General features: G+C 45.6%; 7 protein-coding genes, 1 long non-coding RNA gene and 1 other non-coding gene across 11 annotated transcripts in view; 4 read left to right on the top strand and 5 right to left on the bottom strand.

The window, feature by feature from the left end:
* Positions 1-1,835, bottom strand: part of rcor1 (REST corepressor 1) — an 11,132-nt gene extending 9,297 nt beyond the window's left edge. Inside the window, exons 1-4 of one of the 2 annotated variants that reach the window (XM_085143161.1) lie at positions 1,290-1,835; positions 1,151-1,210; positions 460-540; positions 306-358 (exon numbers count right to left, since the gene is read on the bottom strand). In XM_085143161.1, coding sequence (XP_084999287.1) covers positions 306-358; positions 460-540; positions 1,151-1,210; positions 1,290-1,452 — 357 coding nt within the window. In that variant the 5' untranslated portion in view covers positions 1,453-1,835. Of the gene's footprint in view, positions 1-305; positions 359-459; positions 541-753; positions 953-1,150; positions 1,211-1,289 lie in introns of those variants that run through there. The other variant, XM_085143162.1, reaches the window with a different exon arrangement.
* A 6,928-nt stretch (positions 1,836-8,763) lies between these two features.
* On the top strand, positions 8,764-13,625 carry dkc1 (dyskeratosis congenita 1, dyskerin). Its single transcript, XM_085143799.1, has 15 exons — positions 8,764-8,880; positions 9,748-9,803; positions 9,886-9,972; positions 10,339-10,430; positions 10,506-10,690; positions 10,940-11,004; positions 11,180-11,306; positions 11,389-11,519; positions 11,729-11,872; positions 12,055-12,175; positions 12,360-12,478; positions 12,551-12,654; positions 12,963-13,005; positions 13,079-13,228; positions 13,334-13,625. Exons 1-15 carry the CDS (start codon positions 8,865-8,867, stop codon positions 13,394-13,396), a joined length of 1,503 nt encoding a protein of 500 aa, XP_084999925.1. The 5' UTR covers positions 8,764-8,864; the 3' UTR covers positions 13,397-13,625.
* Positions 12,218-12,294, top strand: LOC146495527 (small nucleolar RNA SNORD83). The gene has a single exon (XR_014871383.1). It is a non-coding gene; the product is annotated as a small nucleolar RNA SNORD83 (small nucleolar RNA).
* Positions 13,626-22,586: 8,961 nt separating the features above from the next.
* Positions 22,587-24,943, bottom strand: LOC146495525 (uncharacterized). The gene is made up of 2 exons (XR_014871238.1): positions 23,775-24,943; positions 22,587-23,635 (listed from the first exon to the last, which is right to left on the bottom strand). It is a non-coding gene; the product is annotated as an uncharacterized LOC146495525 (long non-coding RNA).
* Positions 24,944-26,698: 1,755 nt separating this feature from the next.
* LOC146495524 (uncharacterized) lies at positions 26,699-28,856 on the bottom strand. Of its 2 annotated transcripts, XM_085143262.1 has the most exons (4): positions 28,208-28,856; positions 27,841-28,032; positions 27,561-27,771; positions 26,700-27,479 (listed from the first exon to the last, which is right to left on the bottom strand). In XM_085143262.1, the coding sequence occupies exons 1-4, from the start codon at positions 28,854-28,856 to the stop codon at positions 27,245-27,247; spliced, it is 1,287 nt and encodes a 428-aa protein (XP_084999388.1). In that variant the 3' UTR covers positions 26,700-27,244. The 2 variants fall into 2 exon arrangements, with proteins under 2 accessions (XP_084999387.1, XP_084999388.1); XM_085143261.1 differs by having other exon boundaries at positions 26,699-27,479; positions 27,561-28,032.
* A 408-nt stretch (positions 28,857-29,264) lies between these two features.
* Positions 29,265-37,801, top strand: cinp (cyclin dependent kinase 2 interacting protein). Its single transcript, XM_085143264.1, has 5 exons — positions 29,265-29,388; positions 30,190-30,352; positions 30,429-30,558; positions 31,247-31,376; positions 33,692-37,801. Exons 1-5 carry the CDS (start codon positions 29,382-29,384, stop codon positions 33,892-33,894), a joined length of 633 nt encoding a protein of 210 aa, XP_084999390.1. The 5' UTR covers positions 29,265-29,381; the 3' UTR covers positions 33,895-37,801.
* Positions 34,511-43,783, bottom strand: znf839 (zinc finger protein 839). Its single transcript, XM_085143260.1, has 10 exons — positions 42,455-43,783; positions 39,464-40,540; positions 39,151-39,282; positions 37,165-37,278; positions 36,963-37,055; positions 36,563-36,709; positions 36,376-36,480; positions 36,100-36,187; positions 35,899-36,010; positions 34,511-35,688 (listed from the first exon to the last, which is right to left on the bottom strand). Exons 1-10 carry the CDS (start codon positions 43,163-43,165, stop codon positions 35,217-35,219), a joined length of 3,051 nt encoding a protein of 1,016 aa, XP_084999386.1. The 5' UTR covers positions 43,166-43,783; the 3' UTR covers positions 34,511-35,216.
* Positions 43,784-45,101: 1,318 nt separating this feature from the next.
* tecpr2 (tectonin beta-propeller repeat containing 2) lies at positions 45,102-61,466 on the top strand. Its single transcript, XM_085143259.1, has 26 exons — positions 45,102-45,210; positions 45,289-45,429; positions 47,108-47,236; positions 47,347-47,478; positions 47,554-47,711; positions 48,244-48,397; positions 48,496-48,648; positions 51,525-51,657; positions 51,786-52,012; positions 52,116-52,335; positions 52,473-52,719; positions 52,797-53,001; positions 53,275-53,502; positions 53,581-53,648; positions 53,717-53,832; positions 53,938-54,111; positions 54,819-54,999; positions 56,316-56,457; positions 56,572-56,797; positions 56,866-56,955; positions 57,031-57,128; positions 57,205-57,340; positions 59,404-59,552; positions 60,201-60,342; positions 60,424-60,573; positions 60,657-61,466. The coding sequence occupies exons 1-26, from the start codon at positions 45,130-45,132 to the stop codon at positions 60,806-60,808; spliced, it is 4,032 nt and encodes a 1,343-aa protein (XP_084999385.1). The 5' UTR covers positions 45,102-45,129; the 3' UTR covers positions 60,809-61,466.
* Positions 61,467-64,617: 3,151 nt separating this feature from the next.
* ankrd9 (ankyrin repeat domain 9) lies at positions 64,618-68,141 on the bottom strand. The gene has a single exon (XM_085143263.1). It carries the CDS (start codon positions 65,732-65,734, stop codon positions 64,907-64,909), a length of 828 nt encoding a protein of 275 aa, XP_084999389.1. The 5' UTR covers positions 65,735-68,141; the 3' UTR covers positions 64,618-64,906.
* Between the last annotated feature and the right edge of the window lie 18 nt (positions 68,142-68,159).

Raw genomic sequence — 68,159 nt, 5'->3', positions numbered from 1 at the left:
GTTTGTGCACATGCTCAGATAGTCACATGTTCGCTGCTAAAGCAGGCGCCCTGTTAAAGATGTAATTTATACGTTCTTTTCTCCAAGCCCCTCACCAGCTGCAGTCCAACGTGGAGAAGGAGCAGGAAGCCAAACAGGAGAGAGAAAGGGGCAGCACCACATGATTAGCAGCGACTGAACCTCCAAAATAACACTGTTCATAAGTACACCTGTTACTGACTGAGGATGGCAGCGTGAACCAACGTCTAAATATGGCGGCACAAGAGGAATTAAAATAAAAAAGTGACCAAGTTGTGAACAATTACCTGCTCCATGTTGTAGCCATGCTTCTCTTTGGCGATGGCGATGTACTCGTCCACTGCAACAGAGAAAAAAAACTAAACAAAAGAAAACACCCACAAAGCGCCATCAGACTCGCATCAGTGCACCATGTTCTCAGGTCAATGAGCCATTTCTTACACTGTGTTTGGTTCAGGCAGCTGTTGGGGATCCAAACCAACATCCCCAGGTTCTCCCGGAGATGAGCCGCCCGGGCTACATCTGGAATCACACACACACGTTAATGAGATTATTAATTAATTAGAATGGTTCTCACATCAGAGACTCATGTTCAATAACTCGATGGGGGATTCATGCTGTAACGGTGCTGGTACAACGCTGGAGCTGATCAGAAGTTGATCAGTAAACTAATTTTGAAAATGGAGCAGCTCCTTCTGAGCCACCAGCCACACCTGTGCAGGAAGAGCTGCTCACCTGTACGACTTTTCAGGTGGTTGTGTGAAGAAGGGTTCAGACTCAGCATCACTGTGACGATCAACATGAAGTTTAACTCAGAGCTGTTACTCTGACCAGTTTTCAGGAATCTGGTCAGATTCTGCAGCGATTATTGACGACTGTTATCTGATTATTGAATATTGTCGGTGTGTGAAGTTTGTGACTAAAGTTGAATGTTCTGACTGTGAGGAGGAGCCTCGAGCTGCTTCTGCTAAGGAAACAAAAGCTCCTGAAACACAAACGAACCCAGAACCAGACACACATGTGGAGGTGGAACCGGCACGCAGGGACCGGAACCAGCGCCGCGAACTTTACAGCTGGTATTGTTCGAGGCTACTACTCCGCTGCGAGGCTCCCGAGCCAGCTGCAATCTTACCCGGGTCAAAGTCGGGAACCACGGCCTGGTACTGCGGTCCGACCCGCATCCCTCCTCCACCTGCGCGCACACACACACAGTACTCAGTACAGTACTCAGATTAGTCTCAGCAGCGGCGGCGATGATCGAGGCTACCCACCATGCTCGTCGTCGCTGCTCGAGCCTGAACTTCCTTCTTCCCAGCAGCTGTTTGTACTGGTTCCATTACCGGACAGACTCTTCCCGCCGACGGGCCCTCCTCCCGGGGCTCGGCCTCTCCTCTTGCCCGAAGACTCTGGGTTCCTCTCCAGCATCGCGGGCATACTAGCAGCTAGCTCAGGCTAACTGTTAGCTTGTTAGCTCAGCCGCTCCACTAACCGAACCGAGCCGCCTGTCGGCCCGGAGCAGAGCGAGAGTCCGGGCCGGGCAGCCGGGGAACGGTTCGGGTTGAAACAGGAACTGCGCTGTGGAAGGTTCCGAGGAAAGAATCGATCCGCTGCAGCTAGGAGAGGCTAACGGCTAACAGCTCACCGAAGAGTCCGAAAAGTTCCGGAACAAAGAGCCCAAACCAGACGAAGCCGGATTAGATCGGAACCGTAAAGGGATCCCGACCCGGAGCCGGACCCAGAGCCGAACCTGCTCCGATCAGCTGATACAAACCAACGAGAGCGATCAGAGAGGCGCGTGCAGGCGGCTCGGTGTGTCTGTGTGTGTGTGAGAGAAAGAGAGAGAGAGAGAGAGAGCTGCCATCACAGGACATCCGGAACAGCCCTGATCACTGATCAATATTCTGCACAGCTGACCCATAACCGAAAGATCACCGAGCAGTACTCTGGGCAGTATTGATCAGTTTTTAATGATCGCGGTCGATTTAGGCAAACACCCTGCAATCAGTCAGATGTTTTAATTAAACATTCACAGCAAATCACAGATTGATCAATAATATCCCGTGGGATAATTAAACTCGTTACCACGGAGATTCAATCCACTTGATCTTTCGGATCGTCAATTTAATCCCTTCACTGCTTTAATCCAATTGATTTTTTTTAATCCGTAACAGTTCAGTTTCTTATTCATTATCACGGGAATCTGTCAAAGTTTATCTTGGAATCCTTTCTTTCTCGGTTCATCGTGACACAAAAACAAACTCAGTTAATTTTAAACTCAAATTCACGATGTTGATTCAAGAAATGTCAAAAAGCCATCAGAGAGGTCAATGAAACAACGATAAAACCTTCAGTCAGAGCTGCTCGATGGTGTGATATCACCTTCCTGTGCTGTTTATTATTGTGATTATGGTGAGAAACCAAGCAGGCTTTTAGCACACCAACTGAAACCTCAGTCTCGATTAATTTAAGTATTGATTCCTCTGGCAATCTCGTTTTTAAACCAGTAGCTATTAAAATATTTGTAGACATGTTTACTCTTCTCTTTATCAGTCTAAATCATTGTCAGAATGACTTTCCTTCAAAATCTTCATATCCTTCATAGGCTTGATGCACCTCTCAGTCTAGAGCACATTTTCCTTTGAATTAAATCCATGCAAAGTCATGAGGCTCCAGGCCCTGATGGGTTTCCTATTGAGTTTTATTTTTTATTTTTTTAATATTTAATAATAACTGCCTCCTCTCTGGAACATGGTTCCCTGCCTCCTACATTAACCCGTCTCCAGGCCCCTCTTCTGTGGAACCAGCTTCCAGTTTGGATTCAGGAGACAGACACTATCTCTACTTTTAAGATTAGGCTTCAAACTTTCCTTTTTGCTAAAGCATATAGTTAGGGCTGGACCAGGTGACCCTGAATCCTCCCTTAGTTATGCTGCAATAGACGTAGGCTGCTGGGTCGCAGCAGATGGCCCCGCCCCTCCCTGAGCCTGGTTCTGCCGGAGGTTTCTTCCTGTTAAAAGGGAGTTTTTCCTTCCCACTGTCACCAAAGTGCTTGCTCATAGGGGGTCATATGATTGTTGGGCTTTTCTCAATATTATTGTACACTGTAAAATCTAATATTGTACTTAATTAACAAATATTAAGTAGTCTGTAGTAAGTTACCAGTACTATTCATTCAAAAAGCTGTTCAACTCAATTTATTTGATTTGTCTTAAATCAGAAAAACTTAGTAAGCTGGAAATGTTGCTTTTCCGTGGTTGAATGTAACTAAGTACATTTACTCTATACTGTACTTAGGGTTAGGTAGCTTACAACTCACAGGTCGCCTGCTTTACTCAAGTGTTTGGATTCTCTTTATGTTACTTTTGTAGTTTTATATATAAAACATACAAATTAGTCACCCAGGTGTGGATATAAGTATAACTAAAATGATTAACTAGTTCATCAATTTTTTATTTGGTTTTTGTTTTTAGACAAAACAAAGAACTAGATTGCGAGACGGCATCTGAGGTCATACAAATGGCCTGAAAATGTCAATAGCACCAGATGAAATGGTCATTTTATTTTGTTTTATCTCATTTTGTGTAAGTAAATACAAACAACCACAGACCTGGCAGGCTGCGAGATGGTTGGTGCCTGTCATGGTGGTAATCATCATCAAGCTCATCAAAATTCATACTTCACCAAAAGAATCAGTAATAACAAAAATATTCCCAAGGTCCTCTTTTCCACCATAGATCATTTATTTAACCCTGATTTTAACAGCTCCACAGACTCGCTCTGTGAGCAGTCTGCACCACTTCAGGGGAAAAGTTAGTGTCATCAGATCTGATATTTTATCCCCTCTTCACTTTATAAAACACTTTATGGATTTTTTGAAGCTGAGCTTTTATACATGATGAATTGCTCTCTTCAGTTGGGTGTCTTCCCTGCTGCCTTTAAAACGGCGGTGGTGAGGCCCCTTGTGAAGAAGAGCAATTTGGATTGTAATGATTTTAATACAGACCTGTATCCAACTCACCATTTTTAAGTAAAACTTTAGAAAAACTTGTTTTTACTCAGATTAATTACTTTTTGAGTGATAGACAGATCCTGGAGACATTCCAGTCTGGATTTAGGGTGACCCACAGCACAGAGACTGCTCTCCTAAAGGTTTAAATGATCTTAGATGTAACTGGGACTCCCAAAAGCTCTCAGTCCTGGTGCTACTGGATCTAAGCGCAGCCTTTGATACAGTAGACCACGCTATTCTTTTAAACAGACTGAAACACATGGTGGGCCTCTCTGGTGCTGTACACAGCTGGTTCACTTCCTGTCTCTCAGACAGAACTTTTATGGTGAGTATGGATACGTGCTCCTCTAAGATCCATAGAATGACATGTGGTGTGCCTCAAGGGTCGGTTTTAGGCCCTGTACTTTTTAATTTGTATATGCTCCCTCTCGGCGGTGTCATCAGGAGGCATGGAGTGAACTTCCACAGTTACGCTGATGACACTCAGCTGTACATTTCCGTGTCTCCTGATGACACCAGACCAATGGATGCCCCTTTTTAACTGTAGTTTAGATATAAGATCTTGGATGGCAGAAAACTTTTTACAGCTTAACCAGGACAAAACTGAAGTTTTAATCGTCGGTCCTGAGGCTCAGAGAGAGAAACTCTTGTCTAAATTACAGGCATTTTCACTATGTCCTTCACTACAAGTGAAAAACCTGGGTGTTATTTTTGACTCTGAGCTTGGTTTTATCCCACATATTAAACATGTAACCAAAATTGGATTTTATCATCTAAAAAATATAGCCAGAGTCCGCCCTATTCTCTCTCGGGCCAACACGAAGATGTTGATGCATGCTTTTATTACCAGTCGCATTGATTACTGCCCTGCTCTCTCTCTGATTACTGCCCACATTACACCGGTTTTTAGAATCGCTGCACTGGCTCCCCGTGTGTTTCAGGATCGATCTTAAAGTTCTTTTATTGGTTTTTAAATGTCTTAATGGTCTTAGGCCTTCTCATCTCTCAGATCTGCTTTTACCATATGAACCCTCGCGGACCCTGAGGTCCTCTGGTACTGGCCTTTTGATTGTCCCTAAAGTCAGGACACATGCTCATGGAGAGGCAGTGTTTCAGTGGTATGGTCCTCGTCTGTGGAACAGCCTGCCGGAGGAGCTCAGGGCCGCAGAGAACGTTCATGTTTTTACAGTTTTTTCTGATGGCTTTAACCCTAACTGTGATTCTTACAGCACAATTCCTAAAACTATTAATACTTATAGCAAAACCACTCACTGAGTTTGCAAAACTAAAAGCACAAACACTGCTTTGCACTCAGTTTGCAATTTTGTAACGCACACTTTGCAAAACTGTAGGCACAACTCACTGCTTATACTCAATTACCAAATTTCCAACACACTCCTAGCAAAATTATACACATGTATGGCTATCATTAACACTATTTTGCCAACTGTCTGGCACACTTTCACATGTGAAAACTGTTTTAGATAATTAGTCCACTTTGCAATCAGCCTAAACACTATAAACAGACCACAGGTAAGCTGTCTATGTGGAGTACAATGGAAGGAGCAGTAAGAGTGAGAAGAGTGAGAATCAGAGGAGGCCAAGGGAGAGGATGTGGAGGTGAAGAAGTTGGAGGAAGAGGACGTGGAGGTGAAGAAGCAAGAGGGTTAGAGGAAGTTAGAGGAAGAGGACAAGGAGGAGCAAGAAGAGGACGAGGAGGGGAAAGAGGAAGGGTAAGAAGAGTAAGAAACAGAATAACTGATGACATCAGAGCTACAATAGTGGACCATGTCATCAACCATGGGATGACCCTGAGGGAAGCTGGCCAACGGGTTCAGCCTAAACTGAGCCGCTACACTGTGGCAAGCATCATTAGGACATTTCGAAATGAGAATCGGTAAGTACTTTGTAGCACTGCCATACTCTAATGAGAAACACAACAGTACCATACATGCAAAAAATACTGAAATTGTTACTTTACAGAATTGCTAGACGTCCAGATGTTGGGGGCAGAGGCAGAATGTTCACTCCAGAGCAAGAGACCCATATAGTGAACATGGTGATTGCCAATAATGCAATAAGACTGCGCGAAATACAGCAGCGCATAATTGATAATGACACCATCTTTCAAAATATACACAGTGCAAGCATTTCTGCACTAAGTTGTGTACTTGCGCGCCACAGAATAAGAATGAAGCAAATTTACAGAGTTCCTTTCGAGAGCAACACAGAACGTGTAAAGCAACTGCGATATGACTATGTGCAGGTAAGCTAGTGTCATTGGTTCTGAATTTGGAAGTGCATACTGTAGTGCTGTGCATGGGCCTGATGTGTTGCATTTGTTTTGTCTTGTCCAGAGAGTGATGGAACTAGAAGCAGATGCAACGGGACATGAGCTACTTTTTGTAGATGAGGCCTGTTTTAACCTCAGTAAAACCAGGAGACGTGGCAGGAACATTATTGGACACCGTGCCATCATCAATGTCCCAGGACAACATGGTGGTAACATAACCATGTGTGCAGCTATAAGCCAAAATGGTGTTGTTCACCATCATGCAACCATAGGCCCATACAACACTGCACACATTATTGCATTCCTGGACACCTTGCATGACATGCTCACTGTTCAGAGACCAGAGCAGACCCGATATGTCATCATATGGGACAATGTTAGTTTCCATAGGGCTGCTTTGGTCCGCAACTGGTTTACAGACCACCCATCCTTCATGGCACTCAACCTCCCTCCATACTCTCCATTCTTAAATCCCATCGAGGAGTTCTTCTCTGCCTGGCGCTAGAAGGTGTACGACCGTCATCCTCATCAACAGGTAGCCCTTTTACAGGCAATGGAGGAGGCATGTGGAGATATTGACCAGGCATCATGTCAGGCCTGGATACGGCATTCAAGGAGATATTTTCCCCGGTGCCTTGGACTGGAGGATATCGCATGCGATGTGGCCGAAATTTTGTGGCCGGACCCAGAAAGACGACATGATGTAGGCTGATTGTCTTTTTTTTTCCCTTTTTTTTTGTGAAATTCCTATTTTGTGTTCTGACTTTGTCTTGGTTTTGATGAGTGTGAATAAACACCAATACTTGAAGTTTGGATCCTTGTATGTTTACATGACACTATGACAAAATTGTGACCTCAAACTGACATCTGTACACAGAGAAAACAAAAGCCAGATGTGTTTTGTATTCATACCATCAGTGTGCAGTTGGCGCATTGTGTGCTTAGTAGATGATGGCTTGTGTGTACTGTTTGATACGAAAACACCATTTTTACAAAGGTGTGAAGAGTTAATCTAGCTGTGTTCGCTTTTGCAAGAGAACTACAATGTTTTGATAATTGGGTGACAGGTTTTCTTATTTGTGTGTAGAGTTTTGCAAAAATAGCCAATAGTTACAAAAAATGTGCTTAAGCAATCAAAAAAAAAACTGTAAGAACAGGCTCAAGACCCAACTTTTTAATTTAGCTTTTACCTAACGATTATTTATTTTATGCTTATTTATTCTATCCTGTTATTCTATTTACATTATTAATTTAGGCTTTACCTGTCACGGTTCTGGGTCAGTTTCTACCCAGTATTTTGAGTTCATAATGTTTTGGTTTAATTTTCCATCAGGGATTGTTTTCTTGTTCTCTTGTTGTGTTGATGATGTCGATTATGTTTATTATTAGGGTTTCATGTTTCTGTTTATTTGTGTTTAGGATTTGCTCTTCGGTTGTGTCTGCTTAGTATGTCTAGTTCCATGTGTCATTTTCTGTCTGTCTCTCAATGTCGAGTCTGCGTCTTAGTGTGATGGTTTCTTGTTCCTGTTTTATTGTGAAGGTCTGTGTCTCATGTGAGTGTGTTCAGTTTTACCTCTCGTCCCGTTAATGATTCCCAGCTGTGTCTCCCACCTGTGTGTAATCTCCCTGTGATTTTCTGAGTGTATTTAAGTCGTGTCTTCTGTGTTTGTAGTTGCTGGTCCGTCTGCGTTTCCACCCTGCTTCATCTGTGTGTTTCCCTGCAGTCTACCGTCATCTGTTTCCGCCCGCTCTCGTTCATGTTCGTGTTCTGTACTCAGTTTGTTCCCAGGATATGTATGGGGGGGTGGGGGGGTGGTATGTATCCATGACCGTTTATGTTAATGAGAGCGTGGGGACTGAGTTGGAGGTCGGGGTGGGGTGGGCTGCTTTTAACCATGTAAAGCACTTTGTGCTACATCTTTGTATGAAAAGTGCTTTATAAATAAAGATTGATTGATTACCTGCTCCTCTTCCTCTGCTTGGCCCTAAACACAGATGAAGTCACCTGGACACCAAAGGTCAGGAAGAACAAATGTAATTCTTCTCTTCTCCTTTTGTTTATATGTAGAAAAAGGAAAAACTTAATAAAAAGTAGATCAAAAACTGAAGAAAACTCTGATCCACGTGTGAACATTACCTGATGAAGTGATGCAGAGCCCCGACAGCGTGTCCGTGTCGTCGGGTGAACGATCCACGCTCTCTACATTTATATTTTAAAAAACTGATTCAGGATTTAATGAATCGGTATTGCGTTATTCAAACTAAATTCGATTTGAATCGGGAAATCGATTTTTTAAACCCACAAGAGGAGCCTCACTCACATGTCCACTTGGAGTAACACTGAGGAGGAGTCACTCGGTCTGAACTTTGACCTTCAGGACGATCCTGTTCCTGAAATCTGGAAGAAGCGAGGAATGAAAGACACGTTTGGTGATCTCCACACGGTGGCGGTAAACCCCTCCGCTTCTGCCAACACCAACGAAGAAGAAGGAGCAGGGGGAGAAGAGGAGGAAGGGGTCGCGGTGCGCGCTCAGTCGACGGAAGATGGCGGACACAGAAGGTGAGCACGAGGCTCGTCTCTTCCAAACTTTCAGCTTTTAGTTTTAATCAGAATCAAATTCACGTAAGAGACCGGACAGAACCAGAACCTCCGCGCCTGCGCACATCCGCTCGCTACGCGCAGCCTCTTCGATTGAGCAGAACTGCGTTTAAAAAGCGGAAAACACGTTTTCCAGAAAAAAACCGCCTTTTGATCGTAAATGTTCTGAGTCTGTTTGTTGGGTTTAAGGTTCGGATGATCTGGGACCGGTTCGAGCTCAGGTACACGTGACAGTGTGTGTCTGCGTGTGTGCAAGCGGCGTGTGTGCAGCACGTGTGCAAGCGCAAACTGAGTTTACCTGTTCAGGTGGATCATGTGTTGGTAGGATCTGATTAGTGAGCTGGATCGGATCAATCCGCGGATTTTAATCGATCTGCAGGTTTGGTTGAGCTGCTGGGAGGTCTCGGTGCCGACTGAGCTGGGTTTGAATCAGTTTCAGTCAGTCTCAGCTGGGATCGATCACTGATTGATTATTACGATCGGGTCCAGTTCACTGCATCGATCTGCGGCCGCGTTAAACATCCTGATTATTAATCGCCTGATTACTGATAAGTTGAGCAATTGAGCAAGGCCTGTTAGCTCGGTGTATTAGCCACTTCATGCTAACAACCACGTGTGGCAGGGAGGCCACGTGGTTGTGCAGCTGCGCACGAGGGAGAGAAGAATGAGCCGATTTAACCTGTGAAATGATTACAGTTCGTGTCGTCACCATTTTGGCACCAGATAATTTTGTGTTAGATCATCTTAAAGGTCAAAGACAGAAGCAAGTCTGCCTGCACACTGAGCATGCTCATTGTCACCCTGACATCAGGTTTGTTGGTTTTTCAGCAACGTCAGTGAAGAAGAAGAAGAAAGTGAAGAAAGTCAGTGAAGAAGATCTTGGGGTGAGTCAGAAGGTCAGAGGTCGCTGTTTCAGCGCCTGGCACTGTGAAGTGTGTGAACAAACTTCTTGTTTTTGTTGTTCAGGAAGTCCAGCAGAGCGGAGACTTCTTCATCCGCCCAGAGTCCAAAGTCGCCTCATTGGACACGTCGCAATGGCCGCTGCTGCTAAAGGTAGGTCACCTGAGTCTGCCTGTTATTGTCACCATTCTACTTCCTGTCAAGTCATGGTCGTGTGATGTGATGAACCTGTTTATCCATTCGCTGAGTGCTGCCTTTGAGTCGCAGTCGGTGCTTCTGCTCCCGTTCTGGGGGCGGAGCCTCTCGGTCGGGGTCCTGGCAGCGTCCCGGCGTTCTGCCGGACGACAGACGGAACCTTGCCAAGAGAACGGCGCAACTCGACCGCTGCCAAGACGACTTCCTGTTCTGATCATATGACACTGCAACCCATATCCAAGAGCCTGACAGTGTGCTGTTGCTCTTCAAACAGGAAGTGACGTTCTGACGCCAAAGTTAGGTTTGTGTGTTTTTTATCTGCAGAACTTTGATAAGCTGAATATCCGGACGGCGCACTACACGCCGTTACCGAGCGGCAGCAACCCACTGAAGAGGAACATCCACGACTATGTCAGGTACCGCCCCGCCGACACACCTCACCGATACGCCATCCCAGTGCCCCTCTGATTCTACGTGCCGTTTCCTGTCAGGTCAGGCTTCATTAACCTCGACAAACCAGCCAACCCGTCATCCCACGAGGTCGTGGCGTGGATCCGGCGGATCCTCCGAGTCGAGAAGACGGGTCACAGCGGCACGCTCGACCCGAAGGTTACGGGCTGCCTTATCGTCTGCATCGACCGAGCCACCCGGTTGGTCAAGTCCCAACAAAGTGCAGGTAATGATCGCCACTTCCTGTTCCTGTCGACTGTTGGAGGTGATCATTCAGATGTCATTGATCTGACAGCTGATTGGTTCACGTGTGGCAGGTCACACCTTTGCAGCGATCAATTGCTGTGACCAGTTTATGATCAGCTGACAGGAAGTGGTTCACCTCTGATGTAGTCCGGCTCGCTGTCTTTGCCCCTCGCCAAGGCGTGGGCCCAGTAAACTGCCGCCGCCTCACTGCTCTCTGTGTTTATTGCAGGTAAAGAGTACGTGGGAATAGTTCGGCTGCACAACGCCATCGAGAGCGAGCACGTTCTGGCCCGGGTAAGACTTCCTGCCGCCAAGCGCTCGCTCATCGATCCGCTCGAGTATTGATTAGCGTGCTTATCGATCATTAGAAATCTCCTTTTTGATTAAAAACATCCTAATAGTTTTCCTGAAGCTCTTGTTGGCTGGCTGCCAGTCATGTGACCTCCACTGACTGGGATTATATCTGCAGGGGCTGGAGACGCTGACGGGTGCTCTGTTCCAGCGGCCGCCACTGATCGCCGCCGTCAAACGTCAGCTGAGAGTTCGAACGATTTACGAGAGCAAACTCATTGAGTACGACCCCGAGAGGAGGCTTGGTGAGCGAGACGATCGTTTGGCGTTTAATCGCTTCACCTGTGTGGGGGCGCAGTGATGTCACAGGTCACGTCTTTGCTGCAGGTATATTCTGGGTGAGCTGTGAGGCGGGGACATACATTCGCACGCTGTGCGTCCACCTGGGGCTGATGCTCGGCGTTGGAGGCCAGATGCAGGAACTGAGGAGGGTCCGGTCAGGGGTCCTGGGAGAGAAGGTGAGCGTCACTTCCTGTGTGATGTCACTGTGGTCTCAAAGTGTTGAGTCCAGGCCCGCTGCTCAGTGCAGGTCTGTCAATTGAACTTTGACACAGAGACGGCGATGGAGAGGTGGCGGACATGGCGTGTCCAAACCCCGAACCCGAGTCTCGCCGACATGACATCGCAGCACTTAATGATGACATCACTCACCGGATCTCTGTTTCAGGACAATTTGGTGACGATGCATGACGTGCTGGACGCTCAGTGGCAGTTCGACCACAACAAAGACGAGTCGTACCTACGCCGAGTCATCTTCCCGCTCGAGAAGCTGCTCGTGTCGCACAAACGCCTCGTGATGAAGGACAGCGCCGTGAGTCTTCCTCGCCATCCTCCCAGTTTAGAAAGCTGTGAATGTTAAAGTGGAGGTCACCTGTTTGGTGAAAGTCCAGGCAGACGCTCGCCGTTTTCACCTGTTTGTCAGCGAGATTAACAGTCATTGATGAGCTGCTGAATTTTACCTGCACAGGTGACACTGAAAACATCTGTCTGCAGGTGAACGCCATCTGTTACGGAGCCAAGATCATGCTGCCAGGTGTGCTCAGGTACGAAGACGGCATCGAGGTGAACCAGGATATCGTTGTCATAACAACAAAGGGCGAGGCCATCTGCACAGGTGAGTTAGGTGGTGTGATGCGTCACGTCCTGGTCAGGTGGAGCCACGTGATGAGTTGAGTAGCTGCAGCAGCTTTCGGGCCGTGGTGACTTGCTATCTATCACCCATAACTGATGGCTCCGCCTCTGCTCGATCGAGGTTATCAATTAGCGATGGGATCGTTGACCAGTTTGTTTTTGTGCAGCGGTGGCGCTGATGACCACAGCGGTGATATCCACATGTGACCATGGCGTGGTGGCAAAGATCAAGAGGGTGATCATGGAGAGGGACACGTATCCCCGCAAATGGGGCCTGGGACCAAAGGTGCGCCCGACAACACTGATCAGCTGTGAGCGAATAACCCGATCGAGTGTTTAACGAGTTTTTGTTAATCAGGCGAGTCAGAAGAAGATGATGATTCAGAAGGGACTGCTCGACAAACACGGCAAGCCCAACGGCAGCACGCCGGCCGACTGGAAGGACCAGTACGTCGACTACAGGTACGTGCAGGGGCGGGGTCCAAGTGGAGGACAGGTGCACGTTTCTTATTCAGACGCAGTAAAAACACTTGAGGATGATTCTGTAGCGTGAGGTAAAGTCGGGCAGGTGAAGCAGACAGTTATCCCTCGCCGAGCTGGCGTGCTCTCCGAGGGAGTCAGTCTGCGACAGCAATGCTCGGGTCTGAGCTCCTTCACTCAGCTTCCCGCTGATCTGCAGCTCGCCTGAGAACATGTGACGATGTCCACCCCAGCTGTCACTCTCTGAGTTCAGTGGGAAGTGTTCACGGTTTTGGTTTGTTTTTAAACAGTGTCTCCCAGGCGACCGGGGAGTCGGGCGATGCTTCAACAAAGGTAAACTCGAACAGTAATCACTGAAATCAGGTGTAGTCTGAGCTGATGCTGACCTTTGAGCTCTGATCTGCAGAGGAAGCGGGAGGTGACGGAGAGTGAGGGTGAAACGCCACCCAGCACACCGTCTGCAGAGGAGGCAAAGAAAGAGAAGAAGAAGAAGAAAAAGGAGAAGAGGCTGAAGCTGGAGGAGGCAGAGGCGGAGGACACGGGCCCAGAAGCACAGGTGAGTGCGTCTGTGACAGAACTGTGCAGCAGGAAGAAACTCTTAAAGCTTGTCTGCATTTTTCAACAGTGTGACTCGTGTTTTCATCATGGCTTCTTCCTGCAGGCTGTGGAGAGCGCAAAGAAAAAGAAAAAGAAGAAGAAACAAAAGGAAGGTGACACAGAGTAAGGAATCTCAGGTGAGCGGGTGGCGAGACCCGGCCCACGTCACACCTGAGTGCAGATGGTTGTGGGAGTTCGGCATGCAAGCAGAACATAACGTTATTTTGTAAAAATATTTTTTTAACTGTAAATACCTGTTTGTACTTTTAAGATTAAATGTTTTTTGTTCTGAGCTTTTTGTTTTTTTGTTCTTTGAAAATTTGACCTGGGAACAGAAATAAAAGCTTTATCATATACTTGTATGTCATTATGTGACTTCAGGACAGTTGAGAAAATTGTAGCTGGTCTGGTTGTAATCTCATTACATTTCCTCCTGAAATGCAACAACGATTGTAGAGGAGGGGGTGTGGCAGCAACTTTCCACCTCAGCTTATTAATCAAGACAGTTTGGATTAATTTGAAAGCCTGACTGAGCTCAGAAACCAGTCCTGTTATCATCAAACTGGCCCTTACTGAGTTTAATTCCTCAGACCTTTTTAATCTGATTTAGTGTTAGTCCCAAATAAATAATCACATTGCCTGACGGTCAGTGCTCTGTTCAGCTGAGCAGTCCTTTAACATAACTAATAACGACTTTCTTCAAAAGTAAAATTTTTACCATTAGAAAAAAATATTTGAGTTTCAGTCAGTTTTCAGAGCTCGTCACAGAAACAGCTTTAGTGAAGGTTACAAATGATCTTATGGCCTCTGACAGTGGACTCGTCTCTGTGCTTGTCCTGCTAGACCTCAGTGCAGCGTTCGATACTGTCAACTAGCGGTGGGTTTTGTTTATCGACTTATCGATTAAAATAGATTCTAGCTTGGATAACGTGATATCGATTCATTAAAATCCTGAATCGATTTTTAAATAAACATTTATTTTGCCTGAAACGCCAGAATCTCAGGTTAAATCTCACAGAATTTCAACAACCACCAAACAGCTAAGACGGTAAATGAGAGCAGGAACACGGCTTCTGCACAGAGACGCAAACACAAAGCTCGGACCTGACAGATCAGAATCAGTGAGATGTCGTCTTTCTCACCGACGACACGGTCGGGGCTGAAAGCCGACAGCTCACTGTCTGATGTTTCGGCGGGTCGCGCTTTGTGTTTGCGTCCCTTTTGCGCTGATTCTGAAGCTGCAGGTTTTATCTGTCCAAACAATATTGACCGAACCAGCAGCAAAAGATCCAAACTGCGCTTCACATAAACATCGTCATGAATTCACTCTGACTTTTGCTGCTTTGCTTCCACCACCATAAAATCACACTTCCTGCACAGCTCTCTTTGTGTACTTCAACAACAGTTTCCCGTCTAAAAATCTGTTTTCTGCATTATTCGCTTGCTTGTTACCAACCAGTCTACTGTTGTTTACAGCGCTTTTTTCCCTTTTACTTACTTCGAAAAAGAAAACCTCATTTCTGCTGTTCGATACTGAACAAATTTAAACTTTTTAAAATTATGCAAAATTGCAAAATGCTGTGTCTCTAAAACCTCTGTAACTTTGCTCTGCTTCACTTCAGCAGCATCAGGTAATGTTCATATCCAGGGCGTAGATTTCGTTTTGGCGTTGGTGGGGACGAATGATTCAGGTTTTTTTGTCTTTGCTTCTTGATAACAAAAGGAGAAATGTACTTGCCTACATATGCTATTCTCCATGCTTTTAAATCATTAAAATTACAATTGATAGTTTTATATGTGAGTTATATAATGCTAAATTACAATTAAACAAATGACTAAGTATTTTAGACTTCAGCCATATTCAATATAAATCAGGTATCATACAAAATAAAAATAACAGGGCTGGATTGGGACAAAATATCGGCATTCTGACTAGTGACCGGCCCACCATGGTATTATAGGAAAAGTCATAAATCCTTTAAAGCCTTAATAATAAGCTTAAACCTACACCACCTTCCCTATTCTGGTATTCTAAACAGTAACACCTAATTTATAATTACATATACCTATAACTAAAAGGGTTGCCAACTCCCAGCAAAAAAAGAAAAAAGTAGGAACCACTCCCCCACCCTCTGCCTCAAGATGCTTAACTAACAAAACCGATTTAAATTTAATGCACGTATAAAACAAATGCACATAAATCTATTATTTTTCTCCAGTAATTAAATAGATTCAACATCTTTCTTCAACAGAATTGCAGACTGCACAGATGGTGCCTTAACAAAGTAAAGAATACTATAACTTACTGGGGTATATACTAAACTTAATATTTACTGAATACAATAATGATTTCTATACATTTTACATCAGATGAAAACTTTGGTTGAAAGATTCAGATAATTATTTGTTAAAAGCGAGACATTTTAAATGAGAATAAAGTATTTCTTTGTGCCCCCCTCTCCCTGTTAATGCCCTACCTGCCCCCCACTGGCAACACTTTGCTAGATCCGCCCCTGCACAGTTACCAGCTGTCAGCTACTTAGAAAAGGATCCTGGTGTTATTTGTCTCTCAGAAACAGTTCATAACTTCAACTCATCCATGTCACCTAAAAGGTAAACCTGTTTCTCCATCACCTGTTCAGCTCTGATGATTCAGTAAGGACATCTCCTGGTTTCATCTTCATGTTTCCCTCTCACCACATATCCAAACCATCATGACCAGCAGCTTTACAGCTGTGGCTCCAGCAAACATCAGCTGATACTAGAAATTAATATTAAATAAATGCTAACAACAGCTGATCAAGCTTAAACGTGCTGCTGTTGTTTAGCGCGACATCCGCTGGTTTCCTCTTTCTGGCGCAGAGAAAAGCCGATCAGCTGATCATTGATCAGTTTCATGATTGAATTAGCAACTTTCTTGCTGAAGTAGTACGGGACAAATCGCTTCCTTTTCACCTTAACTTTAAAGTTTGACCTCCTTGGCTGTAATTGGTCCAGCCCAGAGTCGATCATGACCAACTGGCCAATCCACCACCGTTCATTTACACCGTTAAAAAGAAAAGGAAGAAAACCCCATTGGCCCATAAAAGCGAAAAATCACGAGCGGCCCACTGGGCAAATGCCCGGTATGCCCGATGGCCAGTCCAGCCCTGAAATACAGTCATGACAATAAACGAATATGAGTTCAAGGACTTAGCATCATTACTTCAGTTACACCAACATCTCTGATACATCAGCACTAAGGGAACACTGAATGACCTGGTGGTTTATGTCCATCTAAGATTACCACAAAGTAAAAGACCTCTCAGCAAAATTATGCAACATTTTAGGCACTACTGCCCCGATCAGATCAGTGAGCTGGGATTTTTTATTCTAAGCATGAGCTACTGTTACAGCAACAGACATGGACTACTGGTGTCCCACACAACAACTCAATGTCCACTATGTGAAGCAGCCAAACACATGCCTGCTCCTCTCTTTAACTGAGATAAACTGCTGGCATATTGGTTTTACATCTATACTGTCCAGTCTCTCCTGGTGGACATACAGCAGCATTGTTTAATCTCATTCGAGTCATTGTTGACTTTAGCCATGTTTTTAATCTTCTGAGAGCACTGAAGCTTCTTTCAGCCTCACCTGAGGATACTGGGATGACTAAAAGCAGCCTGACAATTGTCATGATAATAAATACTAGTTAATCTACAGCACCAAATCATCAGTCAGTCACCTGTGACCTCGCCTCTTCACCTCTGAGCTACAACATGGCAGAGCTGCCTCTGTCAGCTGATGAATGACAGTGAGACATTCACATACATGCAGTTACACATGTGCTTCAAATACAGTCATGAACCAACATCATCCAGTTTCAGCTGTGATCTTGTGTCACCATTACTCTCTGAGCTCTGTGTTGGTTCTTCTGTCACCTGACAATAGGACAAACATGACAATAAGAATAAAATGTGGAGCTGCTTCAGTGTTTCTGTCACTTTGTGCAGATCCTGACTCATCAGTAATGTTTGTAGGGTGAGTGCATTTTTACAACAATTTGTGCAAACTGCACTACAAGGTGGGATATTTGCAAAATCATGACTACCTCATGATATATTGTCTCAAAAATTAACCCTATGAATACGTCATGAAGCGCCTTGAGGCGACTTTTGTTGTGATTTGGCGCTATATAAATAAAATTGAATTGAATTGAATTGAATTATTGTGTCACCAACATTTAACGTTAGACATATTTTTAACAGCCTCTGTAAACTAATATCCTGGCTGCTCGAGGCTCCGTTTTCTCTGACAGTTTCAATCAAAATTAGAAATGCTGCTCTGAGACTGAGAGAACTAACAGTGCTGCTGTTGTCCAGTTAGTTTCCCAAACACGTTATTCATGGTTACAGTTTTAGCCTGATGTGGGCCAAAGCCTAGAACAGCCTGTAACGTTATTGTGACACATTTTATGAGTGAACTTGACTTTAAGTGAGTTACAGGTTTCTTTGCAAAACACTTTCTTATATCCAGGTTCTTCCTCTTTGCTGCCGTCCTCCTCTCCTCCTCGCAGCGCAGGTTTGCCACTGCTGAAACTAAACAGAGCTCCCTGAAAGGCTCAGCCAATCACATTGGCCATATTTGTCACATGACTAGGACTCCAGTAGAGGACGTAATTTAACTCTTTCTGCACCGCTGGGTGAATGAGATGTTGACAGATCGTTTTTTCTTTCTATCGGGTTTGATTTTCTTTACTCGAAGAGTTTAAATTATTGGCGGGGACAATTCAATAATCGCTGGATATTGGTAGGGACACGTCCCTTACGTCCATGCCAAATCTATACGCCCTTGGTTCAGATGTTGATTCATGGTTTTCTTTTGTTTTTGATCTACTGCAGAATATTTTTATAAAATCCCAGGCCAGGAAAATCACCTATATGTTTTTCTGTGATAAAGTCTCACAAGTGTCAGCATTCTTTTTATAGATATAAAAATATGGAAATGTACTGATGCATGAGCTGAATTATAATATTTCTGTCTGAGGCAAAATTTCCCCGAATCGAATTGTGGATTGAATCGATTCTAGAAATCACTGACGATACCCAGCCCTACTGTGGGCTGGGTATCGTCCATAATATCCTATTAGAGCACGCTGTAGGTGCTCAGGTACTGCACTGCAGTGGTTTGAATCATATCTATCTAATAGACTCCAATTTAAGTATGTAAATGCACACTAAAGTTAATTATGGAGTTCCACAGGGTTCAGTGCTAGGACCAATTCTGTTTACATTATACATGCTTCCCTTAGGCAGCATCATTAGAAGACATAGCATACATTTTAACTGCTATGCAGATGACACCCAGCTCTATCTGTCCATGAAGCCAGATAACACACACCAATGAGTTAAGGTGCAGGAATATCTTAAAGACATAAAGACCTGGATGGCCGCTAACTTTCTGCTTCTTAATTCAGATCAAACTGAGGTTATTGTACTCGGCCCTGAAAAGCTTAGAAATATGGTATCTAACCAGATTCTTACTCTGGATGGCATTACCTTGGCCTCCAGTAACGCTGTGAGGAACCTTGGAGTCATTTTTGACCAGGACATGTCCTTCAACGCACATATTAAACAAATATGTAAGACTGCTTTCTTCCATTTGTGCAACATCTCTAAAGTTAGAAATATCCTGTCTCAGAGTGACGCTGAAAAACTAGTTCATGCATTTATTACTTCCAGGCTGGACGACTGTAATTCATTATTATCAGGAAGTCCTAAAAACTCCCTGAAAAGCCTTCAGCTAATCCAAAATGCTGCAGCAAGAGTCCTGACAGGGACTAGAAAGAGAGAGCAGATTTCTCCTGTTTTGGCTTCCTGTTAAATCCAGAATTCAAAATCCTGCTCCTCACATACAAGGTCTTAAATAATCAGGCCCCATCTTATCTTAATGACCTTGTAGTACCATATCACCCTATCAGAGCACTTCGCTCTCGCTCTGCAGGCCTACTTGTTGTTCCTAGAGTATTTAAAAGTAGAATGGGAGGCAGAGCCTTCAGTTTTCAGACCCCCTTCTGTGGAACCAGATTCACACTTTGCTTTTTGCTAAAGCATATAGTTAGGGCTGAATCAGGTGACCCAGAATTCTCCTTTAGTTATGCTGGAGTTCCCACAGTGAATCGTGGTATCTTGGTTCAACTGACGATGTCATTCGGCGATGAAGTCGAAGTGAGCATGCTCAGGATGCACGGAACTGATCAGCCTTTGTAGAGTTGGAAGCTGCTTTACAGAGTCACCTACTTTGTAACATTTTACTGTCTCGCTTGCACCATCTTGCAGGCATTCGTGGTACTGCTTTGAAATGGTTTAGGTCTTATCTTTCTGACAGAACTTTTAGTGTTAACTTTTTAGGGTATGAGTCCTCCTCTGCTGCCTTTCAGTCTGGGGTCCAGCAGGGCTCAATTTTAGGGCCTCTGCTTTTTTCATTATATTTACAGCCCCTGGGAACCATCCTCAGAAGGCATGGATTATCCTTCCACTTCTATGCTGACGACTGTCAGATTTATCTGCCTCTGAAGCAGAAAGATGCCTTCTCTATTAAGCCACTTCTAGTATCTCTAGAAGACATTAAATCTCGGATGTCCCTAAACTTTCTAAGATTCAAGCAAAACTGAGGTGATTCTGTTTGGTCCCAGTGGACCATGTGAACGCTCCGCTATTGATTTGGGACCCCTGGCAGAGTATTTTAAACCTGTTGTTACTAACCTGGGTTTTAAGATGGACAGTGATTTTAAATTAGACAGTCAAATTAGGGCTATTGTCAAGTCCAGTTTTTATTATTTAAGGCGCTTGGCAAAGATAAGACCAATGTATCTCAGCCGTATCTTGAAACAGTAATCGATGCTTTTATTCCATCTCGTTTGGATTACTGTAATGTGCTGTATTGTGGAGTTAGTCAGCCTCTTCTCTCTCATCTGCAGCTTGTCCAAAATGCTGCTGCACGACTTTTAACCAGAACTCGTAAAAGAGAGCACATAACTCCCATCATCGCCTCGCTCCATTGGCTGCCTGTATATCTTAGAGTTCATTTTAAAATTCTCATGTTTGTTTTTAAATGTTTAAACGGTCTCGCCCCAACTTACCTCTCTGAGCTTCTTTGTCCTTACCCACCCCCCAGGTCTGCTCCTGGAGGTACCCAGGTCCAAGAGGAAGCTCAGAGGGGGCGGGGCCTTCTCTGCCCCAGCACATTAGAGAGGCCCCTTCACCATCCACTTTTAAAACATGTCTTAAAACCCATTTTTACTCCTTGGCTTATGACACAGTCTGACCCTGATTTTATTGTTTTAATCTAATATGCTGATTTTATTGTTTTAATCTAATATGCTGATTTTATTGTTTTAAATGTAATTCTCATCATCATTTTATACTATTTTATTATTGTTTTTGCTATTTGTGCTAATTTTATTATTTTAAATGTCATTTTAATAATCAGCTTATTTTGTTAACATGTTTAATGTATCATTTCTGGCATGTCAAGTGTTCAGCTTGGGGCTGATCTGAAAGTGCTATATAAATAAATTGCTTGCTTGTAGTTGAATGGTAAATGGCCTGCATTTGTATAGCGCTTTACTCAGTCTCTAAGGACCCCAAAGCGCTTTACACTATATTCAGTCATTCACACACACATTCACACACTGGTGATGGAAGCTACGTTGTAGCCGCAGCTGCCCTGGGGCGCACTGACAGAGGCGAGGCTGCCGGACACTGGCGCCACCGGGTCCTCTGACCACCACCAGTAGGCAAACGTGGGGTTAGTATCTTGCCCAAGGATATTTGGCATGCAGCCAGGAGGCAGCCTGGGATCGAAACACCGACCTTCTGATTAGTGGCTGACCTGCTCTGCCACCTGAGCTACAGCCAAGCCAGTTGAATCGACCCTAACTCTCTAGTTAGGTTAATAGACAGAAGATCAATCAGTCTGATTAGTAAATCTGTAAGTAGTTAATTATTGGTTTGTTAAATGTTTTTTTAGTCTTGTTTTGTTTAAAATATTTGTTTGGTTTTTGTATGGGATCAGAACGATGCCACCTTGAAACGAAACCGAAAAAAATATTGAAACCGAAAAAAAATATTGTAACTGAAATAAATGTACTGAAAAATCTTGTATTGAAACCGAAAAAAAAATTTGATAGTGAAAAACAATTAATTGAAACTGTAATTTTTTTGTTTTCGCTTACAATTTTTTTTTTTCAGTTTCAATCCATTTTTTTTCGGTTTCAAACCATTTTTCGGTTTCAAACCATTTTTTTTTCGGTTTCAAACCATTTTTCGGTTTCAATCCACTTTTCGGTTTCAATCCATTTTTCAGTTTCACTCTGCTGGCACTTTTTTGGCGTCCGGGGGCGCGCTGGGGGGGCGGGGATTCCGACCCGCATGTATTTGCATATATTATAATGCTGACCAATGACTGGAGAAAACACTGACGACGCGGCTGCGGTCACGGACAAACTTGCACGTGTCTGTTCGGGAATGGCAGATGCTGAGAGGTCCAGCGTTTACATTACCGACTATTTCAAAGTGACAGCCTGAGGTAAATTCTTCTTCAGTAAATTGGACTACCGGACAGGAGGACCTGAGACCCCATCGCACTATTTTTGGTAAGTTAAATGTGTTTGTAAACTAATCCGTAATTTAGGTCCTTAGCTAGCTACCTAGCTAGCTAAGATGAGCACTTGGCTGTTGGGGAAACTTGTTTTGTAAAGTTCGTTTAGCTAACCCGTGCAGGTGAATGAATTTACCCTGACTAAAGAAATCAAGAGAAACGCACCAGGCTGCTCAGTGACTAACCACGGTTACTGTACTTTTATATGAGTATTATACTGTAAGAGCAACAGGCTGGACTCTGCTTCTGCTCCTGTGCAGAGCTGATTATTAAATATGTGCAAACAGCAGCATGTTTTCTGTCGCTTTCCACATGTGGAACGACATTAACGCCAACTTTTAAAAACCTGGAACTTCAGTAACCCCTCATTAGTCAATAGCTACGAATTAAATAGCAAAGCCCTATACTTATGTACTGAAACCAGCTACTTCCGCTTGTCAGCTTAAGTTAAAATGTTACATTTTTCCTCTGATTATTTTTTTAGCATTTTTTTTTACTCAGCTTGTTACAAATATTCAGGTTAAAAAACTGTCCTAATTATTTTTAATGAATTATGTTCACAAAGTCACATGTGCAGTACTCTGTACAGCTTGCATCCTTTAGGACAAATAATTTGAAACATTAATATTTCTTGTTCAATACTGAGCTGATAACACCTCTGTATGTTGTGACCAGGATGCAGCAGCAGACTGAACCTTGACTGAAACCTGCTCCATCATCTCATCTTTGCAGATGTCCATTTATAAAGCATCAACAACTCAAAGGTAAACATGATATTAGAAAATGTGTTAGTATATAAGGCCTTTAAAACAAATAAAAAATAAACAGCTGTCGGCAGAACTGTAGGACTGGACAACTTCAGATCCCGAGTGTGTGAGGACAGAAGGATCAGCTCTATTTCAGATTTGAGAGATAATCTTTATATTTCAGTTTGTGATGATTCTGTTCTGTTTGTGATTACAGGAGCCGTCCTGAGATTCAGACCTCAGCACCACCCAGTGACAGCAGACAGATCATCTTATATCTTCAATCTTTGTAGTAACTCCAAATTTAACTGAAGAAAACAGTACAAAGGTTAAAGTACCACATGTGCTGTCAGTGAAAGCTGCAGCTGTTTTATTGATAAATTTAAAGACAAAAAGTCAAAAGGATTAATCACTCATGTAACTGTGTCACTATACATCAGCATTAACAGTACCTCAGTTTGGTGTTTCAGAAAACTGCTGATCTCAGACCTGCACAACTTCTGTTTTAAACACTGAATGTACTCAGCTACATGAAGGGCACATGATGTTTTCTCTGACACAATTAAATAAAACCTGATTAAAGTCAAAGGTTGTTACTTGTATTTGAACTAAAAACTTGATCTGGAATTCTTTCACTGTTTTTTGACAATAGTGTGTTATTTATCATAAAATAGTTCAGAGTCATTCATACCAGAGTAACCAGAGAGCACAACATATATTTAACTTTCTACAGGACTTAAAGCTATGATATTATGTAAAAGTCCAGAGCCTCTGAGGATTATCTGAGTACTTCTAACATTACACAAAGCAAAGGTCTCCATCAGTGTTCATGAAATGCTGGGTTTATCCTTCTTGTGAGGGAGCTGCTGGTGAAGATCACGAGCCCTGCTTGATCCCGGCGATGAGTTTCAGTCTTCCTGGTGTTTGTGAAATGATGCCTCTCACTGTGGGGCAACAGAATATCTGGCACAGGACAGCTGTAATGAAAGAAATTGAATTCGTTTTGAAAAAAAAAATCTTGGAAATGCCCTATATGTGAGAAGCAGATTTTGTATTTACTTTTCTTTTGCCAATCAAGATAACTAGAAGTATAATTTTCACCATACAATTACTAACCTTGTCATCTCCTGCACTGTCTGTTTTGGGCTCTGGGCTTGTCCTTTCCAGCGCTCATGAGACTGCTTTTGGTGCACTGTGGTATGAGGTGCTAACCTGTTGACAGTGTTGGGAAGGTTAATTTTAAAATGTATTCCACCAAAGATTATAGAAGTAATGTATTCTGAATACTTTACAACTACATGAATGTACTATTGCTGTGTGATTTATTACTCTTACTGAAGGCTATTCGCCATACCAATACCAACTAGATGTTAAAATCTTAATATAAATGAGTAACAGTAGGTGGACATTAGGTAAGGCTGCACTTTTTGCAGCGATCTCGTGTAGAAAACTATTCAGCGCATATATAAAACAGGTCAGCGGCTCCGAACCGTAGTAAAGGGACCTCTGGCTAATACATCATGTCGGGCTCGTAGCTGAAAACTAGCTTTACTTTGTTGTCTGGGTCAACTTTGCTAGCGAGAGAGAGAGAGGCGTTGAAAGGCTGCTTATTGTTTCGGAGGAAAACACGAACACGGTGTACAGTCCAGTCTTAACAGCTTTCTTACAGCTGGGCTCATCAGGCACTCTTTTTGGCTGCAGTGGTTATTATTATATTTACATGCTTCCAGCTCCCGTTTCTGCTCAGTGACAGCTCATACTTTTCCTTTTCTCCCTCCCTCGCTCACAGACACATAACGGGTATGGCAGTCCATTCTCCCTGCAGCACGGACTACACTGCCCATGAGGCTACATTGTTTAGGGCGATGCCTGTAACACTCTGCTATTGCCTTCATATTAAATCATTTTTGTATAATAATTTTTAGAGGCTCTTATTGCGTGTTTTGTTTGGGTTTCCACCCGCGTGGAATTACCAAAAATAGAGAGACCATAGCCTAACATGAAAAAGGAAAATACCGCCATGTAATCCATTTATTTCAACAAACTAACTGTGTTCTCAATATCACCTATTGAACAGTAACGGATACATTTACTCATATTTTGTATTTTAAATACGTAACGCCGGTGCATGTATTACGTTACTGCCCAACACTGCCTGTTGATGAGATCTTGTGCCGTTCCTAAAACACCGGCCTCCAACTCCTAAAGAGACACGGGTGTACCTAAATTTAGCAAATATTAGCTTCAGGCTAGCTTGCTACGACAAATAGGCTAATACCAGCACTTTACCATAGGGCTGGGTATCGTCACTGATTTCTAGAATCGATTCAATTCCGATTCACAGGGTCCCGAATCGATTCGATCCACGATTCGATTTAATTCGATTCGATTCGATTTAATTCGATTCGATTGACTTTGATTTGAATCTGGGAAATTTTGACAGTCAGAAATATTATAATTCAGATCAGTACATTTACATATTTTTGTATCTATAAAAAGGAAGCTGACACACCAAGACTTTATCAAAGGTGTGAGCATCACAGCAGAGGCCTTTGTGTCAAAGTAGCTGAGGATAAAACACAGAAAAACATGAAGGTGATTTTCCTGTTCTGGGATTTTATAAAAAATTTCTGCAGTAGATCAAAAACGAAAGAAAACCATTAATCAACACATGAACATTACCTCTGAAGTTACAGCGGTTTTATTAGAGACAAGGCTGAGCGTTTTGCATTTTGCATAATTTTAAAAAGTTTAAATTTGTTCGGTATTGAACGGCAGAAATTAGGTTTTATTTTCGGAAGTATATAAAACGAAAAATAAAAACATCGGCCGACAGCGCTGTAAACAACGGTAGACTTGTGCATAACAAGCAAGCGAATAATGCAGAAAACAGTACAGAGAGAGAGAGGGAGAGAGAGAGAGAGAGAGCGCGCAAGAGAGCGAGCATGCGAGAGAGAGCTGTGCATCGTGGTCGAAGCAAAACAATAAAAGTCAGAGTGAATTCATGACTTTGTTTATGTGAAGCGTAGTTTGGATCTTCTTTTGCTGCTGGTTCGGTCAATATTGTTTGGAGAGAGATAAAACTAACAGCTTTAGAATCAGCATAAAGGGCGTGAACACAAAGCGCGGACCGCCGACAGATCAGAATCAGCGCGCTGTCGGCTTTCAGCCCCGACTGTGAGAAAGGCAACATCTCACTGATTCTGATCCGCGGTTGGGCTGTGTGTTTAAGTCTTTGTGCAGAATCCATGTTCCTGCTCTCATTTACTGTCTTAGCTGTTTGGTGGTTGTTGAAATTTTGTGAGATTTCACCAGAGATTCTGGCATTTCGGGCAAAATAAATTTATATTAAAAAATCGATTCAGGATTTTAATGAATCGATTTTACGTTATCCAAGCCAGAATCGATTTTAATCGATAAATCGATTATAAAAACCCACCCCTACTTTACCACAACTTCACCAGATGTAGCTAAAAAAAACTAAACTAATGTCCAGTCCAGTGGGACAGCAAGGAAAGATGACAAAAAATGATTACTTACTTGCGGTTTGGATGGTCCAGCTGAAATTGAAGCAGCCATTGAAAGACGGGAAGAGAGAAAGATGGCAGCTTGGTCAGCACTAGTGGCCTCTATAATATATGCAAATATATGCGTGCCGGAATCCCCGCCCCCCTCCCTGCGCGCACCCGGATGCCAAAACAGTGCCAGCATATTGAAACTGAAAAATGGTTTGAAACCGAAAAATGGATTGAAACCGAAAAATGGTTTGAAACTGAAAAATGGTTTGAAACCGAAAAAAAATGGATTGAAACCGAAAAATGGATTGAAACCGAAAAAAAAAAATTGTAAGCGAAAACAAAAGAATTACAGTTTCAATTAATTGTTTTTCACTATCAATTTTTTTTTTCGGTTTCAATACAAGATTTTTGAGTACATTTATTTCAATGACAATATTTTTTTCGGTTTCAATATTTTTTTCGGTTTCGTTTCAAGGTGGCATCGTTCTGATTCCATATTTTTGAAGCATAAAAAAAATCCAGACCAAATAAATCAAAACAGGAAGGAGTTTTATTTTGACATTTACAGAAAACACGTGTCATTATTCAAAAGATTCAAATATGACATGTGACCTCAGAAAAAGGTTAAAGTTCAAACCGTGAAATAAATCAAATAAAAAACAAACAAACAACTTTTTATTTATCAACCGATTCAAAGTCCCGAAACACATTCAGTGTCTGAAATCAAAGGTCCAATAAAGTGATTGATTACCAAAGTGTTACCCAGAATGCAGCAGTGATAACGGCAGCTGCGGCCGGACCCTCACCATGTCATTGAGTGTAACCATTGACTACACAGAAGCTTTGAACCTGCTGTGTCCCCTCCCCCTGTGATGATGATGTCGATGATCTCGTCCTTTCTTTCGTATCGTATCTGCGAGGAAGCCGCAGGTGGAAGAATAAATGAATGGTTCTGTTGGGCCCAGGTGGCTGATCCTGAAAGCCAATTGGATAGTAAGCTGAAGGTGATGCGATGGCCCACGTTTTGTTTTACATCTTGATCGCGGTGGGCAGACTCTCACTGACTGGTCAGACACAGTGGCAGCTGAGCAGGTCTCCATGTGAGCTGGTGATGACTCTGACTCTGTGATTGGTCAGTCTCTGCAGGTCAGAGGTCAGCCGCAGCAAACGAGGACTCGGCTCAAAGATGACCCGGCTTGGGTCGCTCGGGTCAGGTCTGTAGTACGAGTCCAGAACCTCCAGAGTGTCGAGGCGCCGCAGTCGCTGCAGCTGCAGGAAGTCATCGTCGGACACGTGCTGGTGCCTGAAACAGCGACGGCAGGTTACCATGGATATCATCATGACACTTACAACAGAGACACTGCGTGTGACGTGTCGGGCTCACCTTATCCGCAGCGTTTTCAGATGAGGGAACAGCTGTGGGAGGAGTCTGATGAGGTCGGACGACGAGCTCCAGGGCTCCAGGTGAAGATGCTCAAGCTGCGGTGCCCGGGCGGAGACCACCCGCAGGTCGTTGGGCTGCAGGTCCACACACAGCGTCAGGCTGAGCAGCGAGGTGGGCAGGAAGTCAGCGTACGATGCCAGGGGGTGGCCTCCTATTGAACATGCAGACATAAGAGAGATGCTCAGATAGACAAATACGAAGGGGGGAAACAGACACTCACCGTGGATGCTGAGGTTGGTTAGGTGTGGCAGTGACGTCAGCCACGTCTGCAGGTGACAGGTGGGTCCAGGTACGGAGTACAGGTGGAACACTGACAGGCTACGGAGGCGGGACAAAGGCTGCAGCGTTTCCTGTGTCACCACGGCGTCATAATTCAGCAGCTGCAAGTCCAGCAGCTGCAATGCAGCGTCACCTGCAGGACGATAAAACACACCTGAGCCGTGTGACGTCTGATCTCACCTGTCTCTGTTCCATGTCAGAGGTGAGGCAGGTTCAGCAGGAAGGCAGAACACACCAGTGCCTAACCATCAAGATCAATAATCTAACTATTAAATATCTCAGCGAGCGACTGATCCAGGTGTGCCTACCTGTGTGGTGGGCGGGGCTGAAGAAGTCGTGTGGAAGCGTCCTGTAGGTGATCATGGTCCAGGACAGGTGTGTGAGCTCGCTCAGGTGAGCGAGGACACCGCTGAGGGACGGGACCCTTAGGCTGCCGTCGTGGTGCAGCAGTAGCGAGGTCAGACACGTCAACTGACCAACGGTGGCCAACAGGTGAGAGGCAGAACAGGTGAGCTGCACGTTACAGAGGCTGAGCTGCGTCAGCTGCTGACTCAGAGGAAACAGGAAGTCCAGGTTCCTCAGCGGTATGGAACAGGAAGTGACAGACAGTCGCTGAAGCTGGCGGAACAGTCTGAGATCATCCACGCCCCCTTCTCTCCAGTCGTCCAGTCGCAGGCCGCAGAGCGCCGGTAGCCAGGCGTGCAGCTGCTTCAGGTGCTTCCTCTTACCTGAGCGCAGCAGCACTTTGCCCACGTGCCTCTGAGCCAGGCTACGCCAGAACGAGCGGTTGTAGCGCGAGAGGTTCTGCAGCACCACGCTGAAGCCCCTCCACAGGGGGCGGGACTTATCCAGCAGGTGTCTGAAGTATGAGCAGGTGCAGCGCATGTTCAGTTTGTCCCTCCAGGAGAGAAAGCTGAACACCTTCAGCCACAACTCGGCCGGAAGCTGCAGCGCCATCTCTCACCTCCGATAATCGATCACGGAGCTACCTGAGCAGCGGCCCTGACGTCATCAAAGCCGCAACACCGCCTTTTTGATTAGCTGATATCGATCCTTGATCGTGTCTATGGTCAGCTCCGACAGCTCTTCTCACTCTGCCTGCGCCTGCGTGATATTATTGATTATCGCCAGATTTTAAAAGATCTCCACAGAAAAAGAGAGTCAGTAAAAGTACGGCAGTCCCAGTGTTAGCGCAGGCGCAGTGACACTTACTTACAACATCCGGTCCCAGTGCTGACGTCACGGCCAGTAAGTTTCAGACGTTATTGCGCATGTCAGAGAATTGAAAAGGCTGCATCGTCAGTCACGTGTAAGAGCAGAAAATCAGTTTAAAGTCAGAACATTGCTTCTCGCGCACAGGTGAGTTTACCTGAGGAGTGCCGAGACCGGAAACCAGACACCCGCGGTCAAAGAAGACGACTGGAAGAAAAACCGCCGAAGAAGAAGCTGAGCGGGTGGAGCTGGTCGGAGCTGATCGATCAGATGGAAGGTGGGTGATTGATAATCGATCCACACGTGACTAACCAGCCGATCGATGGCACGCGCAGCAAAAGGTATCAGCTGACTGGCGGAAGCCTTTCCGTTATTAATCAGCGATCACGCGCTCAGGGTCAGAGCTTAGAGACCAAAACGACAACAAAGAGTGACGTCATATGTATACACCTGAGGTCCCTGTAGGATTTCACCTTTGCCTGGAGTCACGTGGACCATAAAGGTGGGCAGCTTGATATCGATTATTGACCAGCAGGAATCATTATCGCTTCAGACCGGCAGCGTTACCATGGTGAAATACCCCCTGACCCGCCTAAAGCCAGGTAAACCCTGAGTTACCTGGATGAGGTGACCTCTGCTGCAGAGCTGGAGTGGATGAGGTCAGTGAAGCCAGACAAGGCAAGAAATCCTGGATATGTTAGGGTTAGTAACGGTTGACCTTTGACAGCTGAATGATGATGTAATGAGGAGACCTCCTGAAGGCTGCACAGGTTAAAGTAGCATCATGTCTGTGATTGGTCAGTGACGAGCAATTTTTAATTTGCTTTACTTCATTTTATTAAAATTTTTGACATTTGTATGTTTTTTTAAAATGACTTTTTTGACAAAAAGTTTAGAAATGTTGTCACGTTCTGAGCTGTGAGATCACAGGAAGTGACAGAGGCCGCTGTGAGGCGGCGAGCTGCACGTTGAGAACCGAGGTTCTCAACGTGCAGGTTTTATGGATTGTCTTGTCGTGTCACCTGCACGCTCTGTCACTAAAACCATCAACAACAAAATCACGTGACTCTGTTCTCAGGTGACATCTCAGTGACGTCAGCAAACAGGAAGTCTGCTGCGATCACAGGAAGTGCGAGAAAGATCAAAGACAACGCTGCCGACTGGCACAACATGATGCTGCGGTGGGACAGGTTGAATGAGGATGGCTTCATGGTGGTGGCGAGCATCATCAACATGAGGCGGTCAGTTTACTGATGATTTCAGGAATGCCAGGTGTTGATCGATCATGTGATTGATCGATCTGAAATCTGTTTTCAGTGCTCAAAGCGATCAGCTGCTGCTCAACAACTCTTCATCGCCTCCACCCTCTTCCTCACCACAGCACGTGGGCGGAGCCTCCGAGCTGCAGGACAAATGTCTCAAACTGCAGGAAGTCGTTGACAAAATGGTGAAGCTTCAAAAAACTTTATTTACACTTAGGTTCAGAGACAGAAAACACTGGTTCAGAATCCAATCAATAATCAATAAACACACACACACAGCAGCTCCATCAGTGATCAATAATCTGAGTGCAGAGAGTAAAAGCTCACACAGACCTTTCAAAAGAAAGTGAGAAAACAGCTTTTATTGACCACTGAACAAAAGCTGATCAGTATTGATCTTGACTGAGCATGTGACACAGATTAAGGCTCCTCCTCCTTGGGCTGATGCGCACAACTGCTTTATGAAGTTCAACTGAATCTCAGTTTGTTGATTTAAAGTGATGCCATCATCAGGTTCACCTTTTCCCATCTTTCTCTGAGTGAGCTGGATCAGTTAAACCTGAACTCCCAGATAGAGCTAATCAAGCAAGATAATAATCAATAACAGGAATCAGGAAGGTTATCAGTGTTCTGCTGGAGCCTCTGAGCATGCTCATATGACAAGCATTTTACACGTGACAGATGAAGGAGCTCTGCTCTGATAGGCTGATCGGGTTTGATTCTGTTCATGAGGACGCGGTGTTTTCAGTGGGAGAAACATTTCGTCACTCTTCCAAGTGACAGAATCAGCTTTTTGGGATTCGCTTACCTGGCTCATCGAGCATGCGTCAAGACCTCTAACACTGTGTGACCTCATTTCTTGTTTTCTGTCAGGCTGCTGTGGTGACGAAGATGGCTCGTCTGATGACATCACAGCGTGGAGTAGAGGATCTGGAGGCGTTTCAGTTTGGAGCCGAAGGAAGAAAAACTCCTCTGTTTCACAGCTGGAGCACCAGCGAGTTCGGTGAGCAGCGTGGCTGATGGAAACCGTGTAGCAGCTTGGACTCTGGTCAGATGAAGCTTAATCTTAATCTTACGTCTCACGATGATTCAGCCACAGTTTACTGATGGAGCTGTGAGATTAGTTGCCCATAGCAACAGCCTCCAGGCAGATCTGCCCTCTACTCAGATTTTATTCAATTGTTTCTGCTGCGGTTTCTACCTGTTCCATCAGTAACACTAACAAATTCCATTAATTCTGCCATTATAGGATAAAAATGCTTAAATTGTTTCAACAATTATAATCTGATCTCATATCAACTTCACGATCAACGATGGCTGCCTGACAGTCATTGTTTGAGTAAAACACCAAAGTTTCCAACGATAAAAGACAAATGTGGCTCAGCTTTCACTCAGCTGCCCACACGCTGAGCAGAGAAGGTTGAAGTCAGAGATGCAGAAGCTGTAAACGACCCAAATAGAGCCACACGGGATGAGCTGGAACCAGATTCAGTCTGAATCTGTGATCCGAATCCATTTTGGATCTGTTCCGGAGCCTGCGATTCCTTGAAGCAGATCCAAACATGTCGAGGCTCAGACTCTGAACCTTTAAAATGTGGTTAGATGACTTTCAGGGACTGAAATGAAATCCGATTACCAGGGTTTTAATAGTTTTGCAATTTTCATTAGTTTTTATTTTTATTTAGTTTTGACTTCAGATTTTCAATTTTATATCAGTTTTAATTAGTTTTTACCAATTGTTTGCTAGTTTCAGTTTAGTTTTGATTAGTTTCAGTTATAGTTTTAGTTGTGTGTGCAATAATTAAGTAACAAAATCCCAGTTTCATCATATCAGTCATTCTGCTCATCCTTGGGTATGTTGCTATTCCAGCTACCATACTGCACCCTGCACAGGTCGCCTGTCTGTCGCAGGGCTAACACGCAGAGACAGACAACTCACATTCCCACCTATGGGTCCTTTAAATAAATAAATAAATAAAGGCAGATGAACAACCATTGATACCAGGCAACTATAAAATGTATATCTTGGCCCCAATGAGACTATTAACTCTCGCAGCACCGGGTGTTCGTAATTTTGGTTCAAGTGAATTGATAAACTTTTTGAAGGTAATTGACTCACACAGTTGTGTAGATATCCCCGTCCTGTTGTCTCGGGATGCATCACGCTGCCTTGCCTGGGGTTAGCTTCTGTTTTCTGGGGGTGAGGGTTGAGTGTGCTCCCTTACCTTCTCAAGGTAAGCTAGGTTAGCCTTCTTGTGTGAGCTTGTGGGATTTTTTTTTCCTTTAGAAATGTCCCTCATAATTTGTCCGTTTCCACTACAAGACACTTGCTTTATCCAAAACACAGTCATATTCAAAGTAATCCCAAATTGGACTCTGGCTCCCGACTTTTCCTGACATGATTCTGCGCGTGGACGGAGCAGCAACACAGACGACTCGACTAACGTGCTGCCACCTGCTGGCATAATGAGACACAGCAAGAAAAAAATCTGGAAACTAAACTTCATTTTCACCCTCGACTCTTGTATGACACGCACACATCAACGAAAACTAAACACATTTTTGCTATAAATTCAGTTAATTTTAGTTCGTTTTGTGAACACTCATTAAAGTTTTAGTTAGTTTTCCTTTCCGTTAACAAAAATGTTTTTTCACTTCTAGTTTTCGTTAGTTTTTTCGTTAACGATAATAACCTTGCCGATTACAATCAGACTGTCTGCAGCAGCTTTGAAACGTCATGGTCTCAGTTTAAGAGTCTAAAAGTCATCTGAGCTCAGATATTCTCCAGCGGTGACTATGATAAATGATCGATCGGTGATTAGAGTGTAACACAGTAAACGTTTGCAATGTAGGAAACTGACAGCGTCACTGTCCAGAGTCACGGCGATGAAGACTACAGATGATGATAGATCTGTGATGTCATCACTGTCTCTGTCCTGATACATTGATTACTGATTGACTGATTGATAACAAACTAACATAAATGTGAGACTTCAGCGTTTGTAAAGACTTCTGCAGATTGTCTCCTCTGAGCTCCAACTTCATGAATCTGAGGTCAGTCAGCTGATTCAGGTGCAGCAGGAGGGGAGGAGTCAGGCAAAAAACACCTGCCAGCATACGGTTAGGTTCAGTGTTACCATGGTTACTGTCTCATAGTCGACGTTAACTCTCTTTCTCCCTCATCTCGAGGTTAAAAGACTCAGTTGTAACTGAACCTGCTTCCTGTAACGTGCCCCTGAGTGAGGCAGCACACTACCTGTCCTGTCGTGGAGCTGCATGCTGTGATCCCTTTGGGTGATTGTTTAATTTGTGTTTCAGGTGAAATCTCTCAGGTGCTGCTCGACTCGTTCCGTCAGGAGCTCCTCTTGAAGCAGACAATCCTACAGGAAGTGGCTCACACGGTGACCTCTGACCTCTGCATGGTCTTTCTGTCCTGCTGGCTCCATCAGCCGTTCATTCCCACGCAGAGCAGACTCAGGCTGGAGGCGTTGCTGCTGGAGACTGGGCACCGCCCACTGTGAGACAGTCAGCCCTGTCGGAGATGAAGCACATGAAAGAGTCGCAACAGATCATCCATTAAACCTGATGCAGGTGTGACCCTGGCTCCACCTTGATGAAGGAGACTCACTCAGCCCCTTTTTTGTTTGAGATCACAGGCAATAAACTGATCAATACCTGTCATCAGCACAGCGGAGCTCACCTGTTGCCTCACCTGTACTTGTGTGGCTTAATTCTGATGACATCATTAATATTAAACATCTCCACAAAGAACTTACCCGCTCAAGCGTTTGGTTGCCGTGGCGATGTTATGTTTAAGCGTTTTTGTTTTTTCTTGTTACATCACGGATTGATGGCAAGTTTGTTCAAACCGGAAGCGACACACCTGGTCAGACTCTGCATGAGCCACCTGTAGCGATGGCGTCTGGGTGCTGAAGCCCACAGCCCGCCCTTTATGGATGTGATGTGTTTATGTGCCTGAAATAAAGACGGAGGTCTTTGTACACATGACAAGTGTACAATAAAGTTGTTTTAAATCTGCTGTGTGTGTTTTAAATTTTCAGTGGAAGCAAAAGGTGGACGTCCCTGGTTAGAGGGTTGACAGGTGTGTGCGCGAGAACACAGACGCTCTGAGGTGGGTGGAGTTCAGCTTAGTTTATTGGGAGGAACAGGAAACACTCGAACAGGACAACGTTTTTCCCTCTGTTCTTGCGTCGGTTCTCCGAATGTTCTCATCCCGTTTGGAGAACGTGTTGTGTGAATTTTATAAAAAGTAATAAAATAGTGCAACTTTTTAAACTTTATCTACATATGAACATCCAACGGATCACTTCACGGTCAACGAGTCCAGACACAAAGTTTACACATTCACAGCCAATCAGAGTGCAGGAAACCAGGGAGGCTGCTGATGACATTATCACAGGTGGCACTAAACGAGCCAATCAGATGCACTGTACAGAGCCCAGAGTCTGCAGAACACGCTACTGCACCTGGATGAAGGGGAAACCACCTGTCGCCATGACGCCATCCCTCTGGTTTCTGAAGTCATGGCGAACATCATCAACAGGAGCTTCAGTCTGAACCAGAAATGGCCGGACCTAAGTTTCCAGGTACGGTCTGGGGTCAGGTTAACGGAATTGTTCGTCCTGTTGTCCTCAGCAGGGCGGAGTCAGAGCAGGCGCCCCCTGCAGGCGGCAGTGTTTACTACAGCTGTAAAGTCCAGCAGAAACCTGAGGGGGGCGCCGAAAGTGCAGGATGGTGTCAGGTACGTCTGTCTGCAGCACTGCCTCACTCCACCTTAAAAGTCAGCGTGGTATAGACCAGGTGCTGGTTCCGGTCCAGGTGTTTACTGGGGGGCTTTGGCTCCGTCGGACGCCTCAATGCCCAGCAGGGCCTGGACCGCCTCCAGCGGCACGCCCTCCGGGGTCTGAATGTGCATGGTGGTTCCATCTGGCCCGTTAACGATCACAATCCCGTCTGAGCCCGGTTCTGCCAGCTGCACCGTCAGCCCCTCCGTCTGGATGTAGATCTCCTCGCCCTCCTGCACCTCTTTGGCCTCCGAGGGGCCCAACTCAGGGTGGGAGGGGCTTAGAGTCTGGATCAGGCTGGATTCAGGCTTGATGACAGATCCGGGTGTAGGGGCGGGCTCAGATGACTTTGTGTCCGTGGGGTCACTGGGACCTGAACCCAGAGCTTTCTCCAGCTCCGTCACCCGGGGTCCGATGTCTGTAGAGCTTGACGCCTGTTCCTGGTGGACGTCATGGTCCTCACCTGGGGTCACTTCCATAGGGGTGTCAGGGGGCGGGGCCTGTGAGGAGCTGTGAGAAACACATTGCAGTGCAGTGAGACAGGAGCACTTTCCAGAAGTGACCTCACCTGAACTCGATTTTCTAGAAATGGCCGAGTAAAAATACATTCGCCACATTACGGAAACCCTGACCTCACAGGTCACCTGTGATCACATCGTCACCTCAGGGCGTGGCTACCACGCACATGTACTCAGCAAACAGGAGGTAGAGACAGCTCACCTGGAGGAGTCAGCAGAGACTGTCAACAGTCTGGTTCCCTCTGGAATCACGAGAGGAGCTACAGAGACCGAGCAGGACTTCAGAGGGGTCACAGAGGTCACCGCGGTCCCACCTGGTCGGACGACATGCAGAGAGATTAAGAAAGCACAGATAGATGTTTTATCTGCAATTTAGGTGTAGATTAGGACATTCCAGCCATACCTGTTTTTGGCGTCTCGAGGCCATTGTGATGCACGGGGACGCTGTTCTCCATCTTGAACCTCTTGGATGGCGGCAACATCTTAGAGTTCTGGGAAGGAGACTGATGCGGATCAGAACCGCACCTCTAATCTTCAGGTAAACCTCAGTGAGAAGCTGTGGTCGACCTCATTGTCAGCTACGACTCTAAAGCTGTGATTGGCTGCTTAGACTGACCGCCCGACCATGCGGGGACGTAGGCTTATCTTGCTATAACAACTTGGATGCAGGTATGCTTACCTCCATGTATCGCACGTTCTTATTTGTTGAACTGGAGCCAGGAGACGCTCCAGGAACCACCTTCATCCTGTTCACCTCGTCCAGGATCCCTAGAGACCTGGCCACCTGAAACACAGCACGGTCTGGGTCACCTGTACGCCGCAGGGTCCACTTGTAACAGGTGTTCTGATGTCAGCATGGGCCTCACCTCGATGTTCCTGATTTCCAGGGGCGTGGCTCCACCCTGCGGGCTGCTGATGTAATCCTGGGCGGCCTGCCTCACCTGAGCCTGCAGGGACTCGAACTCATGGTAAATGTCTGGAAAATGAGTTCGACCCGGACCGCCGCGCTCCACCTGGAACAGCCAGGGCACATGATACACTGCAATAGCTGCACATCATTTACAGAGAAAATAAGAGTCAGTGTGATGAGAGAGCAGCTCAGTTTAAGGATATTTATTTATTTCAGCTGTTTGTAATGACATGCTCCACTGTCTTGTGCTCACATGATTTGCTCTGGCATTAATAAAGTATTCTGATTCTGAGCCCCTGATGATGTCACAGATCCCGGCAGGTGTGGATAAAGGTCTGTCCTTCGTGTGTGCGTACCTTTGCCAGCATTAGCTCCCACAGACTCATCACTTTGGTCAGACGAGGAAGAACGATGTCCATCAGCTCCTCATCCTCGCACTGCTCCACCACCTGTGAGCGACGTGATAGGACACTCAGGTGTTAGCACATTAGGTGACTACACATAAATCAATATTTTTGAAGACCTTTACTCTGAAAGGAGCCGCTTCCTCCACCTTACCTCCTCTAGACGCTCTCGTCTTCTCTCTACCTGCTGCTCTGCTGTTACCATGGTAACACCCAACTTCGGAGGTCGACCACGGCGACCTCTCCTACTCACGAGGCCCACAGTCACCTGCGAAAAATGAGCAATCAGATTCACCTGAGTGCTAACAGAGCAGGACGAGGTTTCTGTGCAAACTACTGTACAGGTGAGCTCACCTGGACAAGTGACAGATGTAGTCAAAGGTCTAATAAGAGTTGAACAAAGGTCTATTTACAGCAAAGCATCCCGACAGCGCGTGAGGTCACATATTGTGCCGTTTGTCCCATCACAGACACCGTACACAGAATGATTACTGTGTTTTGCCATTTTGTAGGACGATACTACTTTGTTGCTTTTATTTTGAAGGCAACATTTATCCTTTTTTGATTCAAGTGTGTCTGTGCGTGCATGAATGCAGCTTCACTGTAAATGTGTCAGAGCCCGTGTTTCTGAGAAATGTGAGTTTTCTGAAAGATGAAAGTACTTTTTAGTTTGAATTAGAGCTGGGCGATAGAGCGATCACGATATGTATTGCGAAATAACTTTTTCTCGATAGAAAAGTTAAACTATTGTGATAAACCTCACCGCTCGTCCTCTTAAAAAAAACAAAGAACAGCCAATCCAAATTAAGTAGCGCAGAGCCGAACCAATCACAGCCGCAGCGTCACGTCAGGTGATTTGTTACGTACAGCACAAGTGCCAAGCCGCACATGTGTATTTGGGAAGCAGCCAGCCGCCGTGCCGCCCAGGTAACGGAGGAAATGAGTGTGCCGACTAGAGAAAAATCAACCGAGAGCGTGACCGAAGGTTAGCGAAGAGAAAACAGATGATGGTTCCAACGCCGGAGAGATTGTCGAACAGAAGAGCCACAGAAGTCCCGTAGTGTGAAGATATTTCTGCTATTTCAAGTCTGACAAAAACAGAGTAGCGCGCACTGTAAATGTGCCGAAAGCAAGTCTGGAAATACAATAAAGCGGTGCATGCTCAATCTCTGACTGGAAGCGCTAATTCCTCATCCGGCTTTTGTCGACTAAAGTAACTGTTAAAGCTGTAAAGCTCAGCTGTACAACAAGGAGAGATTGAGAATTTCCTTTTAGTTCTCAGTTTATTTGATATTGACAAAAGTTAGTCAATTTTGTTCTTCTGTAAAACAAACTAAGATTTATTTTTAGAATTAATATTTTGTTTCTAAGTGGAATTGACAGTTTAGTCTGTTTTGTTTGTTCTGTTTTGAAACTTAAACTCTTTAGCGGCTGCCTTTTGTGTAGTTTGCAATATTTGCCTTTATTTATCTGAAAAAGTCTCATGTTCCTTAAGTACATCTACCCTGTTGACCTTATTATGGGAAATAAATATTTAAATCAAAACAAGCTGCTGATTATTTCACATTTTACTTGTGAGCAACGGCACATTTAAATCTTACAAATATAGTTATTTGGCTTTTATCGTGATATATATCGTTATCGCCTGAAATGAAAAAAACATATCGTGATATGAAAAAATCTTATATCGCCCAGCTCTAGTTTGAATTGGGATAAAGCACACCTGGATCACCAGGTGAAGTGACATAGGAGCAGGCAGCAGTGCACTCTCTGCCAGGGACCTCTGAAGCACCCGCAGGGTGAAGTGAGTGAACTGAAGCGGGTTACAAAGCAGCAGTTGTTTGTGCCAGGAGTAAAAATGAACTGAGTCACAGCTGGAGTTTTGTTCTTCACTCAAAGAGGAGGAAGCTTCTGCTTCTCAGTGTCACCTGTGTGCTCTCCACTGCAGACATTGAGCCCGACTGTAATGTTGCAGAGAGCAAATTTCTCTCCAAAGAACAAAGAGCTGAAAAGCTGAAGTCCTTCAACTACAACAGAACAGCGACGGCACTTTCAAAGTCTGGGAACGATGACGACCGGCTAGCTGTAACATGAACTCTCACCGGCAGCCGTTCATCACTTTCATACTGAGCAATCTCACCTTAGGAGGCGGCCCCAGTGACCGTCCCCGCCCTCGTCCCCGACCCCTGCCTCGCCCTCGTCCTCGGGGACGGCCGGGGCCCCGATGATGGAGGCCTCTAAGTCCTACAGCTGCTGCTGGACCCCCCTCCACCTGCAGACGGACAACAGTCAGCTTACTGTCGACAGCTGTTATTATCCTGAATGTTTGAGCTGCAGAAAGGGCTAACCAGCCATAATTAGCTGGTTAGTTAACAGCTTAACTGTACACAGACAATAAGAAAATAAACTGTAGGATGACAGATCTCTGCTGTGATTGGTGGATGATTTCTCACTTTATTTGTTGCCGTGGCAGCAGGTTTGTCATCCTTATTTTTCTCCTCCTCCTCATTGACGCCGACTGTTGCCGTTTCCTCTGATTGGCTGTTGTCTGGAAGGGGGTGCGGTGTGTTCCCCGGTGGGTCGCCGGGTGGCTCTGGCTCCCCGTGGGTCGGGTTCAGTTTGTAGTGGCGGTTCAGGCCGCCAGCACCGATGTAGGCTTTGTCGCAGGTCTGGCAGCGGTGGGACCGAGACTTGTGGCTGTAGGTGAGGGAGCTGCCGGGCGTGGCGCCATCCTTCCTGCTGCCCTCGCCGTCCTCCTCCTCCACGCTCATGTCAGAGTAGTCGTCTGAGTCGGACTGGTGACTTTCGGCGAGGTCCTCTGTCTTTATGAATTTGTAGTCTTTGGCTTTGTACTTCGGTGGTCTGGAGACCCGCCCGGACCGGGTTTGGACCTTCATTGCTTTTTTCTCCCTCTTCTTTGCCTTCTTCTCCTTCTCTTTTTGCTCACTTCTGTCCTTAGTGGGAGGGGCTGTAGAGGGCGTGGCCACCGTGACACATTGTGCAGCAGGCGCGGCGGTCTGTACTGGGACTGCCGTGACTGTGACAGGTGGTTTAATGGGACTTTTACGGGCAGCAGCCATCGTGCCGTTAGCAGGTGTTTTAATTAATGGAAAGCTAACAGTTTTAGCCACAGTAGTGGGTGGAGTCTTAATTATTGAAGGGATTGGGGTCTTAACAGTGGGTGCCGTGGACACTCTGATTGGTGTTGCCGTGGGTTTCTGACCTACGCTGGAGGCAACTGATGCTGTCTGGCCTGTCAGCTTGTGGACCAATGGTAGCAGTGAGCCGACCACGGGGGCGGGGCTCTGTAGCAGCAGCTGGATGGGCGGGTCTCCAGGATTCTGCTGCAGGAAGAACTGCTGACCCTCCTGACCAACCACGGGCTGGATGTGGATAATCTGAGTGCTGCTCACGCTGCCATTGGCTGACAGCTTCACTTGCGGCTGAGTGACCGCCTTCTGCTGGGTGGCGGAGCCAGGCTTCACTTCCTGTTTGGGAGGCACCTGGATCTGGATCCTAACGGGCTCCGACTGAAAGGACAGACACACAGAAAGTAGATCAAAACACATGATGAGTGTGATTATTCAGAGATTTGTTACCATGGCAACATTAAGATCACAAACTGAGGCGATGAAGAAGTTGGTTTAAGGATTCCTGTGTATGGATAATGAAAATGGACTGATGAGTTCTTATGTCAGTGTGAAGCATTTAAAAGTTCTAAGGGCTTCAAATGTGAAAAGATTTTCTACATGAAAATTCACAATCAAACCCGTTTTTATGTTTCTGAACCTGAAGTTGAAAAACTAACCGTGTGGTTAAGTAAACAGCAGGTAAACATGTTCAGAAACACGGAGACGGCAGCCCACTGCGAGCTGCTGCTGTCACGCCTCACCTGCATCACCTGTCCAAGCCCCAATCGAGTTGGATTTTCTCAGCATGGATCTTCCTCCATGTAGCTCTTCATTTGCAATTCCACTCCCATCACACTGCTTTCTGCTTTCCAACTTCCCTCTGTCACTGATATTTCAGATCTCATCTGTAATTCAAAACCTTCTCCTTGTCAGCTAGACCCCATTCCTACAGTGCTGGTCAAGGCCTGTCTACCCTCTTTGCTTCCCCTCATACAGTGATGTCAATACGTATCTGATCACCCTGTGATTTTGCAAGTTCTCTTACTTAGAAATCATGGAGGGGTCTACAATAGTCAGCATAGGTGCATTTCCATTGTGAGAGATAGAATCTAAAAAGAAAAATCCAAAAATCATATTGTATGATTTTTGAACAATTTATTTGTGAATTGGCCCACCCTGTATTCTTCACTTACCACTGGAACTGTTCCTGTTTCCTTTAAAGTTGCTGCCATCACCCCAATATTGAAAAAAAAAAACCCCAAAAAAACCAAAACGGGTCTAGACCTCAATAATTTTGACAATTTTTGTCCTATTTCCAATCTACCATTCATCTCAAAAATTCTCAAGAAGATAGTTGCCACTAACAATAATCTGTATGAATAGTTCCAGTCTGGTTTTCTGGTTTAATCATGATTCTGCTCTCCCCCCATCCTCCCTCACCCTCTGTTTAGCCGAACTAAATTCATGGTTCTCTTCTAATCTTCTTAAACTCAACAGTAACAAATCCGAGCTTGTCTTGGTCGGCTCTAAATCAACATTATCCAGAAACAACAGTTTCTCTATTACAATCAATACTCAATTAAAAAATAAAACTCGCCGGTCTCCATTTCTTCCTCTGTGGAAAGCTTGGGTGTCATCCTCGACAGTACTCTATCTTTCAATTCACACATCAATAATGTCACTCGGTCTGCATATTTTCAATTGTCTCCGTCCTTTTCTCTCCCCACATGCTGCTGCCATTCTTGTCCATAGCCTTGCTTCTTTTTGGTCTTACTCAAAAATCCATCCACAAGCTCCAATGGGTCCAGAACTCTGCTGCCCGTATTATCATCAGGATCCCTTCTATCCATCACATCACTCCTGTCTTGCAGCAGCTTCAATTTCAAAATGCTTCTGTATACATTTAAGGCTATTCAACATCTCTCCCTCTCTCTGATTTGGTTCAGATCACCATTCCATCTCGGTGTCTTAGATCTTCTTCTCTCTCTCTCTGTCCCCTCTCCCCATCTTGCCACCATGGGGAGCAGGGCTTTCAGCTGCTCTGCTCCTCGACTCTGGAACTCCCTTCCTCCTGATATAAGAAATATCACTTCATTCTCTCTTTTTAAGTCTAGACTCAAAACTCACTTGTTCAAAACAGCTCATCCCACATAACACTCTGCTATTTCAAATGTGTTTTATGTCTTATGCTCTTATGATTGTGTAAATTGCTTGCTTTTATTATTCTGCTGTGTACAGTGTCCTTGAGTGCTCTGAAAGGCGCTTTCAAATAAAATGTAGTATTATCATTATTTTTATTATTATGTGACCCACCTTTTTCTGGATCAAGGGGATCGAGCTTCCCGTCTGCATGGCCACCTGCTGGGCCACGCTCTTCAGCTGCTGGGAGGCGTTGTTCGGGCCTTTCAGGTTCTGCTGGGAGACCTGGATCTGCTGCTTTGGGACCTGCTGCTGTGACACCTGGACCTGCTGCTGCTGGGACTTGGTGACCTGGTTGATGACCTGCTGCAGCTGACTCGGATCCAGAGCTGCGCTGTGAGCCGGTTTGATCAGCTGGCCCTGCTGGAGCAGCTGGGCCGCCTCGGTGTCGGAAACCTGGACCACCTGCTGCTTGGTGAGCTGCTCCAGCAGCGCCTGCTGCTCCTCTGCCGTCAGCCCGGAGCTCTCCACCAGGCTGCCGTCTGGCTGCACGTACAGGATGGTGGTGTTAGCCAGGTCGGTGAACTCCGTGGCCACCAGAATGCTCTGCTCCTCCGGCTGGCTCGGCAGTAGCTCCGCCAGCTGAGCCCCGGACGCCACGGGTACACTGTGGCCCGGCTGGTCGCCCTCCGTGCCGGACACGGGCTTCAGATTGCCGCTCTGGTTGCCGGCCGCCGCTACGTTCTCCCCGGGCTTGCTGCTGTGAGCAGCGGGGGTTGGTGGTGACCCGTCCCCGAGCTGGGCGCTCAGGGCGGTGGGGGGCTGATCCGCGGCCCCCGACGACTCCGGGGCTGTTATTGTTCTGTCACCCTCGCTGTCCGCCATTTTGGCTGTGAGGTTGGAGTCAGTGCAGACACTCGGGGGATCAAACCAACCGGATCGATCGATCGATTACACCGAATAAATACAGATTTATGGACGCTGTGTGTGTACGAAGCAGAAACGCTCCGTGGGGATGAAGGACGACATTAACGGGAGCAGTGATACCGGGAGCGCTGACGGTTAGCGGGGGGAGATTTGAACTAGCCTAGCTTAGCCCGAGCAGGAGCGGGAGCGCGCATTTCCCGGAGCGGATCCAGTGTTTCACCGTGAAAAGATCCGGCGTGGGTCATCTTTAAAAAAGTTTAAAATCACTTTAAAAGTGTGTAAAATCACAGCCGAGTTTAGTTCACTGAAGATTAATAGAAAATAAAATCGCATTTACATTAAAGATACCCTAAGCGTTTTAAAATAAAGACATTTTGACGAAAAGCTGTTTGTGAGCAAACAGCACATTATGATTGATTAGAGAGTTTTGTATACCGGATATTTCTCTAATTTCATCTTTATATTGATTTACTTTTATAAATGTATCTCCAGAAAACACACACACAAAATCAAGTTAAATTAATCCAGTCATTCAATTTTCACCAGTTTTACTCGTCTGTTCCAGTTAAAAATATTTGTTAATCTGATCCAGTTTCCTTGTTTTCCAGTCAGCTGTTGTCGAGTTTCCGTTTCCGGTCATTAAATTCTGAATGTTTATGTTTATTTATTAATTATAAGGCGGGAGATGGAGTTTTATCGGTGGAGTTTTAGTTTTACCCAGAATAAACAAACAAACACCTAAAATAAAAATAAAAACCGGAAGCTGAGGGGAGCCGCAGCGTCTTGATGCTTGTGACCAGCAGGTGGCGCAGTTTGCGGACGGCCTCGGTGGAAGCAGTCACGCAGGGCGATGTCACCTGTCCGATCCCCAACACCCAGCTGCACCAAAAACACCTGGATCAACATCTGCGCGGCCTCGTTCGCGGGCAGCTTTCGGTGAGATGTCACGATCTCCTTCACGCGCTGGCGTTAGCCAGCGTGCTAACAGCGTTCGACACTGATGCTAGCCCGGACACTTATGTGTAAACAAAGCGGTGACTGTTTGTTTTTGTTTATTGAATTATTTCTTTGTTTGTTCACTTCGTTTTGGGGATATTTATTCTCAGTTGTCACCTTCCACAGAAGCTTACCGAGCTAACATCAGCCTTTTGCAGCGTCAAACCAAACTCCGTTCAGTAAACGGCCATTTTTAAGATCCGCTGAGTTTGGAACACAAGAACAGAAGCTTAAGGGAAACCAAGACTTTCCATAACATCCAGCAAACGCTTCTGCTTTATTTGGCAGAAGTCTGCTCCACCGAACAGGCTTTAAATCCGGTTAAATTTCAGCGTTTGTTCAGGCTGGTCGCTTTCAAACTGCAGATTCACCTTTATTGTTATTTTAATGAAAAGTAGAATGACGTCGCTGGCTCCCTTATATTGCGTCTGCGCGGCGTGTAGCTGCCAGATGTCGAACCGCAAACATGTTTTTGGCGTAAAGGCTCATTGTTAATTGATCAGGAATAGGGACCTTCATGGCGTCCACGCCGAACTCCACTTAACAAACGGAGATTTTACTGTGAATCCGCCTCAGCGAAAATTAGATCAGTGTTCAGCAGCACCGTTTGAGCTTGGCTAGCGTTTTTTTTTAAAATTCGGTGTCTGTTTGATCCACTGAGCTGCCGTACTATCGATAAATCTCAGGCGTTCACGTGCTTCAGGGCACCGCCCTCGCAGACTGGTGAAGGGTTAAAGATTAAAACCCTGACGGTAGTGAGAGACTTCCTGGCGTTCCCAGAACAGCCAGAAGGTTCTAAACAGATATTCACTGAACTCTTTGGTTCAGGCTCCTGCAGGTGATGAGCAGGTTTTTCACCTGTCCTCAGGTGTATTTCTGTGTTGTTGTTTTTTGCTAGGATCAGCTGAGTTCACCTCGGCAGTAACATGGCTGCTCAGCTGGCCCCGCAGTCTGTCCTGAGGGAGTTCTGCCCACTCTACTACCTGCTGAATGCCATCCCAGCCAAGGTATGTACCTGTTGAGGTGTGGATGATGATGATGATGGTGTCAGAGATGAAGCTGAGGGGTCCCCTGTTTCCCTGCAGGTGCAGCGGGGCTTCAGGTCAGTCCTGGTTTACCTGACAGCTTTGGACAGTAGCAGTGACTTCCTGGCTGTGGGCAGCAGCATTGGTATGCTCTACCTGTACTGCCGCCGGCTCGCACACCTGAACAAATACAGCTTAGAGGTGAGAGGTCTTTTCCTACAATACTTAGGTACTAAGTGTTGGGGAGGTTTATGTGGACTTGTGTCAGACAGGCAATGGCACACAGGTGATGTCAGATAGCTGGCAGGTTAAATAAAGACAGAAATTATATTTGGATTCTTTAAACGGGTATCTTTGCATCTGCATGATGCGCTCAGTCTTTCATTAACTCATGTTTACACTGATGCAGGTGTGCTCAGACAGGTGACAATTAGGGCTGGGTATCGTCACTGATTTCTAGAATCGATTCAATCCCGATTCACAGGGTCCCGAATCGATTCGATCCACGATTCGATTTAATTCGATTCGATTCGATTTAATTCGATTCGATTCACTTTGATTTGAATCTGGGAAATTTTGACAGTCAGAAATATTATAATTCAGATCAGTACATTTACATATTTTTGTATCTATAAAAAGGAAGCTGACACACCAAGACTTTATCAAAGGTGTGAGCATCACAGCAAAGGCCTTTGTGTCAAAGTAGCTGAAGATAAAACACAGAAAAACATGAAGGTGATTTTCCTGTTCTGGGATTTTATAAAAATTTTCTGCAGTAGATCAAAAACGAAAGAAAACCATTAATCAACACATGAACATTACCTCTGAAGTTACAGTGGTTTTATTAGAGACAAGGCTGAGCGTTTTGCATTTTGCATAATTTTAAAAAGTTTAAATTTGTTCGGTATTGAACGGCAGAAATTAGGTTTTATTTTCGGAAGTATATAAAACGAAAAAAAAAAACCGTCGGCCGACAGCGCTGTAAACAACGGTAGACTTGTGCGTAACAAGCAAGCGAATAATGCAGAAAACAGTACAGAGAGAGAGAGAGGGAGAGAGAGCGCGCAAGAGAGCGAGCACGCGAGAGAGAGCTGTGCATCGTGGTCGAAGCAAAACAATAAAAGTCAGAGTGAATTCATGACGTTGTTTATGTGAAGCCTAGTTTGGATCTTCTTTTGCTGCTGGTTCGGTCAATATTGTTTGGAGAGACATCAAACTAACAGCTTTAGAATCAGCGCATAAAGGGCGTGAACACAAAGCGCGGACCGCCGACAGATCAGAATCAGCGCGCTGTCGGCCTTTCAGCCCCCGACTGTGAGAAAGGTGACATCTCACTGATTCTGATCCGTCGGTTGGGCTGTGTGTTTAAGTCTTTGTGCAGAATCCAAGTTTCCTGCTCTCATTTACTGTCTTAGCTGTTTGGTGGTTGTTGAAATTTTGTGAGATTTCACCAGAGATTCTGGCGTTTCGGGCAAAATAAATTTATATTAAAAAATCGATTCAGGATTTTAATGAATCGATTTTACGTTATCCAAGCCAGAATCGATTTTAATCGATAAATCGATTATAAAAACCCACCCCTAGTGACAATCATCTCCTGCAGTCATGTGACCAGTGATGCATTCAGGTTCAGGTGTTACAGGTTACATTTGGTTCAACCTCAGACTCTCCTGGAGCCACCTGTGAGAGCTTGAAAAGGTTTGAACAGGAATGAGACACACCGAGACAGATCACATGATCATAAAACATGTTGCAGTGCATGGTGAGATGTTTGTTCACCACAGACAGGACAGGTAACAAGTTCACACCTGGAAGACCGAGAGACAGGAGACTGCTTTTGACCTGTGTGTGTGTGTGTGTGTGTGTGTGTGTGTAACAGGGGAAGTATGATGCAATCACAGCTGTGAAGCTGCTCAGCTGCTTTGATGACCTGGTTGCTGTAGGAACCTCTTCAGGACGGGTTGCAGTCTTTCAGCTGGTATCTCCGCTTCCTGGTCGCAACAAACAGGTAAGAAGATTGATTGACAATGAACGCTGTTGTTACCCCCTCTGCCTCTGTGCACCCGTGTCACACACACACACACACACACACACACACAGCTGTCTGTCTCTGTGCAGCTGCGGCGTTTCGACGTTGTCGGCCTCCATAAAGGCTCTGTCACAGCGTTGGCGTGGAGCACAAACGGGATGAAGCTTTTCTCCGGTGACGATAAAGGACGAGTTGTGTTCACCTCTCTGGACCTGGACCAGGTAAATACCAACACTGCCTCCGTCCTGTCCATTGTAACACACCCGCCCTTACACCGTGTGTGTGCGTCCGTGCAGGGGGTGTGTAAGCCTGTGTTGCTGCTGGAGGAGTCCTCAGGTGTGGTTCAGATGGAGTATAGTCACCAGGTGCTGCTGGTATCAACGCAGCAGAGATCCCTGCTATACTGCACACAGAAACAGGAAGTGCTACAGCTCGGCACTAAGCCCCGCAAGAGGTAACCGCAGACCCCACCTATCCCCACCCCGCCTCCCCATCCCCTTACCCCATCCCCTTCTCACCTCCTGTTGCAGTTGTGTGTTGTATTTTGAAATAAATTTTTACACGTTGCCATAGCGACCAGAGAGCATTAAGTGGCCAGAGAGGAGGGGTGTCAGTGTTGTTGGCGCATTTCAGGAGGATGCTGCTAATAAAGTTACACAAATTACACAGTGAATTTTGCGTTTATTATTATTATATTTCCAAAATGCCACAGTTTTTGTCTTGGATCGTGTCATTTTTATTTTCTTATATTTCTCCGCCACACCTTAAAGGCCTGGTCTGTGAAAATATTGTCTGACATTAAACCGGTCCTGTGGCCCAAAAAAGTTTGGGGACCGCTGTTGTAAGGTCAAGACCCTAAAATTGTACCGGTTACTGATTTAGTGGTACTCGTCTATATATCTATACCTGTGCTCACTGGTGATACTCGTACAAAGAAGCATCACTTGTACCTGTACTGATACTGTGGAATTTGTGTGCTGTTACAGCAGTGGACGGTTCGGAGCCTGTTTCCTACCTGCTCTCTGTAAACAGAGTGACCTTCAGGTTTTTGCTGCTCGACCTGGACTTAGACTGTGGAGGTCTGACATCAGAGGACAGGTGGAGGACACCCGGCTGCTCAAGCCCCTCTTTAACTCACAGGTACACTGGGAACACCAACACATACCTATACATATACACTGAAATTGATACACCTGTGTTAGTAACAGACCTGTTTTCTGTACACCTGTCTGACTCAGATACCTCAGTTTGAGTTGTTTCCTCGTCCTGACCCGATCGGAGGGTACCGTCCAGCAGACCGCCAGCTCGGGCTGCTTAGTTGTTTCCTGAAAGAGGGCTGGATCCTCAGTTGGAATGAGTACAGCATCTATGTCCTGGACTGTCTGAACCAGGTACTTCTGATTGAATGATGTGATCTTTAAGATAACGTGGGCTATAATTATTCACGACATTAAGGCTTTTAAATTAAATTCTGGACCAAACAGGGAGCAAGTAAAAGAGAAGCCAGTATGGGAAAAAATATGGGGGATGGGGTTTTTGAGGCAGTGTTAATTTTCACAATCAATTTGGACTTAGTTTCAGTCTTAATTTAGGCATCTAAATTTTTTTCGTTTTAGTCTATTTTCAGTTGACTAAATATCATAAGGTTATCGTAGACTAGAGGTTAGGTAATCTGACCAAAATATAAAATGTAAAAGTGTGTTGTGTTTTTACCGGCGACGGTTGCTCCACACGGTTTATAAACAGTCTTCTTTTACTTCACGTCAAATGTGTTCTCTGGAATTTTGGGCGTCACATGACCAATATAGCAGCTTAACAGACAAGTTCTGAAAACCGCGTGCTACTTTTTTCAAAGCAGCTCCATCTCTTAATAAGGACACAATACTGGTATGTCAACACCTTCGGGCAGAGCCAAAGTTTTACTTGTCCACAAAGTAGCCCAAATACTAACATGGATAGCACAAACAAAGGCACTGTGCGGTCAAACTTTAGAACAAAGTTCAATAATATCAATATCACTATTGAAATTGCAAAGGCTTTGACTGCACTGGAAAGTAAAGTGACAGAGATAAGATGTAATGACCATATGCAGCACTGGGGCTGTGCGATATGACCAAAATCTCATATCCCGATATGAGACATATATCCCAAAATGGTGCATTTTCTGTAAATTCAGTGAATTTCGGCATGAAACGATATATTTTTAGATACAAGTTGTAACGGCTGCCATTACCTTTGTAAGTATTTGTTACATGGTGTGCTGCAGGGAAAAGCCTGTTCTAACGTTTGAGTCTAAGGTTTATTTTGAGCACCTGACGACTCTTTTTTGCTTCTCTTTCGTAAACTCTCTCCACACTCTGTTACGTAACTGAAGAAGCTTCTCGGATGAGAGGTGAAACGTCTTCAAGACCTTGAAAAGGACAAAATCACTGACCGCCTTTACCCAGGGGATGCCATTCCCCGCATTTACAGACTTCCTAAAATCCACAAGGAAGCTGTCTCACTCAGACCCATAGTCAGTAGCATAAACTCTGCCACTTATAACATTTCAAAACACCTTGCTACCATCCTAGCCACATCACATCAAGAACTCCACCAACTTCACCGACAAGGTCCAGAAACTTACCCTGGATCCAGATGAAACCATGGTGTCCTTTGATGTAGTCTCTCTCTTCACGTGCATACCCACCACGGAGGCCGTGGAGACTGTCAGAAAACGACTACAAGAAGACAACTCCTTGGAGGACAGGACCAACTTCACACCCGATCAGATCTGCACACTGTTAGACCTCTGCCTCACCACTACATACTTCAAATACAACGAAGGCTTCTACAGACAAAAACATGGCTGCGCCATGGGCTCCCCCCGTGTCACCTATTGTAGCCAACCTTTACATGGAGGAAGTGGAAAGGAAGGCTCTTGGCTCTTTCAAAGGAAGAGTACCCAGCCACTGGTACAGATATGTAGACGACACCTGGGTCAAAATCAAGACACAGGAAGTGGAATCCTTCACTGCGCACATCAACGCTGTGGATAAAAACATCAAGTTCACCAGGGAAGACACAAAGGACGACTGTTTGCCTTTCCTGGACTGCGCTGTGCACATTGAAGAGAACGGGAACCTCAACATCGAAGTTTACCGGAAGCCCACACACACGGACCAGTACCTCCTGTTTGACTCCCATCACCCTCTGGAACACAAACTTGGAGTAATTAGGACCCTACACCACCGGGCAGAACATGTTCCCTCTAAGCCTGAAGGGAAAAAGAAGGAACACACACATGTAAAGGAAGCACTCAAAACGTGCGGTTATCCTAAATGGGCGTTCTTAAAGTCAGCAAAGAGGCACAGAAAAGAAGATCAGACACCAGCGAGGGAGGATAAGAAGGACAGACGCAACAACATTGTCATCCCCTATGTAGCCGGTGTATCAGAGAAACTCAGGAGGGTTTTCTCCAAGCACGACATCCCGGTGTACTTCAGACCCAGCAACACGCTCAGACAAAAACTGTTTCACCCGAAAGACAAAACGCCAAAACACAGACTGAACAATGTGGTGTTTGCTGTACAGCAGCGAGGAATGCCCAGACCTCTACATCGGAGAGACCAAACAGCCACTTCACAAGCACATGGCACAACACAGAAGAGCCACCTCCACAGGACAAGACTCGGCAGGCCATCTGCATCTAAAGGTCAAAGGTCACTCTTTCGAGGATGCCAATGTTCACATTTTGGACAGAGAGGACAGATGGTTTGAAAGAGGAGTGAAAGAAGCATCTATGTCCACTGTGAGCGACCATCTTTGAACAGAGGCGGTGGTTTACGACACCAACTCTCTGCCATCTATAATCCAGTTTTGAGTTCCCTTCCCAGACGCTTAACGCCCACTCACATCGAAACCCTGGCTGATTGGGACCCACACCTAATTTCACACCTGTGATTAGGTAGAGGATCATTAGGGGGTCCTTTTGTCCCTCTTTGGGGGGAAACTCCCACAGGGCTTAAATCTGGGACTCTCCACCATTTGACCTTAGAACTGAAGAAGCTTCTCAGATGAGAGGTGAAACGTCTTCAAGCAACTTAAAGAAGTCCAGACGCTTTTCTTTGCAAACTCCTTTGACAACATCCATCTTAAAAAGTAGCATCTTAATAACATTTCCCATATTTCTGAACTGCTTTGATTTTGGATTAATTTTGCATAAATCGGAATCTTCTGAGCGTTCTGTGAATGTTGTTTAAATTTCTAACTGATCTGTGTTCTTAAGGTGATCATTGGAGCTTTGGAGAGCAGCGGAGACATTGTGTCTGTCTCCTGCTGTGACAACGAGATCTTTGTCCTGAAAGGAGATCGTGACATCATCCGCCTGTCCAATAGCCCCGAGGGTCTTGCCTCCAACTGTGAGCAACTCCAGCACTACCAGTATAATATCACAGGAGCATAATACTGCCACTACTACTACTAAAAGCCCATTGCCAGTATAATCTCACCAATTCTCTTTTTCACATACCCTCATTCTGTCTGTCAGTGTTGGACCTCTCTGTCTGTCTGTCCTCACCCTTGACCACACCCACCATCCTCCGATCAGTCGGATCAGTGGAAATTGCTCAGCCAATCAGAACCATGGCCATCATTACAGAGGGAGGGGGAAGAGAGGATGGCGAAGGAGGGGAGGGTGGACAGGAGAAAGCAGAGGAAGAAGAGGAGGGAGGAGTGGAGGAAGTGGAGGAGGCAGAGGAGGAGCAGCAAATGGAGGTATGGCTGCTGCTGTGGTTTACCTGGATTCCTGGGACAGCCTGCAGTAACCATACCTGTCCTTTTTGTTAGGGTAACCAGGTGTGTTTGGTCGTGATTCCAGGTTACTGAGCTTGGCCAGCTGTCCGGTTTATTCGCAAGTAGCTCTCGAAGCCGCAGCAGTTCCGTCACTTCATGGGACGGTCTCCATGGAAACGCTCCAGCGAGTGGTTCTTGCGAGCTGACATCCAGACGTTACAGCACCCCCCTGGGTCAGGAGCAGATGCAACAGGAGCTGGTGGTAAAGCCCATCAGAGTGAAGAAGAAAAAGAGGCGACGACAAGGCAAGTGTGACTCCTCCCACTCTGTAAAGCGTTTTACCACTTTATGACCAATGTGACTCTGTGACGAGTACACAGAGCAACAGTTTGAACAGACAGACAGGTGAGTGTGTGATTCTGACCTGTCTCTCTCTCCTCAGACAGCGGCGGTGCAACCCGCCTCTCTGAGAGCAGCTGTTCAGACTCCATGTTTGTAGTTCAGGACGGGAGTGTCAGTGACGGAGGAAGTGGAACTCCTCTGAGCGACCGGGCCTCCCTCGTTGGAGTGGATTTTCAGAACGAGAACTCTCCAGAACACCACCCAAATCAGGGCCCCTGGGGGACGAGAGTCTCAGAGAGAGGCATGAAGGAAGAAGAGGAGGTGGAGGCTTCTTCCCACCAGACTGGGTGAATATCTGAAGATGGTGTTGTTCTGTCTGATCTGCACCACCTGCTGACCGGATTTTCTCTTCCTCCTGTTTCAGCTCCCTGCTCCTCCCAGGCCTGGAGAACCAGCCGGACCCTGGTGCTGAGGTCGTACCCCCGACACCTGATGTGGATCTGCTGCTGGAGTGCACCTTCTCCTACATGCAGAACACTGAGGAAGCAGAGGAGTTGCCAGATCATCAGCCGGTGGAGGCTGACGAGTTTCTTAGCCCTCTGATTGGGCCGGAGGAGGAGGAGGAGGAGGTGTGTCTAAGCTGAAGGTTCTGACAAACATTCATGAACATGTGACTTGTGTGTAAATACAGCTGCTGTTACAGCTGAGGCCCACCTACATTTCCAGGGATCACACCTGCTCAGTCATCCCCTGTGTTTTGGCAAGATGTATCAGTAAGAGTTTCTATTAGTAATGGTATCAGTATCAATAAAGTCTTAACAGGTCAGGGTTTGAGCCTGAAACTCGTCTGTGGATCTGCGTGTTTAGCACAGGTGAAGTTAATTTTCTCTCTGTGCATTTAGGACGATGTCCTGGCGCCCTCTGCTGCTATGGCAGACCAAATGTTCCACTCTACCGTGTCCAATTTGGACAGGAAGCCCAGTTTGTCCAGCGATGAAGACGATGACATTTACAGCCACACGCTGCCCCCTGCTGGTAATGCTGTGGACACCCTCACCCGCCTGACCAATCCAACGGAGGATTCTCAAGACCAGGATGGCCAGGAGAGAGACCGGCTCAAACCTGACCAGGTTAGACAGAAACCTGACTAGGTGAGACTTACACCTGTGCAGAGAATCCTTCATGTCTCCTACGAATGTGTCTTTTAGTTGGCGGAAAGCTGGATGGGGTACTCAGGACCAGGATGTGGGATACTGAGCCTGCAGGTGACGGACAGGTAGGCTCTCTTGATCCTTCAGGTGATGAGTAGGTGAGTGCAGATGTGTGACAGGTGTTCCTTTTCAGGTATGTGTGGTGTCTGGACTTTAAAGGTGGGCTGTTCTGCAGCCCTCTGCCTGAAACTGGACTCAGTTGGCAGCGCTTTGAGGATAACGTCCACCAGATGGCATTATCACCTTCAGGTAAGCGATAATGTCTTTACTTGCTGATGTCATTGTTGTTTTATAGTGAGTATACTGTTACCTGTGTAGTTGAATTATTTCCATATTACTTGTCTAACCCTGCAGGTAACCTGTTGTGGAAGGTGGAGCAGAAGAGCCTGACGGCGTTTGCGTGTGCTAAGTTTTCGGCAAAAGGAAAACGTCACTGGTACAAAGCTGTGGAGCAGGCGGCATTCGTCGCTCTGAGTGATGACTCTGCCTGGATCATCAGGACCAATGGGGATCTCTTCCTGCAGACAGGTAACTATGCACCTGTACAAATGGCTCTGCCTGAATGTCACAGTAAACTCTGTTTTTACAGAACTACAGCTGAAGCATTTCCTGTCTAACGTGTGAGCTTCCTGTCAGCTGATCCTTCAGAGGTCTGTGTTGGTGGACTAGTCTTCATGATGTCGCTGCAAACTTTTTTAAAACAAAGCGGTTGAGACACACAAATATTATTCCACTTGCAACGTCATCAGTCACCTGAGTGCCTGAGCAGGTGTTCTCACCTCCTCTGATTGCATCAGGAAGTTCTAGACTCACTGAGAGGAAAAACGTGATTCTCTCTTTCTTCTTCTTTTTTCCAACATCCATAACTTTATGTAAACACATACGGCTGTAAAGTGTGTGTGTGACCAGCAGAGTGCGCCTTGCCATAGAGGTTTCACCTGCCTCCAGCTCTGCTGTCAGGAGAGACTAGGATTAAACAAAATCAAACCCAGATCAATAAAACAGGTTCTGAGGAGAGCTCTGCTCACTGTGACTGCTGAACATCAGTAAGGTCAGAGCTCCTCCTCTCCGCCACACATGATCGATCTGCTCGGCCCCATGACCATCGGTCATAAAACCGAACCAATGAAAAGCCACCGATCAGGCTGCTGATCAGGCCCCTAACCCTAACCAACCAGCCCGAGAGCTTAAACCAGGCTGAAACTCTAATGAAACTCTTACACTGTGTGTCTCAGGTCTGAGCGTGGAGCGGCCCTGCGCTCGCTCCATCAAGGTGGAGACCCCCTGCGTGTTCAGCCAGGTGTGTGTGCGGGCAGGTGTGGTGTGGGCCCTGAGCGAGCACCAAGCTTTATTCTACCGAGAAGGCCTGAACAGCTACTGCAGTGAGGGTGAGGGCTGGAAGTACGACACCATCAGGTACTGTTACCGTAATACTACAGTACTACTGTACTACTGTAATACTACTCTATTACTGCAGCAAGGGTAGAAAGTATAACATAATCATGGATAGAGATGGGAATTCTGGTTCCATTATCAATTTCATCAACTGTCATTGACTCCAATTTGACACTCATCACCATCTCTAAGCAGCATATCAAAAACATGACATTAATGCATATTAACGCCATGCTGCGTAGTCAAATGTTTGTCGGAGGTGTTTCCGCTCTTTGTTGTGATCAGCGTTGGGGTCATTACTCAAAGTCATTTTTTAAAGTAATGCAGTATGTTACTTAATTACTTCCAAGAGGAAGTCATTCTTTACACTATTCGTTACATTACTATGGCATTTCTCTGTAAAACAACCTGAAACACATTGTTAAACAGTAATTATGAGACAATATAAACTTCAAGCTACAGCCCCACACACCAACACAAATATGTGTCCTAATGAGGACACACATGTTTCTCTTAGTATTTGGGTATGAACACAAAGCCGACAGCACAAAGAGACGTGAAAGTGATTCATGTAGGCTCTTTACCTGACAATATAAAGTGAGTTGAGGCAACTGTTGTTTGGAGTTTTATAAATATACAAATTGAAAAAAACGAGGCTGCAGCCTGACCGTTTGTTACCTGATGAAGTTCAGCAGCAGCTGGCTTCACTGCAGCTCACAGTGCGTGGCTGGGGTCAGCTGTTACTCAGGCTTAGCCAAGAACCCAAATCTCATGGCCATGGCCATGCCATCTCATCCTTTTGTGCAATAAAAACAAGAGTTATGTCCATATCCACGGGGGACACTCCCCGCTATTTTCCTCCTCCGAGAACTCAAACCAGCTGATTGTAGTACACGAGCTGATAACCCTGATCAACAGGCAAGCTGACTAACGATTACAAGGAATTGAACTACTTGTACTACTACTACTGTAATACTATTATACTACTACTATACTTCAGTAATACTATGACATTTGTATCAGATGACAGCAGTCAACTTGAGGCACTTTACACAGTACACACAGTAAACACTAAAATATTAGAGAAGAAACAGAGCAACAATCAACGCCTACGAGCAGCACTTGGTGACAGCGGAGAGGAAGAACTCCCATTTAACAGGAAGAGACCTCTGACAGAGCTGTTGGATGTGAGAAGGATTTTGAATCTATTTTTGGACCCGGTGAAGAGAAGCTGGTGTGGGAGAAACACTGTCTTTCTGGAAGCGGTGTGAACTAGCAACACAGGTACACACCATCAGGTACACTCCTCACCACCTGTGTATGTGTGTGTGTCACAGTGAGGCTCAGGGTCTGGAGCTGATGTGCGTTGCCCTGGGAGATGGTGGGACGGCATGGGCTCTGGATGCCAGCGGCAGCCTGTGGTTTCGGACTGGCGTGTGTTCGTCCAGACCGCAGGGCGAGGATGATCACTGGTGGCAGGTGAGCCTTAGCGTCTGTACAACAGACTGTATGTTAACGATGACAGCCAAAGAGGTTTCCATCGTTAGGGTCTCTGTTGGAGGCATTCTGGTTCAGCCCGTGTCTCTCCTTCAGATCAGCATCTCGGACTACGTGGTCTTCGATCAGGGCAGTCTGTTCCAGACCCTGCTGCAGGCCACGCAGAGTGTTGCCACGGTAACCAGAGCACCCATGGAGCGCGTTGTGGCCTTCCTGTCACAGTACTCCCAGTGCCAGCCAAGCCTGGTCAGCGCCAATGCCAGCGGAGTCTGGGTGGCCTCGGGCCAGAACCAGCTTCACCTAGCACGCGGCAGCCTCGTGGGTTAGTAAAGTCCAGTAGAGTCCAGTAAGCTCTAGCTGGCTCTAGGCTGATTTGTCTTTTCGTCTCAGGAACTTTCTGGCAGAACGTAGTTCCCAGAGGAACCGTCTCTGCCACCAGGTGGACCTTCATCACATCTTCAGCGGTGCCTCACAGAGAAGGTAACACAGCTGGACACACCCATACCTGAGCCCTGTACCAAGCATAACCCTATCCCCGTGTCACCTGATTTTCAGGTACCTTCCTGTGGCTGGCTCAGAGCAGGAAGGACTTGTTCTGCGTTTGGGATCAGGATGGAGAGCTCCGCCCCTCGTCAGTCCTTTTACCATCTGAGGTAAACACACCTGCCACCTGTCTGTGTCTTAAGGGTTACCTGTGTCTTCATCTCATGGCATGCTGTGTGCGCTCAGGTGGAGCTGACTCACCTGTCCGCCTGCCGGGACGCTCTGTGGGGGCTGGACACGCACGGCCGGGTCAGCATTCGGACTCTGTCCCCGTCCTGCCCTGCCGGACTGCATTGGACCCCCCTGGACCTGAGCCAACTCGGTGCGTACCTGAACTCACTCTGATACTTCTGTGTGCGAGTGGGCGAGCCCATCAGATCAAAGCTCAAAACTCATTGGCTGATGAGTTGTGACTGCCAAGCTGTAATTTAAAACAAACAAAATGTGTCAGTGGGGGTGTCCAAATTCAGGGGCTGCATCCTCCTGAGGCCGCATTTGTAGACCGATTACGTCACAGTGACGCGCCGAAGGCTGTCCAAATTCGTAGACTCCTCCGAATCCGGCCGACAAATGCGTCCTCCTTTTCCCCAGATTTGAAGGATGGGTCGGGTGTGTCCTTCGTTGCCCACCATATCCCAGAATTCATAGCATGGCCCAGCCAGTTCCAGGTTTCAACAATGGCAGGCGTTGTAATATTACTCTTATTGGGTCACAAAATAAACTTTTAAGATATTTTCACAATGTAGCTGTGTAAACTTCAAATATCTGCTCGGTTTATCAAGATATCACGTATTTGCAAAAGTGCTCCGACGTTTTCGGCGACGTCTGTTACCCACCAGCTCGACAGCTAGCCAGGGCGATGACAGCAAACTCCCCGCACATCGTTTTCAAACTTTCACTACTCAGGTTAAACATGAGTCACTTAGATAACTTAAAAATGTTATTGTTTGGCTTTTTTTAGTGTTTTATTCGCTCCTGAGTAAATCGGTTTGGCTGAGATTAAAGTTCTAGTTTTCACACAGCTGAATAAACATCAAACAGAAAACTGATTAAACAGAAGTGTGAGATGGTCGAGAATTTACGCCAGTGTCCTATAATTTTAGATAGCAAGGAGCAGACGGCCGAGTTTATTAAACTCCACCGAGACAGCGGTGACGCAAATCTGAAGGCTCGACCGTCATATTTCACAGCCGTTTACTTCTGGCCTACCCGAACTTCTGAGGACCCGGGCCACGTAGAATGTGAAGGACGGGTCCGCAAGAGATGCAGCCTCTATTATATAACAAACCTAAAAACAGGAAGCAGTGACACACTTCGATTTTAAAAACTGCTGTGAAAGGGATCAGCAAGAAACACGCGCACACACACACACACACACACACACACACACACACACACACACACAGCAGCTGTGTTTCTGTGTCACACTGACAGTTGGAACTTATGTAACAGGGCAGCACTTCATAGGTCGGTGTGTGTGTCTGTGAGTGTGCGTCACACTGCGACCTGTCTCAGATGTCCGGTCTGTTTTTAGCCCACTGACCTTCTCACTATCTCAGGTCACATGACTGGCGTCCTCTCTGGAGTCAGCGGTCTCTTGTAACGTTTCAGTTTCACGCAGAGAAAAACACAGCGACTTCAGACGGGTGTTGGTTGCTAAAACAACCGTTACTGTTTGTTTTGAAGCTGGGAGAAAGTCATTTAGCTCCTCCCACCAGCTCACACAGATCCAATGAGAATCTTATTTACAAAGAACACATGATGTCACACACTTTGTGATGTCACATGTTCTTTCTTTATTAAAAAAATGATAAACTCGTGTGTGTGTGATCACAAATGAGGGATTTAACTCAACTATCAGTTTGTCAAGCCTTCCCATGTCTGGTCAGGTTTCCAGTGTTTAGTCAAAGCCGCAGGCTTCCCTCCTGGGCAGCACAGTGGTAAGCACTGCTGCCTCACAGCAAGAAGGTCCCGAGTTCAATTCCACCATCAGGCTTTCTGTGTGCAGTTTGCATGTTCTCCCTGTGTTTGCGTGGGTTCTTTCCGGGTACCCCGGCTTCCTCCCACAGTCCAAGAACACGCAGTTAGTGGGGCTAGGTTAAGTGGTAACACTAAATTGCCCATGGGTGTAAGTGTGAATGGTTATCTGTGTCAACAGACAACAGCCTGGCGACCTGTCCACGGTGCACCCCCGACCCCAAGAAAGGATCAAAATGTTCTACTGTTACTTTAAAAAATAAAAAGGGTTTTCAGGTCGTGTTTAATCTGTGCTCCTTGGTCAGGCTCAGATCAAACTGCTCTGTTTTTCGTATGAGTCCAGGAGAAGGTTTCAATGTTTCCCTTTGTCACGATGAGCTCAGGTAAGACATCACCTGTGTGTTACAGGAAGTGTGCGTCTGGTGAGCGTGAGCTGTGGCAGTCAGAACGTCTGGGCCGTGGACAGCCGAGGAGTCGTTTACTTCAGAGTCGGGACGCAGCCGCTCAATCCCAGCATGATGCTGCCGGCCTGGATCCAGATCGAACCACCTGTACAGGTAACATCGAACCACAGGTAAACCCGCCTAACTTCAGCAGGGTCATTTTCAGGTGCTTTGAATACTAAGTGCTTGTATCAATATGGGTGAATGAGCCGAGTCGTATAAAGTATGTAGAGTAGAAAAGCTCTTCATAAGAAGTCTGTGAAGGCTCTCAGTCGCCCAGGTCATCGTAGTCTATGGAGCTCAGAAAGACAAATGTCTGTACTTTAAGTCCTGGGTCATTCGACCTCAATAAGTCACATGATAGGGTGGGGCTAGGTCTCACAGTGGTTCACCAGAAACCATGACTGATTGTGACCCACACCTGTTTTGACAGCTTGGCTCGTGTGATTAGGTAGAGGATCAATAGTTCGTCCATGATCCTTTTGGGGGGACACTCCCATAGGGCTTAGCATCTGGACTACACCAGTTGCTCTCAGTAGTCAAGAAGCTTCTCGGATGAAATGTCTTTAAGAAATCCAGACACTTTTCTTTCAAAGCTCCTTCGACTCTACATAAGAAGTCCATTTACCATTCGTTTAAACCTCTCTCACGCCTCGTTCTCTCCACCTGTAATTTTCCCTTTATTAACTCCCTGTTTCATGAAGGTAAAGCCTCAGAAGCAGTGACACTTGTCCAGGTGACTGTGATGTCTTGTCTTTGCAGCCAATCGGAGTGCAGCTGATGAGCATTCAGACGAGTCCTAATGACAGGCTACTCTGGGCGCTCGACAACAGAGGAAGCGTTTTCGTCAGGACCGGGCTCAGCGACGAGATGCCCGTTGGGACAGACTGGGAGCTGGTTCCAGGTACTCACCTGTGTGACGTCATCACCCGCCTACACTTGTCTGTCTGTGAGTGTGTCTCACTGTGTGTGTGTGTGTGTGTAGGTCTGGCTGTCAGTCAGCTAGTCCTCAGCTGTCGGACTGCGTGGGTTCGTTGCGTAAATGGAGATCTAGCTCGCCGCTACGGCGTCTCTGAACGAAACCCAGCCGGAGATTACTGGAAGAAGATCCCTGGGAATGCCAGCTGGTTCACTGGTAAGACTGGTTTATTCTGTTTTATACTGGTGCACCGATACTTGACACAGCTGTGTCTCAGGTGTGTTTCTCCCTCTCTGCAGTCACTCCAGAGGATGAGTTGTGGGCAGTGACTCAACTTGGCGGATTGTCCCATCGGCTGACGAAACTCCTCCCACAGACGACCCTCAGACCCCCCCCCTCAAGCCCCGCTCTTGGAGGGGATGATGTTGATGACGAATGGGAGCTCATCTAACCTGTGACAACACAGCGTCGCCTGACAGTGCTGTGACACATCAGTGACAGCACTTCCTCTTCCTTAGGGACAGACAGGATGTGACATCACATCTGGGCTTCCTGTGATGGCTGCCACTCAGGTAGGCCAGGTCGTTGCTGGGAAATGAAGTGAATGTTTTATTTAGGTTTTAACAGGCAGCACTTTAACTGCAGAAGGGACGGGCAGGGTGCCCCCTGAGATCAGTCCTGATTGGATCTATTCTACTTGGTTCTTTTTTAACTTATTCTAACGGGGTCATTGTAAATAGAGATGTTAAAGGGATGTGTCACTGACTTGAAGCGGCTCCACTTTCTTCCTCTGAGGCTCATTAAAAGTTGTAGTTACCATGGTATAGACAGAAGCTCCGCCCACTAACACAGCAGCATGAAAACAAGTAAAAATCCTCCGGAGACTGAATCAAAAACAGAAATGGGGACTCTAATGGACAGCAGTGTAGTTCTGGTGTTGGCCCAGGTGTCTAGTGGACCTTTAAGCACCGCCTGATTGTCTCTGACAGTGTTGCCATGGGATCTTAAGCAGCTGTGATGTCATCCTGTGTAGACTGATTGGACAGAGTCAGTGTAAACTCACCTGTTGTGTTTCATCCATTAACTTAATAAACACATTTAAACACTGATGCAGCGTCAGCTTATTCAATGGTTATTGATTGGATTGACAGAATTTAAAGGAAAAACAAATAGATGTTTTCTGCCTTCATGTTTCAGCTGAGATCAACAAACCAACAAACTCTCCAACAAACAGTCTAAGCCAGTGGTCGGCAACCCTGGGCGCACGTGTGCCACAGCTGGCACGCTAAGGGTTAGCTGATGGCACGACATGCAGTGAATTAATCTGAGAAGGTGCATTTAAAAATAAATAGCCGGGCCGGTGGTACACATTGCAGATTAGCTTGCGTAGACACATTAGTTTTGCCGCTTCTTACTGATGGTATCTTACTTAACCCCAACTACCAGATTCAACTTGTAATTGGCTAAAAATCACTTAGCCTACCGGTGAGAGGGACGTTGCTAGCTGGCAGTTTTTTCAAGCGATGTTGAAATTTCCACTTTCAGACATTTCAAATGCTTCAGCAGCTCAGCGCAGCATCAGCACCACGGAAATACACGGATACATTCGAAGACTTGAGACAGAATTCACAATGTGTTTTCAGGACTTTCAGGTGTTTGGACAAATGTTTTCTTTAATGATCAAAACAGAAAGGTTTAATGAGCAGCTGGTTTGTCTCGCATTAACTGGCTGGACACAGGACATCGAAATGCAGCTGATTGAACTGAAAAGCTCGACTCTGTGGGGTCAAAGTTTGCAGAAGTACAAACGCAGCTGGAATCCACAGCTGTGTGTGTTCATGGAGCTGCATGTTCACCTGCTCGACATCACTACCTGACAAGTTTAACTGTCTTCAGAACATTGCAGAGGCCTTATTGACAGTATTTGCATGTCTGTGTGAGCAGATTTTCTCTCACGAGTCCTCAGGCAGCCGTCTGAATGCTGGACACTCGGAGACCTGTGTCTCTGAGTGGGAGACCAGAGATCACATTAACATGTGTGTCTCTGTATTAACAAACATGCCATATTGGCCCAGTTTATTTTTCTTATCATTGTTGTGAGGAGACCATAAATAGCATTTGTATTTTCTGTTGTACAGTTCATTTGCTGTTATGGATAAAAAGTCTTTTTTTTTGTTTCAAAATAGCTGATAACTATTTGCTGACAGCTGCCAACATCTGCGAACAAATATAACTCTATAAAGTTGTTCTAGATAGTGTGTAACTGTTAATATAGAGCGTTATTAAATTTATTGCTAATGCAATCATATGGCACACTGACATCTGAGGAAATTTTAGATGGCACTCATCATTAGACAGGTTGCCGACCCCTGGTCTATACTATAAAAATGAATGCGTCCACATACTTCTGGATCTGCCAACATGGTACATGGAACTGCACAACACGCCTCGTTTAGATATTGCATGTTTTTCCATACCTATCAGGTGCAACTTGGGATTCTGGGTCTTGCTCAGCTATGCAGGTCGGAGCAGCCAGGGATCAAAGCACCAACCTTCTGATGAGTAGATGACCTACAGCCCTATAGCCACGACAAATGAGCAACAAATGTTTTATGAGTAATAAAAGATATGGCGTGTGTGTGTCAGGTGATGTGAAATAGAAGGAAGGTTTTAATTATTTGACAGTGTCACATGATGTCTGATAGTCTCTGTGATTCGTCACAACCCTCCATTTTCTGGATCCACTGCTCTTTTACTCCTGATTGGTCAGTAGACTACAATCAGAAACTTCAGGTACTGAAGTCAGATGCTGCAGATGATCAATACTCATACGGAGTTAAAAGCAAAAAGATCTTCATCACACCTGAGCACAGTTGTTGATTGACTGACACTTCAATAAAACCTGAGGACACGAGAAAGTTATTTACAAGGGAAAGAAGAATAAAAGGAGTGAGGTGCAGGTGAGTCCACAGGACCTCTGAGTTTTCTGAGGGGAAACGGGTCAACTATCTCACCTCAGGTTGTTTAGGAAAAATGTTTGATCAGATTATATCTGATATTATCAGATTTTATAGCCAACCCTAACCCATGTCATCAAATGTTTTATTCACTGAGGTCAAGAACAAAACAGTCTATTTGTTTTGAAGTAAGTCAATAAAAAGAGCGGGGGGAAGGAGGACAAGAGGGACAGAGTAGCTGGAGCTGAAGCGAGTCAGATCTGAGGTCAGAGTTCAAACAGATGCAGGTTAAAATTAGAGTTTTGCCACATCACTGCCATAGTGAATCTAACCTGAGAGGAAGCTGACACACTGGGTCCTGCTGATCAGACGGAGGCCAATTCAAACTGGGCTTTTTCTCCAAAAAAGAACTGGAAAAAATTCACACTAAATAAAAGATCCTTAACCATGATCAGATTTTACACAATGATTTTATGAAATATTTCATTAGCAATTAATTCATTATTTCATCCACACCCAAGTGTTGTTTTAGCCTGCTGGATGGATGTAAGCAATCCTGATCTCATCAAAGTGGAAGGAGCGCTTTCGCAGATCATTCTTCCCAACAGCAGTTAGCGTCTATAACTCCTCAGTCACGACGTCACTGGACATTATGGACATCCACGGTCAAACTTCATGCATATTGCACTTTTTATATGTATGGACGTGTGCAGGTATATGTGTATGTATATTTAGCGTGTGTGCATGTACATGTCTATACTTATAAGTAAAATACTTGTCTATTACTTACATAGTAATATTAATGGTAGAATAGTTACATTTATGTCTTGCATATTTCCACAACCCTTTATCCATAATCACATACTGTGTATGCCACCATTGTATATAGTATATTATCTTAATTATTTTTTATGTGTTTGTATTTTATTTGTTTTTTGTATTTTTCTTCTGCCATCTGCACCTAAACTGAGGTAATGCACAAATTTCCCTGCCATCGTGGGAGATCTGCCTCCCCCTTACGCTTATCTTATCCTAAAATATTTTGAACAACACAAATCAGTGTGATTCAGCTAAACACCCGGACTGGAATGTCTGATCTTGTTCGATCACATAATCCTTTTGTGTCTTTCTCAACCAGATTTCAGGATTTCATCCTATTGAATTATGGAGGACCATTTTAAAACTTTGAGCTTTGCTGCACATAAAAATTAACTTGATTATTTAGATTCACAAAGATACACCAGAGTCTGCACTATTGATCTAAAATTAATTAAACAATCATCAGGATCACAAACACAGCCAGGAAGGTTTGGCTTTTATCGCCATCACACTTTATTACAGTTTATTTACAATTTATTTACAGTTTATTCAGGTTTCATTAGGTGTGATGTTTCCTGTCATGTGTTCTCGAGATCCAGCAGTGTCCTGTCTAAGCAGCTAATGAAACTGATTGGCAGTTAAACCTTATCTCAGGGTAGCTCCACCATACTCGGGGACCTAAAGCCTGATGCTTTCAGTCTATTTACATCATGTCTTTACGTCAATGGCACACTGTCCAATTACAAGAGGATTTCCATGCTAATATGATCTCACTACCAGCTGTGCAGCTGCAGGAAGTCGGGCAGCATGCTGATTCGGTCTGCACCAAACTGCACCAAAGAACGCAATGCCTGCAGCAGCAGAGGAGGCGGCGCCACACCTTGGAGCCAGCTGAACACTTTGTTTCCCAGCAGGCTTTGCCAGCGCTGCGGTTCGTCCTGCAGCCGCTGCAGCAACGGTGGTTTGGGCAGAAAGAGCAGCAGGTAGTCCAGACAGCGCTGTGCGTGGTGTCGTTTCGACACGTCACAAGAAACAAGTCTCTGCAGAGCAGCGTCGAGGCCGTCGGGCCGTGCACCCTCGACCAGCAGCAGCAGCAAACAATCGGCGTGCGACAGTTCCACCGCTAGCTGCACAGCACTCTTTCCTGCATCTGCAACGTGCGAGCAGCCGCCACAGCTGTCCAGGTAGTCCTGTCGCTTGATTTGCTCACCACAGTTCTTCAGAGCTGCCATCATCATACCGAGGATCACCAAGCGGTCATAGCGAACTGCAATATTCAGGTGTGGTGCCCCACTGCCGCGACAGCAGCAGTAACTGCACCGTGGCGCTCTGAGCGCGCTCACAGAGTACCTGTTGAGCAGGTATTGTGCATAGTCCTGGTGGTCATGTATGAGGGCGTAAAGCAGCGCCTCTGATGGCAGGAAGGCTCGAGGGTGGCCGTCGTCCCAGCAGAAGACCTCCATGCAGCGCATGTCCTCCAGCAGCCAGACAGGAAGTCGCTCCCGCACAGAGCAATAGAAGGAGAACGCCGTCCGCTCACACTGCCGCTCAGATGGAGACGAAGACAGGTAGTCAAGCTGAGAAGACAGCAGCCACGGCATCACTGCACACCTGACGAGGTCCGAGAAGGTCTGAGGATGAATGAGGAGGTTTGATGACAGGTGAGGTGCTATGAAGAGTCCTGAGGAGGACTGTGTCTACCTGAGGACCTTTGAGAGTCTGAATCAGCCGACGCTAAGAGCCAATCCTGCAGTCTCATTCAAACCTTCATTCTAAGCAACTCCTCACTTTTATACTCTCCCCCACCCCCTCCTCAGCTGCCTGTGGGTGTTGATTTTCCACTGAGGGGTTGAGGTGGAGGAGGCGGGGGGGAGTTCCTTGCATAGTGAACATTGTGGCCTTCAAACTGCTGACGAAAGTAAACAGGAACAGAAATGTTGAGCTGAGCAGACATCAATGGTTATTATCTGTGATCACACAGATAATTATTGATTATTTCTGATTATTGATCAGAGGAATATGCTGATTAGATTTTCAAATTTGAAATGAAAACATTAATTTTTAAATCAAACACTTTAAAATTCCTGATTTATCATACATGTGGTCTTTGTTTTCAGAGACCCTCTCCACACAGTCCCCATTAATGTGTAAGGGCTGAGGGTCAGATTTGCTCCTTCTGAAGTCAGCTATTATTTCTTTGGTTTTTGTCATGTTGAGGACCAGGTTGTTCCGGCTGCACCATGATCACAGATTTTCCACTTTGTCCCTGTATGCAGACTCATCTCCCCCGTGATGAGCCCGATCACAGTTGTGTCGTCCACAACTTAACAATAGTGTTTCACAGGTGGGTGGGGGTACAGTCGTGAGTCTATAGAGTGTATAGCAGGGGACTCAGCACACACACCGGTGTTGAGGCTGAGTGCTGAGGACAGATGGGGCCCTACTTTAACTCTCTGTGAGCGGTCACTTAGGTAGTCCTTGATCCAGAGACTGGTGGAGTGAGGGAGGCCGAGGTCGTGTAGTTTGGTTACCAGCCTGGCTGGGATGATGGTGTTAAAAGCTGAGCTAATAAAAAGAAGCCTGATGCAACTGTCCTTTTGTTCTAAGTCAGTTAGGTTTGTATGGAGGGCTATGGCTATGGCATCCTCTGTTGATCTGTTCTTCCTGTATGCAAACTGGTGGGGATCAAATGTGGCTGGGAACCCTCGAATGATGCGAGTTCTGACCAGTTCCTCGAGACACTTTGAGATGACTGGAGTAAGAGCCACTGGCCAGAAATCGTTTAGGCACTGGATTGTAGTTTTCTGTGGAATGGGGATGATGGTAGAGGACTTCAGGCAGGATGGAATGGTGGCCTTTGTTAAGGACAGGTTGAATATTTTAATAAAGACCCCTGTGAGCTGGTCTGCACAGTCCTTTAGCACCCTAAAGTCGGGTCCTGCTTTTTTCTTGGAGTTTACTGTCCTTAGTACACGCCTCAAACCACCCTCCCCAACAGTTAAGATGTGGCTGGTTAGGGTTAGAATGGGGAAAATAATCCCTTCTCCGGGAGGAAAAGGAGCGTGCGCGGTCCATCCCTCCCTGCGGTCCTCCGTACCCGTCCCAGAAGACTTGGCGGTCACGTTGGCGGCGGCGGCCATAACGCACCACCGTCCAGCCGTCTTCCATGTCGCCCAGTCTTTTTTGTTTTCTTCTTTTTTTCAAAAAAGAAAATGTGCTGCAAAAAATATCTATTTAATTTTAATATGAACAAAAAACACTTTCCAAAATGTGGAAAGGAAAAAGTCATGAAAAAATAATAAACAACAAAGGAAGGTGTGCCAAAAATACCTGTTTATTTAAAAATAAACAAAAAAACACAACGTTTCGACCGTACACGGTCTTCTTCAGGTGTGGCACACAGAAAACTGTAAGCTAGGTTAGCTGGCAACAGTTGGACTGGCAGAGATGTGCTCTCATCGAGTACCGAGTGGAAAATGAGCTCCTGTGTGAGCTCCACCTTTTATATTCTCCCCTGGCTGTGTAAAATCCCATTCGTCTTTTTTAACTTTTGTTCGGTAAAAATGAATTTGGTCTTTATTTTTTAATCTGCATTACATTTTAACTGTTTTTTTTTAGCCAAAAATAACATATTTGCACTCTATGAAATTACTTTTAATGAATTTTAAAGCCAAATTAATTTAATCACTGTTTTTATTCCCAATTTGTTTTTAATTTGTGTTTAACCGTAAATAGTCTTGCAAACCCTATGAATTGTGCTGATAAATTTATGAACCCTGTTTTTTAGAATTTTTAAGCCAACGTTTCAAATTTTTACTAATTTAATTCCCCATTAACAAGTAATATACATTCAACCATCATATTAAATATGAAAAATCCAAAGGGTTACGGTGAGGAAAAATAACCTGTCCCTCCTGAAGGAGGAACAGAGCGTCCACGGGCCATCAACCCTGATGGCTCCAAGTCCCACATCCCTCTACCCCAACTTTTGGTTTGTTTTTAAATTCTCCAGGTAAGTATTTTCTT

Source organism: Neolamprologus multifasciatus, chromosome 19 (genome assembly GCF_963576455.1).
Source record: "Neolamprologus multifasciatus chromosome 19, fNeoMul1.2, whole genome shotgun sequence".
NCBI lineage: Eukaryota > Metazoa > Chordata > Actinopteri > Cichliformes > Cichlidae > Neolamprologus > Neolamprologus multifasciatus.
The sequence above is the reverse complement of the archived record's forward strand: the minus strand, read 5'-3'. Positions and strand labels throughout refer to the sequence as shown.

Excerpts from the sequence above, each read along its gene's own strand:
- dkc1 (XM_085143799.1), top strand. Across the intron at positions 11,005-11,179 it reads GCGAGCACGTTCTGGCCCGG|GGGCTGGAGACGCTGACGGG; the intron begins GTAAGACTTCCT and ends TTATATCTGCAG. Across the intron at positions 12,479-12,550 it reads AATGGGGCCTGGGACCAAAG|GCGAGTCAGAAGAAGATGAT; the intron begins GTGCGCCCGACA and ends TTTGTTAATCAG.
- LOC146495524 (XM_085143261.1), bottom strand. The coding sequence starts at position 28,856 with ATGGCGCTGCAGCTTCCGGCCGAGTTGTGGCTGAAGGTGTTCAGCTTT. Across the intron at positions 28,033-28,207 it reads CAGCCCCGCCCACCACACAG|GTGACGCTGCATTGCAGCTG; the intron begins GTAGGCACACCT and ends ATCGTCCTGCAG. Across the intron at positions 27,480-27,560 it reads CTGAAAACGCTGCGGATAAG|GCACCAGCACGTGTCCGACG; the intron begins GTGAGCCCGACA and ends TCGCTGTTTCAG.
- cinp (XM_085143264.1), top strand. Across the intron at positions 30,353-30,428 it reads AGCATCATCAACATGAGGCG|TGCTCAAAGCGATCAGCTGC; the intron begins GTCAGTTTACTG and ends ATCTGTTTTCAG. Across the intron at positions 31,377-33,691 it reads CTGGAGCACCAGCGAGTTCG|GTGAAATCTCTCAGGTGCTG; the intron begins GTGAGCAGCGTG and ends TTTGTGTTTCAG.
- znf839 (XM_085143260.1), bottom strand. The coding sequence starts at position 43,165 with ATGGCGGACAGCGAGGGTGACAGAACAATAACAGCCCCGGAGTCGTCG. Across the intron at positions 40,541-42,454 it reads TCCCCTTGATCCAGAAAAAG|TCGGAGCCCGTTAGGATCCA; the intron begins GTGGGTCACATA and ends CTGTCCTTTCAG. Across the intron at positions 35,689-35,898 it reads GTCTCTGCTGACTCCTCCAG|CTCCTCACAGGCCCCGCCCC; the intron begins GTGAGCTGTCTC and ends TGTTTCTCACAG.
- tecpr2 (XM_085143259.1), top strand. The coding sequence starts at position 45,130 with ATGGCTGCTCAGCTGGCCCCGCAGTCTGTCCTGAGGGAGTTCTGCCCA. Across the intron at positions 54,112-54,818 it reads GGATCTCTTCCTGCAGACAG|GTCTGAGCGTGGAGCGGCCC; the intron begins GTAACTATGCAC and ends TGTGTGTCTCAG. Across the intron at positions 56,798-56,865 it reads AGCACGCGGCAGCCTCGTGG|GAACTTTCTGGCAGAACGTA; the intron begins GTTAGTAAAGTC and ends TTTTCGTCTCAG.
- ankrd9 (XM_085143263.1), bottom strand. The coding sequence starts at position 65,734 with ATGCCGTGGCTGCTGTCTTCTCAGCTTGACTACCTGTCTTCGTCTCCA.